This window comes from Hemitrygon akajei, chromosome 16 (genome assembly GCF_048418815.1).
Source record: "Hemitrygon akajei chromosome 16, sHemAka1.3, whole genome shotgun sequence".
NCBI classification, from domain to species: Eukaryota; Metazoa; Chordata; class Chondrichthyes; order Myliobatiformes; family Dasyatidae; genus Hemitrygon; species Hemitrygon akajei.
Genome location: NC_133139.1, coordinates 13,164,934 through 13,237,022, shown reverse-complemented (window position 1 = coordinate 13,237,022; position 72,089 = coordinate 13,164,934). Strand labels below are relative to the sequence as shown.

General features: G+C 42.1%; 1 long non-coding RNA gene across 1 annotated transcript; it reads right to left on the bottom strand.

Moving 5' to 3' along the window:
- Window positions 1–25,168: 25,168 nt before the first annotated feature.
- On the bottom strand, window positions 25,169–56,707 carry LOC140740346 (uncharacterized). The gene is made up of 3 exons (XR_012101820.1): window positions 56,635–56,707; window positions 51,469–51,649; window positions 25,169–25,286 (listed from the first exon to the last, which is right to left on the bottom strand). It is a non-coding gene; the product is annotated as an uncharacterized lncRNA (long non-coding RNA).
- Between the last annotated feature and the right edge of the window lie 15,382 nt (window positions 56,708–72,089).

Below are 72,089 nucleotides of genomic sequence, written 5' to 3'. Positions count from 1 at the left end.
CACCAGCTTAATCACAGGACAATTTACAATGATGAATTAACCTACTAACAGGAACAGCTTTGGACTGCGGAAGGAAACCAGAAAAAAAACATGCATTCCAAAGGAAGGACAAACAAACTCTTTACAGATTATGTCAGAATTGAACTCCGAACCCTGAGGCCCCGAGCTGTAAGAGCTTTGCGCTAACTGCTACGCTACTTGGTTGAAAATAATAGTATACACAAAAGATGATTATATAGAACTTTGACTGGACCATGCCAGAACACTTTGCTCAGTTCCATTTGCCAAGTGAAAAGGCAAAGGGCTGATTCCCAGGAATACGACGGAAAAGGAACTCCCAGAAAAATACCGTCTGGGATATTGATTCAAATGAATACGGAAGATTTGAAATCTGATGCCAGGAAATCCTTCTGCTACATGGAATTATGTAGTATGAGTATCCAGAAAGAATTGTGGCAAGAATGTCATTGGAGTCATTTAAGAAAGGAATATATGCAGCCATGAGGAAATGCTCTAAGAATCAATGTGAGCTGTTTGGGATTTATCTCAAATGATCCAAGGAACTTTTCCTGTTGACGTAAATGTCCTGAATTAAGCACCCCAAGAAGTACCAGACTTAAAACCCCAATGATGAGTGAGGCCTCACGTGGAGTATTGTGAGCAGTTTTGGGCCCTTATCTAAGAAGGAATGTGCTGACTCAGGAGAGGGTTCAAAGGAGGTTCAAGAAAACGATTCCAGCATTAAACAGTTTGCATGTCATATGAAAAGCGTTTGATGGCTCTGGGCCTGTGTTCACTAGATTTCAGAAAAATAAAGGGCGACCTAATTGAAACCTATTGAATGTTGAAAGGCTTTGATAGAGTTAACGTAGAGAAGATGCTTTCTAGGGTGTGAGAGTCTAGGACCAGAGGACACAGCCTCAGAATAGAGGGGTGTCCTTTTAGAATGGAGATGAGGAGGAATTTCTTTAACCAGCGAGTGGTGAACCTGTGGAAGTCGTTGCCACAGACAGCTGAGAAGACCAAGTGAATGGGTATATTTAAGGCAGAGGTTGATAGATTCTTGATTAATCAGGGCATGAACGGTTACAGCAGGAAAGCTGGAGATTGGACCTGAGAGGGAAATGGATCAACCATAATGAAATGGCGGAGCAGACTCGATGGCCAAATGGGCTCATTCTGCTCCTCTATCATATGGTCTTATGATTAGCAGTGGCGAATGGATCAACTCCACCATGACCTTGCTGTCTAGTTTCCATTTCCTTTGGTTCTCCCCATGTCAAGAAAACACTTTGATCTCAATTTTGTATTAACATTCATTTGTGCTGAAGATTAATTTGCCATATCTGGTGATGTTGCTCCTCCTTATCCAAGCAAATATAAACTTTCTTGGACTTGCCCTTTACCTAAGGAAAGAAACATTGAGGCAGTTTCTCTTTTCAAATGATCAATTAATGATCCATGTTGTAAAGTGTGATGCATAAAGAGCACAAAGAGATTCAGTTCTCCTGGCTCCTTGTGGTTAATTTTTTAATCTTCACTGCTTCATCCCACACAGAAGTTGACGATTTAGGGTGATATCAGAGATCAGCTAGCACCTGTAGAACTGTACTCAATGTACCACCAAGAAGGAGAGGAAAGAACTAGAAAAATAAAAGCCGTGGCCGTGTGGGTCCTTTTAAAAACAATATTCACATCTGTACACACACAAGAAAGATAAAATAGAATGCCATCTGGGTGTTCCTTTTATTGACCTTGACATTCATGAAGTTTCTCATTTGTTCACATACACAGGCACACACTCTAACAATTAGAATCTACTGAAATCATTTGTCGCTAATCTAAAATTATATTATTTAAAACTTTTAGATGATTGACTCTCAGCATCAATAATCACAGGTCTACATTTCATTCTACACATCCTGTTTAAAGAAATTAACTTTTGCAATTAAACTGCACAGAATATCCGCACTAGTTCTCTAAAATTATTAATGTTGTACAGTAAATAATCTTCTCTAGGATTCCTTTCAAAGTTCAAAGTAAATTTAATATCTTAATTATCTTACCATACACAACCCTAAGATTCATTTTCTGGCATGCATAATGAATAAATCTATGATAGAATAATAACCATAATAGAATCAATGAAAGACTGCATCAACAAGGGCATTCAGCAAGTGTACTTAAGACAACAAACTGTGCAAATACAAAAACAAAGAAGAAATAGATAGATAGATAGATAGATAGATAGATAGATAGATAGATAGATAGATAGATAGATAGATAAATATTGAGAACATAAGATGAAGAATCTTTGAAAGTGAGTGCATAGGCTGTGGGAACATTTTAGTGATGAGGCAAGGGAAATTAAGTGAAGTTGCCCTCTTTGGTTCAGGAGCTGATGTCTGAGGGGTAATAACTGCTCCTGAACGTGGCGGTGAGTGTCCTGAAGCTCCAGTACCTCCTTCCTGATCGTAGCAGTGAGACGAAAGCACGACCTGGGTGGTGGAAGTCCCTGAAGGTGAATGCTACCTTCTTGTGACAATGCTCAGTGTAGATGCTCTCAATGGTGGGGTGGCTTTACTCATGATGGACTGAGCCTATGTTTCATAGGATTTTCTGTTCAAGGGCATTGGTGTTTCCTTACCAGGCTGTGTCACAGCCAGTTAATACACTTTCCCCCACTTGTCTATAGAAGTTTGTCAAAGTTTTAGATGTCTTTAATGATTTCTATCATGCAGAGGATATTGATGAAGTATATGAAGAAGATATACACAAATGATGAGCAGCATGGATGAAGATTCCAAACCAGACAACCTTGACACCCTCCCAACACACAAACAGGTAGAAGTCTGAAAGCACATATCATTAGGCTCAAGGACAGATTTCTGTCCTGCTATTATAAGTCCCAAAGTATGACAAGATGGGTTCTTGACTCACAATTACCTGGACCTTGCATAGTTTTGTCTTTCTGCGCTTCACTTTCTCTGTAACTATGCACTTTATTCTGCTTTTTGTTATTGTTCTCCCTTCAACTGCCTCAGTGATCTGTACAGATGTCTTACAGATCATTAAGCTATTACCAAAATAAATATGACGATAGTAATCTGATTTACCGGAGAAATACAGTTCCACTTGGCACAGGTAGCTATAACCACAGGGGTGGAGGCTTAAGGTAAGCTGTAAGAGATTTAGAGGACACTTCAGGAATAATTATTTCACCCAGAGGACGGTTGAAATCTCGAATGCGTTTCCCCTTGCTACCATACTATTTGAAAAGTGTTTAGAGGAGCACTCAAAATACTAGACATAGAAGACAGTGGTTGAAGTCTGGAAAAATTGGATTCTATTAGAGAGATAATTGATGAACATGATCGGTTGAAGGACCTGTTTTTCTGCTGTCTGACTCTGTTACTCTCAGCCATTTTTGTTCAGTTTTGTAACTTGAAATTATTTATCTAATTCAAAAGAAGATGTAGGGAGTCCGAAATACAAGTGTAACTTTGTCTTTACTTTTAGCAAGGCGCGCATGTATCACATGGTAGCGTGTATTTACATATATAACCTGTAATTAATTATTTAAAGGAACAAAAAAGCTTAATCAACCAATATATATGTACAAGATTACTTAGATAGTATTGAAAATACACAACACTCCTCAAAATAGATGAAGAGAGAGAATGTGAATGAGAAAGAGAAAGGTGTGAAAGAAAAGGAACATGAGAAAGATAAAGAGAGGGATCAAAGGAGATCCAGAAAGAGAAAAGGAGAAGAAAGGTGTTCAGAGTTGTCGGAACCATTCCCTGCAGTCTCAGAGTCAACCCCTACAACCACCATGGAGAAGTCCCCGGAACCCGAGATCATTTCACAGCCACAAGTCTCACCTGCAAGCAGAGGGTTCCCCCTTGTCAGGAAAGACGTTATACCACAAGAGTAAGAAATCCTCCACAACGATTAAACCTTGGGCTTGAATGGGACAACTTACAGATTTACTGTGCTGTGGATGTCTGTATATAGTAGTTCTATAATATAATATATTGTGTATATAGTTGAGATGCATTCCCTATTGAGTTGAAGTTTATGGCTAAGCAAAGAGGAATGTTGTGTATTTAATATTTCAATAATAGTTCAGTAATCTTGTATATATTTTTCTTGATTAAGCATTCTTGTTCATTTAAATCAATAAGTAGGAGTTATATTTAAAAAAATATTAATTGCATATGTCATCAGGCTACCATGTGATACGTGCTTAAAGATGAAGTTACACGTGTTTCGGACTCCATGCGTCTTCCTTTGAATTGGATGAATATTTTGAAGGTACAAGACATAACAATTTTGATTTGTAAATTCACCCTCAGTTGACTGTGCCGAATGTGGATGCATTTGTATCATTTCCAACATTTGATATTGAAGTCAACAGAACCAGCTCTCAGAGGTGAACAATGCACAATTACTTCTACATTGCACCTTTCTTCAATAAGTGAACAAGAGCTAATTTCTGTTGCCTTTAAGATTTAAAAAAAAATGTACTTTAAAATAAAATAATAACCTCCCATTCAAATCTGCAACAAATATATATGTGCCAGTGTCTTGAACCGACGCCTCTCAACACTGTTGAGCCAACACAGCTCTTATCCAACTATTGTGCGGGAAGCTAATTTAATCCAATGTGGGCGAACTGTAATGACATCAGTTGTTTTGTTTAACTATAGTTAAAGCAGTCTTGTTGCTGGAGTTTTCAAGTGCCTGACTCTCTCCAACGGTGTCACAAGTTCAAGTCCCAAGACTATGGTGGATTGACTAATTGGGGGAGTTTTTCAGACAGCTGCCAGCACTTCTGGGTGTGGAAGAAAAGTAGTTGTACTCATTTGTCCATCATTGTATCATGTCATCCAACATCTTTTCTTAACGCTATTGTTAGGAATTCAAAGAAAATGACCCAGGACTATAGTAAAGAGTTCAGCCATCTATGAAAAGATTAGGTGAGATGAAACTATTTTAACTGTTACTTGAGACTCTAGCTGATTATATCTATTGACATTTCTTTTTATTTCAAGCCGACGTCTGCAGTCCCATTTCCTTCCCATCACCCCGATTCAAAAACCCTGAAAATCTCCTTTTCCTTTTTCTTTCTATTCATTGTCCAGAATGTGGCTGCTTCATCCCAAATTGTCTGAGTGGTTTGTGAGGATATTTCAGAGGGCACTTCAGGGTCAATGGTGCCCTGACAGAGTCTTCATTGCCAGGTTTGTTCTACAATAGGGACTGCTACAAAATGTAAACACAAAAGATTCTGCCGATGCTGGAAACCCTGAATAACACACACAAAATGCTGGATCATTTTGCAGGGAGCATCTTACTTATTTAGGTAGTTACTGCCTGTTATACCACTGCCATTTAGAACAGCAATGAAGGTTCTCCATCTCTGGCAGTCTTCAGGGCTTCCTTCATCATGTCAGTAGCTTCCTCTCGGTTTTCACTACTGTCAGTCATGCAAGTCTCAGTGGAGACTCAGGAACACCTTCACACTCATATATAGAAGGATTCTTCATTGTTGTTTCCGTAACCATTTTGTTTTACCAGTCATGGTTGTTAGCCCTGAGCTGAATCCCCGAACCTGGAGGACTGGTGGACCACTCTTAGCCTGGCTTCTACCCTTTGACCTGTTTGGCATGGGTGGCCCTACTAAGAGCCAAAGCATAAAGACCTGACTCCAGCCAGCATAGCTGTCTGGGTCTTTGAGGCATGCAAGCCTCCAAACCCTATGACAAGGCGGTGATCCTCTCGGAGGAGGCCTTATCCACAGGGAGGAATAAACTGTCGATGGCTCAGGCTGAATCTCTTCATCAGGACAGGAAAGGACGAGGCAGAAGCCAGAATAAAAAGATGGGGGGAGGAGGAGAAGGAATATAAAGTTCCACATGGAAGGTTAGTTTAGAAGGTTCAGCCGTTAGGTATTAATGCTGGAGTAATAAAATGGATTCAACAGTGGCTAGATGGGAGATGCCAGAGAGTAGTGGTGGATAATTGTTTATCGGGATGGAGGCTGGTGACTAGCGGGGTGCCTCAGGGATCTGTTTTGGGCCCAATGTTGTTTGTAATATACATAAATGATCTGGATGATGGGGTGGTAAATTGGATTAGTAAGTATACCGATGATACTAAGGTAGGAGGTGTTGTGGATAATGAGGTGGGTTTTCAAAGCTTGCAGGGAGATTTATGCCGGTTAGAAGAATGGGCTGAATGTTGGCAGATGGAGTTTAATGCTGAGAAGTGTGAGGTTCTACACTTTGGCAGGAATAATCCAAATAGAACATACAGGGTAAATGGTAGGGCATTGAGGAATGCAGTGGAACAGAGACATCTAGGAATAACAGTGCATAGTTCCCTGAAGGTGGAGTCTCATGTAGATAGGGTGGTGAAGAAGGCTTTTGGAATGCTGGCCTTTATAAATCAGAGCATTGAGTACAGAAGTTGGGATGTAATGTTAAAATTGTACAAGGCATTGGTAAGGCCAAATTTGGAATATTGTGTACAGTTCTGGTCACCGAATTATAGGAAAGATATCAATAAATTAGAGAGAGTGCAGAGACAATTTAATAGGATGTTACCTGGGTTTCAGCACTTAAGTTACAGAGAAAGGTTGAACAAGTTAGGTCTCTATTCATTGGAGCGTAGAAGGTTGAGGGGGGATTTGATAGAGGTATTTAAAATTTTGAGAGGGATAGATAGAGTTGACATGAATAGGCTGTTTCCATTGAGAGTAGGGGAGATTCAAACGAGAGGACATGATTTTAGAGTTAGGGGGCAAAAGTTTAAGGGAAACACGAGGGGGTATTTCTTTACTCAGAGAGTGATAGCTGTGTGGAATGAGCTTCCTGTAGAAGTAGTAGAGGCCAGTTCAGTTGTGTCATTTAAGGTAAAATTGGATAGGGATATGGACAGGAAAGGAGTGGAGGGTTATGGGCTGAGTGCGGGTAGGTGGGACTAGGTGAGATTAAGAGTTCGGCACGGACTAGGAGGGCCGGAATGGCCTGTTTCTGTGCTGTGATTGTTATATGGTTATATGGTTATAAGCTAGGTGGTGATAGGTGAAGCTAGATGAGAGGGAAGCTAGATGGGTGGACTTTATTCCTTTCTATGGATGCTGCCTGAGATGCTGAGTTCCTCTACTATTTTGTATGTTATGAAATAGCTTTGCATGTCTTTTTTCCACTTGTGTCATTAAATTGCCACATTTAATAGTGATGATCGCTAGTCAGGGGACTGTTTGGTTGTTTAGCATTAACCAGGAAGAAAGTCTGAAGTAATCCTGTTTCAGCATCTGATTTTTTTTTCCAGAGTGTTATTGTTTCCATTACTCTGTCTGGCAGTCTGTTCTATGAGATCAAATAAGAATTCCCAAAGATCTATAAGGAAATGTTGACTTTATTTCTGAGAGCATCGGAGAACGAGGGGAGTTTTGATAGAGATATGAAAAATTACGAGGGGTATTATGAGTGTAAATGCAAGCAAGCTTTGTCAGCTGAGGTTGGGTGAGGCTTGAACTAGAGGTCATTGGTTAAAGATGAAAGGTGAAATGTTTGACGAGAACATGAGGGGAAACACCTACACTCAGAGGGTGGAGAGAGTGTGGAACGAGCTGCCAGCACTAGTGGTGGATGAGGGTTTGATATCAACATTTAAGAGAAATTTGCATAGGTACATGGATGCGAGAAGTATGGAAGTCAATGGTCTGGGTGCAGGTTGATGGGACTAGGCAGATTAATAGTTCAGCACAGACTAGATGGGCCAAAGGGCCTGTTTTTGTGCTGTAGTGTTCTATAGCTCTATCACTCTATCAAAAGCTTATAGCCAAAACAAAACAGGTCAAAGACAGGGTATCCTGTTATACGTGACTCATCATTTGAGTTGCCCATGAAACAGAATTATGTGAAAATATGTTTGATATGTTTGATGATAGGCACAACATTGTGAGACGATGGGCCTGTAATGTGCTGTAGATTTCTATGTTCCATCTTCTATATTCTATAAGCTCTGCACAAACATCAGTGAGACTGGTTGTCTTTTGGTCATCGGTCTTCAGAGGAGACGGTTTATTGTTCTAAGAGTAAACTCATTGGCCTGGATTGATCCTTCTTGTAGTTGACAGTTCCATCCAGAAATCTCTAGTTTGTGGTTGAGTATATACCTGATATCCAAGCCGGAGGAATTCAGTACGTCAGACAGCATTTGTGGAGGGTAATGGACAGTTGATGTTCCTGGTCGAGAACCACAATCAGGACCAGAAGATAGCCAGTCTCAAATGGGATTTTTTTTTTTACTTTAATTTTATTTAATTTTTACTTTTATTTAGAGATACCGTGCGGAACAAGCCCTTCCGGTCTAACAAACCGCGCTGCACAGCAACCCGACTATTTAACACTAGCCTAATCACAGGACAATTTACAATGACCAAGTAACCCAGTAGATGGCACGTCTTTGGAACGTGGAAGGAAACCAGAGTACCCAGAGGAAATCCATGGTGTTCATGAGAAGAATGTATAAACTCCTTACAGATGGTGCCGGAATTGAACTCCGAATTCTGGAATGCTCCAAGCTGTCCAGCAAAGCACTGCGCTAATAGAACGGAATGGAATTTGAACTTTATTGTCAGTGGTTAATACACCAAGATTGCAGTGTTACTCCAGTCTGTGCAAAACAGATAGCTATAATGCATTTGGTAAGGCTTAACTGAAAAAAAATGCCCATAGTTACATGCAATAAGTGACTTTGACAGTCCATAACACTCAGAAACCATTGACATGCCGGGGTGTGGCATTATTCAGATGCACAACAGCCCTCAGGAAGAAGATGATTCTCCATCTTACTGTGTAGGCGAAGCTACTTCTGTATCTCCTACCAGATGGCAGGTGATTGAACAGACAGTGTCCGGGATGGAATGGGTCTTTAATGATGCACCGTAGGCATGAGAGTTGTAGATTGTCTCCAGGTCAGGTAGCTGATTCCTAATGATGTGCTGAGCCATTCTAATTACCCTTTGGAGTGCTTTATGATCTGTCTTGTTGCAACTAGAGTCAGCTTGTTATGCGTAAACTGGCAGAGACATTTTAAGATTTTGAGTATGTAATGAAGTATTTATTGCCTATAAAGTGATTTAATATTTTCCAATTTGGAAGGTGCTACAGTAATTCTGATACTCAGGGAAGTGATTGTTCACACTCTTGGCGGTCTGGCATTGATTTGTTTGGTGGTGAGGAAGGTGAGCCACAAGGTCAGGGCAAGTTTAGATAAAGGTATAAGAGATTAGCTTTATTTGTCACACGTACATCAGAACATGCAATGAAATGGTTAGTTTGCTTCGAATTAAGTTAGTGAGGATTGTGCTGGGCAGCCTGGAAGTTCTGGTGCCAACACAGCGTGTCCACAACTCACTGACCCTAACCGTCTATCTTTGGAATGCGGAAGGAAATCAGAGCAGACGGAGGAAACCCAAATCTTCACGGGGAGAATGTACAGTTTCCTCACAGACTGCGAGAGGAATCGATCCCCAATAACTGGCTGCTTTTGCTGTAAAGCAAACTCTAACCATTACACTACTGTGCCACCAGTAACTATAGACTTTAAGTGATTGGGAAAAGATTCCGAGATTTTGGAACAGTGGTTATTATGTGGGATTCATTACTGATAGATTCAGTTTAGGCTTTTAAATGAGATAGGATAAATATTGGAAGATAAAGACTGGATTACCCTCAAAGAAGTTGGCACCAACTCAATGGAACAAATGACCACCCTCTGTGCTGCATCACATGACCCACCTCCTAATGCACTTCATGTCCCACATTTTATTTCTGAGAAGCATTTTCCAGGAATGCATTCCTTTCTTAACTTGAGAAATTGCCGGAAACATTTGGTCAGGGTTTGTTCAGTTGCTGGACCATACGATGGAACACGTAGCTCTGCAAGCCAAGGATGAAATCATCAATGGACGTCCCGTAGTGCTTGTATTTGGCTCTGACTTCAGCCGCAAGCTTACCTTGACTTCCTAGCTCAATGTTTCCCTCTGCACCTCCAAGAGGAGCACAACCTTGTCGTAGGATTTGGAGGCGTGCGTGCCTCAATGACCCGGAGAGCTATGTTGGCTGGAGTCAGGGTCTTACCTTTCTGCCCTTAGTAGGGCAAAGGGTAGAAGCCAGACTAAGAGGATTCAGCTCGGGGCTAACAACCCTGACTGGTCAAACAAAACATTTATGGAAACAGGATTGAAGAATCCTTTACATCTGAGCACGACGGTATTCCTGAGTCTCCACTTGGGACTTGTATGGCTGACAGTGGTGAATACCGAGAGGAAGCTATTGACATGATGAAGGACACTGAACACTGCCAGAGATGGAGGACTTTCATTGCTGCCCTGAACGCCAACAGCACAATGGGCAGTAAGTTGTTTCCTTGTACATCCTGATTTATGCTTGGTACTGATGTCAACATTATAAAAACATAGTCTGCCTGTGAAGGTGGGTTGTTATACTCATATGCAGCTAATTAGGAAGTGAGTGTGACTATCAAACTAACTCAACCAGCAAAGTCACTCAGTAAAGGTTACTCTATCCGTTTGCTCCAATGATGCTGGCAAACCATTTTCTCCAACATGAGTTGACGTAGTTTAAAACCAGCAGTAAGTTCCCAAGTATGTGTAGTTCTAGTCACCAACCTACAGGAAAGATATCAGCAGAGTGGCATGGTTCTTTAGCGGTCGGTTAATGTAACACTATTACAGCACCAGTGATCTGGGTTCAATACATTTAGTGACTGTAAGGAGTTTGTACGTTCTCTCTGTGTCTGTGTGGGTTTCCCCTGGGTGCTGCAGTTACCTCCCACGTTCCAAAGACGTACGGGTTAGTAGGTTAATTGGTCACATGGTGTAGTTCGGCTGAAAGGGCCAATTCATAGCCATAGAGTCATGGAAAAAATTACAGCACATGAAAGAACCCTTTGGGGCATCTACTCCCTGCCAAACCATTTAAACATCCTACTCCCTTTTCACCTGCCCTCCACATCACTGCCACCCATGTACCTTTCCAAACTTGAAAAACATGCTGTATCTCTAAGGAAAAAAAATTAAAAGAAATAAAGCCTAAAAAAGTGCAGAGAAATTTTACATGAATGTCATTCAGGATTTGAGGACCCGAGTTTATTTCTTTATTATTTACTGAGATACAGCACATAATAATCCCTTGGAGCCACACCACCCAGCAACTCCTGATTTAACCCTAGCCTAATCACAGGACAATTTACAATGAGCAATTAACCTACCAACTGGTATGTCTTGGACTGTTGGAGGAAACCAGAGCACCCGGAGGAAACCCGCAGAGTCACGGGGAGTTCGTCAAATCTCCGTACAGGCAGCGATGGAATTGAACTCTGAAATGCCCAGAGCTGTAACAGCACAACACTGACCACTACTCCAATGCTGCAGTTTGTTTGAGCTTGTTGCACATCAACTGCCAAAGGCATTTCTAAGATTTTGACAATGTCTAACCTGCAACTAAGTATTTATTGCCTATAAAGTGATTCGAGATGTCCCAATTTGGAAGGTGAATGTAGTAATTCTGATAATCAGGGAGGTGATTGTTCACACTCTTGGTGGTCTGGCATTGACTCAGAGGATGAGCCATATGGTTTGGGGTACCAAGTCAGAGCGAGCTTAGATACTGAGATAAGAGATCAGCTTTATTTGTCATATGTGCATTGAAACAAACAGTGAAAAGTATAGTTTGCATCAAATCAAGTCAGTGATGATGTGCTCACTGATTTAATTTGACCCTAGCCTAATCAGGGGACAACTTACAGTGCCCTATTAAGCTATTAACCAGTACGTCTTTGGGCTGTGCAAACTCATGCATTCCACTGGGAAGACGTACAAACTCCTTACTGATGATGCTGGATTGCAACTTTGAATTCCAATGCCAACATCCCAGGCTGTAGTAGCATCGCACTAACCACTAGGATACCATGGTATACCGTGGTTATAGGGAAGAGTTGAATACGTTGGCCTTTATTCCCTGGAGCACAGGCAAATGAAGGGTAATCTTATAAAAGTATACACAATTACAAGGGTTACACTGAATGCATGCAAGTCTTTTCTCCTCAAGTTGGGCAAGACTAGAACAAGAGGTCATAGTGCCAGATGGATTTCAACCTAGATAAACGTGAAGTGGTTCATTTTGGTAGGTCAAATTTGAAGACAGAATATAATATTAATGGTAAGACTCTTGGCAGTGTGGAGGATCTGAGAGATCTTGGGGTCCGTGTCTATAGGACACTCAAAGCTGCTGTGCAACTTGACAGTGTTGTTAAGAAAGCGTTTGGTGTGTTGGCCTTCATCAACTATGGGATTGAGTTCAAGAGCTGTGAGGTAATGTTATAACTATATAAGACCTTGGTCAGACCCCACTTGGAGTACTGTGTTCAGTTCTGGTCACCTTACTACAGGAAGGATGTGGATATTATCGAGAGTGTGCAGAGGATATTTAGAAGGATGTTGATTGGATTGCAGGGAATACCTTATGAGAATAGGTTGACTGAAGTTGGCCTTTTCTCCTTGGAGTGACGGAGGATGAGAGGTGACCTGATAGAGGTGTATAAGATGATGAGAAGCATTGATCGTGTGGATAGTCAGAGGCTTTTTCCCAGGGCTGAAGTGGCTAACATGAGGGGCATAGTTTAAAAGTGCTTGGTAGTAGGTACAGAGGGGGTGTCAGGGATAAGTTTTTCACACAGAGAGTGGTGCATGTGTGGAATGCACTGCCCAAGGCGGTGGTAGAGATGGATATAATAGGGTCTTTTAAGAGACTCTTGGATAGGTACATGGGGCTTAGGAAAATAGAGGGCTATGTACTGGGGAAGTTCTAGGCAGTTTCCAGAGTAGGTTGCTAAGTCAGCACAACATTGTGAGCTGAAGTGTAATGTGCTGTAGATTTCTATGTTCTATGTTCTATGTTCAGCATGAAAGGTGAAATGTTTAAGGGGAATCTGAGGGGAAACTTCTTCACTCAGAGGACAGTGCGAGTGTGGAATGAGTTGCCAGCGGAAGTGACAGATGTGAGCTCAACTATAAAATTGAAGAGGAGTTTGGCTAGGTACACGGATGAGAGGGGTATGGAGGGCTATGGTCCAGTTGCAGATAGATGGAAATAAACAGAAGACCAGGTTTTCACTGACTAGATAGGCTGAAGGGGCCTGCTTCTGGGTGTAGATCTCTATGACTCCAAATCCCATAATTCTCTCCTTCCTGCAGCTCTGCTTTGAAGCCTGTAACCCCTCCACTCTCCTCAGTTCTGAGGATGGGATATTGACTGGTTTTTCTTTCCACAGGTGCTCCTGGACTGGTTGAGTTTTCAAGCATTTCTGTTCTTGTCCCAAATCTACACTCACTATAGATCCCCATCATACCTCAACATACTTTTCAGTGGCTGTGATATAACACGGCTTTACAAAAACTTGAACTGTGAGTGCAGCTTAGATATTCTAAGTAGTGCATCATGGGAAATTAATCTGGCAATTAATACATATGCAGTACTGTGAAAAGTCTTCGGCACATGTACACAGCTAAGATGTCTCAGACTTTTAGACAGTTCTATAGTAATCTTATGTTTTGCACTGTACTGCTGCCGTTAAAAAAAACTATTTTCATGACATATGTGAGTGATGATAAGCCTGATTCGGATATGGATCTCTGTTGTGGACTGAGAGTGGGAAGACCCGGGGAGAGGGGAATCATGGTTGGGGAAAAGGGGAAGGGAGAGGGGAAGGAGCAGAAAGCACTAAAGAGACACTCTGTAATGATCAATAAACCAATTATTTGGAATCAAATGACCTTGCCTGGTGTCTCAGGGCTGGGTGTGTCTGCCCCAGCACCACCCCCCACCCCTGGCACTCTTTCTCTGCCACCTGTCCCTCAACCCTCCTGTGACTCCAACCTGACCATTCCCAGCATCCTTTGCTCCCGGCAGATTTACAACTCGCTGCCCGCTCCACGTTGACAAATACAGTACTGTGCAAAAGTCTTAGGCACATATCTACAGCTAGTGTGCCTAAGACCTTTGCCCAGTCCTGCACCATGATCGGATAGGTATTGCATGAACCATGTAATTTCCTTCTCTACATCTGACACATCTGCATCTACGTGCAGACACATGAAGATGTTAGGACCTGTGCAGTTGTGACAACAACACATAAGATCACTTCGTTGTTTCCGGTGCACAGACTACAGGGGCCACACATGCAGAAAAAGTCTTCCGAAGGCACACGAGATCATCTTTAGTGTGATGCAGAGGGGTTTTTTAAACCATCAAGCTGTATGCCGGCTGAAAGCTTCAGGCAGACGTATTTCTTATGTAACAAAAAAAACCCTTGATGGTAACTCCATCAGGCCCCTCCAAGTTCACACTGTTTCCTAACATCATCCCACATCCTGATCATGACCTGCCCCCCCCAGTTTCAGCAATCAGTCCTGATTCCGAAATACCCCCAGAAGCCCATTCCAACTACCCATCCACAAAGCCCTCCTGTTTGCACTGTCCTGACCAGTCACCCAGTCCAACAACACTCACCCACATCCGCACAAGGGACTCTCTGCCCTGTCACCTCTGACTTCACCACCTCACCTCCCCTTCCTATTTTAACCATGAATCAGACCCATTTCCTCTGGTCTTTCAGCAACATGGAGGAAAAAACATTTAAACTACTTCAATATGGAAGGTCTTTTCTATTGTACGCAGCATCACAGACCTCATGTACAGAATAAACATGGACCTGCAAGTCCTTAAAAAAACACTCCTGTCATTCCACCATTCATTGCCTGCTTAATGGGCCTCGTCCGGTGCTGAAAAACCTCTCAATCAACAGCTTTGCTGCAAACTTCCAGTGTTATTTCAGCAGAGAAGAATGAAATAAAGAATTGACTTTCCGGCTGCAGGAATTCGTGCTAAGGGACACACTGAAGCTCAGTGCAGTGAAGGCAGAGGTGTTGTGAGGAGGGACCGCAGTCAAAGGTTCTGCCTCCGCATGACATTGAGCTGCTGGGTGCTGTGTAACAGCTTCTCAAACACTTGATGGATATGCAGCATTGCCCATAAAGGTCACATAATTTGCTTATTGACAACACTGCAAATATGAAGACGTGCCCTGTTTGTAGTGTATTCCCTGAATAATATACAGTATATTTTAATACACCAGGGAATCTGGTTAATCAGGACAAATTGGGACCAGTACAATTTGGCCCAGTTAAGCAGTTGACCAATTAACTGAATTCCCTTAGAAATACTTAAAATATAAAGAAACATAAACTACTGTTTATCTGAATAACAAATTATGTATTTAAATGAAATACAAAATAACTTGGGCCTCTGTACCTCCCTCTGCAATTGGATCCTCAACTTCCTAACCAGAAGACCACAATCTGTGCGGATTGGTGATAACATCTCCTCCTTGCTGATTATCAACACTGGTGCACCTCAGGGCTGTGGGCTTAGCCCACTGCTCTACTCTCTTTATACCCATGACTGTGCGGCTAGGCATAGCTCAAATACTATCTATAAATTTGCTGATGATACAACCATGTTGGTAGAATCTCAGGTGGAGACGAGAGGGTGTACAGGAGTGAGATATGCCAACTAGTGGAGTGGTGCCGCAGCAACAACCTGGCACTCAATGTCAGTAAGACGAAAGAGCTGATTGTAGACTTCAGGAAGGGTAAGACGAAGGAACACAAACCAATCCTTATAGAGGGATCAGAAATGAAGAGAGTGAGCAGTTTCAAGTTTCTGGGTGTCAAGATCTCTGAGGATCTAACCTGATCCCAACATATTGATGCAGTTATAAAGAAGGCAAGACAGCGGCTTTACTTCATTAGGAGTTTGAAGAAATTTGGTATGTCGACAAATACACTCAAAAACTTCTATAGATGCACAGTGGAGAGCATTCTGACAGGCTGCATCACTGTCTGGTATGGAGGGGCTACTGCACAGGACCAAAAGAAGTTGCAGAGGGTTGTCAATTTAGTCAGCTCCATCTTGAGTACTAGCCTACAAAGTACCCAGGACATCTTCAAGGAGCAGTATCTCAGACAGGCAGCATCCATTATTAAGGACCTCCAGCACCCAGGGCATGCCCTTTTCTCACTGTTACCAGCAGGTAGAAGGTACAGAAACCTGAAGGCACACACTCAGCAGTTCAGGAACAGCTTCTTCCCCTTTGCCATCCGATTCCTAAATGGACATTGAACCTATGAAGACTACTTCACTTTTTAAATATATATTATTTCCATTTTTGCATGATTTTTAATCTATTCAATATACATATACTGTAATTGATTTACTTATTTATTATTATTATTTTTTCTTCTTCTATATTATGTATTGCATTGAACTGCCGCTGCAGTTAACAGTTATACAGATGATAAACCAGATTCTGATAACTTACAACACTACCAATACCACTACAGCACTACAAATTTGTGTATTAGTTCCTAATAGATATCAAAGGAGGAATCTTCCAGTGTATACTACAGTGTTCTTTTGATTGACTGTAAATGAGTAAAATCAATGTAGACACCTACAGTAGATAATAGACTGCCTTCGTTCAATGCAAACTCCAAATCTTCATTTTTATTCTAACATTGAAGATGATTGTCAATACGGTTGTGTATTTAATATTTACAGTAATACTGAAGTATTACTCCATCTAATATTTCAGTACGATTCAGTATAGAACACTATGATTTCGCTGTGGCGGATGTATGGACGGAGGTCTCTGTAGTCGAGCGACCACACTCTCTCTTTCTCCTGAATGGTGGGAAAGTTTGCTGCCGATTCTTGAATTGGAGAATCTCAGAATAAAAAGCAATGCTGCCCACCGTAATATTGTAACAGTGGCTGTCAGTCTCCCCTTTCATGTGAAGATAGGTGACATCCCTGTATCCCTTGTTAGTGATGGAGAGACCCTATGGCATGTCAAACTGTCGGGTAAACTAGTTTTTGTTGACTGCAGATCATGGTCTCGTTGGGTGATTTGCTGTTGTTTGGTAGGCGGTGGGCGTCGATGCTTTTTGCTGAAACTGGCGGGGTGGGGGGGGAGTTTGATGCGGTGATGCTTCTGCTGCTTGCGTGGGGGAGGGGGGAGATAGGGCTTTAGGGTTCCACTGTTTTTCAGTCACTCATTCTTGGGTTCTTCTGTTTTTCATGGATGTCTGCAAAGACAAGTGTTTCAGGTTGGATACACATTCTTTGACAATAAGTGGAACCATTTGAACTGTTTTCAGATTCAGATTCAGATTCAGTTTATTGTCATTTAGAAACCACAAATGCAATGCAGTTAAAAAAATGAGACAATGTTCCTCCAGAATGATATCACAAAAGTATATGACAAAACAGATTACACCAGAAAATCCACATAACGTTTGGCAATCCCCAATCCAGAGTCTGGAGAGGCTGCTGCGTATTAATATTGAGCTACCATCTTAGCGCGTTTCCCGGAAAGGAGCTCCAAATCCACCAGACAAAACAAGACCAAAAACTAAAGCTACAAGACCTGCACAAAACCACATACCGGTAGTTACAACGTATAGTTACAGCAGTGCAAACAATAGCATAATTGATTTTAAAAAAACAGACCATGGGCACAGTAAAAATAGTCCAAAGATGTTAAAAGACTATAAGTTCGAAAGAAACCACCACACAGTTTCCACAAGTCCTCAGGGTCCCGATTGACTTGTCATCCCACACCGGCAGCAGAAGGGAATACTCCCGCTATGGACTTCCACGGCACAGCCCGACTTAGCCTCGCAGACGCAGCACACAATGAAAGCTCCGTCGAACCCAGCCTAGCAGATGCAGTACACACTGAAAGCGACCTGATCGTAGAGGACTCCGAGTCCGTTGAACCTCTGAGCCTCCGACCATCCCCTCCGGCACAGCTTCTCCGAGCACCATCCTCTGCCGAGCGTATTAAGACGCCCCCGCCAACGGCAATCGGCAACGCGACCCCGAGGACTGGGGGCCTGTTCTTCACAGCAGCAGCAGCAACAAAAAAGGTCTTCCTGGAGATTTCCAGATGTTCCTCCGTGCTCCCACATCCGTTTTCAACCGATTATGATTGCGCATGGCACCCCGCTTCACAAATAACAGATAATCAGCTCCGGAGTGGCCACTGCAAGCTGCGTCGTGCCGCCATCTTGGTTTTAATAATATTGTAAATATTAAATATACAACAAATCCTTCAAATTCTTTGTTCCTAACTTATTGAAGTAGTAAAATCATTTCATTTTCACTCCCGGCCATCTCCGGTATCGCCTGTGATGCTTGAAAATGCAGTGAACAAAACAGTTCTGAATTGTCCTACTGCTTATTTCTCAGCAATTATTAGTGACAAAAATCACTGATTTTTGAACAGAACCATACGCAACTGACTCTAATTACTGTTCAATCTAAGCATGGCGAAGTGTCTAGCAGCCGCACAAGTGCAGGTGATCGACACCAGTTAGAAAGTGTTCTGCAATCTCCTGCCCCAAATAAATGAAGGGAATCCCAGCTATTTTCTCCATTAGTTTTTGTTCTTTAAGAGCTGCCCCAGTTAACCACTGGTCCAATTAACCAGAATGTGTTGTATTGGTTGATCTATTTATTATTGTCACGTACAGTGAAACGCTTGTCTTGTTCATATAGATCAAATTATTGTGCAATGTATTAAGGTCGAAGAAGATAAAATAATGACAGTGCAGAATAAAGGGTAGAAGCTGCAGAAGAAGTGCTGTGCAGGTAAATGATAAAGTGCAAGATCGTAACAAAATAGCTTGTTTGGACAAGAGCCTTCAACAGGGAGACAGAGTCGTCTTCGAGTCTGGTGATTCAAGTTTGAGGCTTTTTTTTATCTTCTCCCTGAAGGGAGAGGGGGGGTTCTAGACCAGCTGGAAAAGCCGGCTCGAAAGCTGCAGATGTGAGTAAGTTTGTTATTGTAGGTGATTTGCGTCCTTGTCAGCAATGAGGTAATATCCTCACGATGAGCATGCGATAGAAAATCATGAGGAAGAGGTCGGTGGCAAGGAAAGAGGGAAGAGGTGATTGGGTCTGGTGATCTTACCACTGCTCACAGAATGAATCATTATCTCTTTTAGAGAAGGAAGGATAGATATCATGCACCAGGATATTCACTCAGAGGCTACTTTATTAAGTACTGCGTCTCCGGGACCTAATAAAGTGGCCACTGAGCATACGTCTGTTGTCTTCTGCTGCTGTAGCACATCCACTTCATGGTTCAACATGTTGTGTATTCACAGATGCTCTTCTGTACACCACAGTTGTAACATGTGGTTATTTGAGTTACTGTTGCCTTCCTGTCAGCTTGAACTATGCTTCTGAATTCTCTCATTAACAAGGCATTTTTGCCCACAGAACTGCTGTTCACTGGACTTCTTGTTTCATTTTTTGCATCATTCTCTGCAAACTCTAGAGACTGTTGTGTGTGGAAATCCCAGGAGTTCAGCAGTTTCTGAGACACTTCAACCACCCTGTCTGGCACCAACAATCATTCCATGGTCAAGGTCACTTAGATCTCATTCTGATGTTTGATCTGAACAACAACCGAACCTTTTAACCAGATCTGCATGCTTTTATGCATTGAGTTGCTGCCACGTGATTGGCTGATTAGATAATTGCATTAATGAGCAGGTGGACAGGTGCAAGGGGTGATTGATAAGTTTGTGGCCTAGGGTAGAAGGAGTCAATTTTAGAAAACCTAGCACATTTATTTTTCAACATAGTCCCCTCCTACATTTACACACTTAGTCCAGCGGTCGTGGAGCATGCAGATCTTAGACCTCCATAAAGTGTCCACAGCATGGTTGATTGATAAGTTTGTATCCTAAGGTAGAAGGAGATGAGTTATACAGCTCTCATTACATGCACATGCAGTTCAACTCTTTGAGTGATTATGCAGAAAGTTTGAAGTTAATAACTCATCTCCATCTACCTTAGGCCACAAACTTAACAATCAACCCATCTGTGGACATTTTCTGGAGGTCCAAGATCCATAGCTCCACGATCACTGGACTAAGTGTGTAAATGTATGAGGGGACTATGTTGAAAAATAAATGTGCTAGCTTTTCTAAAATTGACTTCTTCTACCTTAGGTCACAAATTTATCAATCACCCCTTGTATACCTAATAAAGTGGCCACTGAGTGTAGTTTTATTAACTACTAAAAATATACACATGATTAAAATGCATTACTCATGTAAATTGGAGCCCAGAGCCAATGGACAAAGGAGTTTATTTTTGCATAGAGCCTCTGCGTGTCACAAGCAACAACTTCCAATTAAAGCACTATTTCAAGTTGCAAGCTCCTCTAAAGAACAGCGAATTTTTATTTCATGTTTGTATTTATAGAAACTGCTGAAGACTAATATCAAGAGGGAAAGAAAGAGATTTGACCTCCACTGCCTCAGTTTAGCCACTGATCCTGAGCTTAATGGCAACCTTACTTCCCAAAAACCAGTGTTTCTGAAAATCACCCAGCCAGCCTGAAGGCCAGCTACCTCTTTAGGGAACTGCACACCGAGAAGTGTGGAGCTCAACAGGGCAGCAGTGAGTCAGTAGTGGGGCAAGAAATGGTGGCAAGCGTGGCTTCAGCAGGTCTGCAGAAGAATTACTTGGACAAAGTCCAAAATCGTTGAGAGCAGGACATTCAAAGGAGGTCAGATGCTTCTCTTGTTCTCTTTTCTTGCCAAGTTCTTCCCATGGGTAACCTTTGACATAAAAGAAATTGAGACTAGGTCATGTTCAGATGTAAAAATAGGGGAACTAAAAGGCAAAGTACCATGACTCTAAATGTAATGAGCGGATTGGCTGAGCACTGCCCAGCAACCCAAAGAAATTCAAGGACAATAAATGCTGGGCAATAGTTCATAGGTTCAAAGTTCAAAGTAAATTTATTTTCAAAGTACATATATGTTACCATATGCTACCTCGAGATTCATTTTCTTTCAGCACATACCAGTAAAAAATGTAATTCAAAGATTCAAAGTACATTTATTATCAATGTATGCAGTATACAATCCTGAGATTTGTCTTCTCACAGAAGCCATGAAACAAAGAAAAAAAACTATGAAACCCATTCAAAGAAAAATATCAAACCCCCAACGCGAAAAAAAAGAAATCACACAAAGGGCAAAAGAATCGCAATATAAAATACAAGTCATCTGCCAGCCCAGGCATACTCAGTTTAATAAAAAACACAAAATGCTGGCAGAGCTCAGCAGGCCAGACAGCATCTATGGGAGGAGGTAGTGACGACATTTCGGGCCGAAACCCTTCATCAGGAGTGAAGAAACATGGGATGGTCGAGGGGGGATAAGAAGTGGGGGGAGGGATAAAGTAGAGAGCTGGGAAGTGATAGGCTGGAGGGAAATGGGCTAGGGGGAAGGTGGAGAATTATGGGAAATAAAAGAGAAAGAAAGGTAGGGCTGGGGGGAGATATTATAATGAGGGGGGAAAAGAGAGAGAAAGAGAACCAGACTAAAATAATGGATAGGGATGGGGGTAAGGGTGGGGGGCAGGGGTATCAACGGAGGTCAGTGAGTTGGATGTTCATGCCGGCAGGAAGGAGGCTACCTAGGCGGGAGATAAGGTATTGATAAGGTATACTCAGTTTAATCTAGCTCTGTGTCATTCGTTAAATTTGGGCTGCAGAGCCAGTCCGCCCCAATCAAAACTGCACAGAACAACAAGTGAGATGAACTACAGAGTTGAATCCATAAAACGTATTGATTAAACCTTGCCCAAGACCCGGGACTCTGGCGGCATCGAGTGAGAGGGAGAGAAAGACCATTCAAACGCAGGGAACAAGAGAAAATCTGCAGGTGCTGGAAATCCACGCAACACACACAAAATGCTGCAGGAACTCGGCAGGCCAGGCAGCATCTCGGAAAAGAGTAAACGGTCAACGTTTTGGGCCGAAACCTTTCGGCCGGACTAGGACCTTCCACCGGGAGCAGCGGATGAGAGGGAGAGAATTTACAAAAAAAAAACTATATGCAAGTAGACAAAAACTGACAAAAACAATGTGCAAAAGGAGATAAACTGCAAATAAAAAAAATAGTACTGAGAACATGAGTTGTGGAATCGTAAAGAGTCCTTGAAAATGAGTCTCTACGTAATAATAAATTCTGCAGGCTCAATGTCGCGTACCCTAATCACATCAGCTAGTATTTGTCTCCAACAACCTACTACATGTACGGCTCCACTACCACGCGCTCTCTTTATTACTTCCACGATATAACACCTAGAACACTTCAAAAAATAATGGAGCGCCACAGTTGTCTCAGTTCACTTTATTCGTCTCTGCCCGTAAGGGCTTCATCTGAAACAATGGGAATTTGTGGAGGCCTTTGGTTACACAGCAGGAAATATCACATAGGTTTTGCACCAAGGAGAATTGTTGGTGCTGAGAAATTATAGAGTAATGGAGTCATAGAGCACTACAGCACAAAAAAGTCCTTGAAAGTAAGTTTGTAGGTAATAGATAATAAAAATTAAAGGTCCCATCTAGTCCAAACTACTATTCTGCCTAGTCTCACTGAACTGCACCTTGATCATAACACTCTACACTCTCCCACCCCCATCTATGTGCTTCTCTTAATTGATGAAATTGAAACTGCATCTATCACCTCTGCTGTCAGCCTGTTCCACACCGTCGCCACCCTCTGATTATTGGCATATTGTTAAATTGTTTTGAGTTGTAAGGAAAGATTGAATAGGTTAGGACTTTATTCCTTGAAGCATAGAAGACTGATAGAAATATACAAAATTATGAGGGGTATAGATAGGGTAAATGCAATCAGGCTTTGTGAACTGAGCTTGGTTGGGTCCACAACTAGAGATCATGGGTTAAGGGTGAAAGGTGAACATGAGGGGAGACTTCTTCACTCAGAGGGCCGTGAGAGTGTGGGATGAGCTGCCAGCACAAATGGTACACGCGAGCTCGAATTCAGCCTTTAAGATAGGTACATTGACGGGAGCGATATGGAGGGCTATAGTCAGAGTCCAGGTCGATGAGATGAGGCGATTTAATTGGTTTGGCATGGACTTGATGGGATGAAGGGCCTGTTTCTGTGCTCTACTTTTCTGAGGTTTATTATTCTCACATGTACTAGGTATTATCAGAATCAGAATCAGGTTTAATATCATCGGCATATGTTGTGAAATTCGCTATCTTTGCGGGAGCAGTACGATACATGATAAATATAGGGGGAAAAACCTGAATTACAGTAAGTATATATATGTATATTAAATAGTTAAATTAAACAAGTAGTGCATAAATGCAAACAAAAAAGTAGTGAGGTAGCGTTCATGGGTTCGTTCAATGTTCATTTAGATATTGGATGGCAGAGAGGAAGAAACTGTTCCTGAATCGCTGAGTGGGTGCCTTCTGGCTTCTGTATCTCCTGCCTGATGGTAATAATGAGAACAAGGCATGACCTGTGTGTGGGGGTCCTTAATGACATCACACATACTAAATTCATTCCATCTATACAGACTATTTTATTTCAACAATGCAATGAGGTTGTACAAGGAGAAACAATAATGCAGAGTGTAGTGTTACAGGTATCGAGAAAACGCAGTGCAGGTAGATGGTAAGGTGTAAGGCCATAATGAGGTATGTTGTCAGGTCAAGAGATCATCTTATCATACAAGGGGCCCATTCTATTGTCGCATAACAGCAGGATGTAAGCTGTCCTTGAGTTTAATGTTGTTTGCTTCAGGCTTTCATACCTTCTGCCTAATGGGAGCGGGGGAGAAGAGAGAATGTCCGAGGTGGGTGGGATCTTTGATTATGTTGGCTGCTTTACTGAGGTGGCAGCAAGTATAAACTTCACGGAGGGGAGGCTGGTTTCTGTGATGTGCTGAGCTGTGAGTTCTTGCCCTTCTCAACTGACGCTACGGTAAATTAGCAGCCACTTATCAAAATGAAATGCTATCTGGTCAAGGTGGAGGACAACAAACATTAAGGTGGCCTCAAGGGTAAAGTAGCCTTGGCAGCTCCGTGCTAAACTCTACTGGCCTTGAGCAGATTCATCTGGAGTTACAGCATGCAGTGTGAAACAGATTTATGCTGGTGGGCGATGACCCATTTTCACTTCAGTCTTGTGTTATGTCTTTGTTCCTGAATCTTAAGTTTCCAATTTCCCCTTTGACACTTCAATGGCCTGTTTTGTTTGTTGGAGATTCGGAGGCACAGGAAGTTGTTAATTGGGATGATAATGACGTGCCAGTAACAAATGTGGAGGTGGATAATGAATGCTGTTTATTCAAACTGACTGCAGGCTGATCCGTCACAGTCAACGGCCATCAGTGATATTCAAATGAGGATACATTGCCCACATGCAGTGATGCAAAGTGCAAACAAACAGCATGAACAGTCCAAGGACATTTGAGTGATATTTCTTGTTGAACAACCTAAATAGGCTTCTTCAAATGTCAGTTGTTTCAAGATGAAAGTTACAGATACCAAATTAAAACAGGGTTGATACATCTAAGGCAAACTGTGACTCATTTAACTCAAGGAGTTCCTCCAGCATTTTGTGTGTGTTACTCCAAATTTCCAGCAGAATCGTTTGAGTTTAACACGTAACCCGTGTTCTTTTAAAGATTTTCTGAATTGTTCTAGGTTTTATGGTGAAAAACTCAAGTAGGGGGAGTGTTATATAAGTAGGGTGTCGGTCGGGATGAGAGTCGATTTTGCTCGCTCGCCTGCAATGGTCTCTCCATGGCATTGAGGCTATGAAGACTAACTTGGCTGATGTGCTCCGTGCCCACTTGATGCACCATCAATAACTCTCTGCGACGTGAGGTGAGATATCGACTTTTATTGACTGGAAGAAAGAACAAGCTGTAGTTGACCACCATGCTACATCCTGGAGACTGAGGGCCGGGCTCAGGCCTCAATCGCCTTTATACCGGGGTCTGTGGGCAGGGCCACAGGAGCAGTCAGCAGAGGGGGCGTGTCCAGACAGGTATATGTAGTTCACCACACCACTAATACGATAAGCGAGGCTTTGGGCCTACTCCAGACTGGTCCGGGTTTCGGATCTGACGACACATTTTTGGTTCGGAATGCTGTAGTTCTCTTCATTTGTTTCCATTACTTGCATTTTTTTTTCCTTTTGCACACTGAATATTGGTCTTTTTTTTCTTTAAATTGGGTTTTTTTCCGGTTTCTTGCTTCGTGGCTACCTGTGAGCAAGCAAAACAAACTCAAGGTTGTATAATTTATACATTCTTTGATAATAAGTGTGTTTGAATATTGAATACATTTAGAGTAAAACACACAAAATGCTGAAGGAACTCAGCAGATCAGGCAGCATCTATGGAAAGGAATAAACTGGTGATGTTTCGGACTGAGACCTTTCATCAGGACTTACACTTTCACACGTAAGGTATATTGTTATTGTAAAACCAAGCACATTTGGTTGGATCAGAAGGTTTTAAAGATCAGTTTTATTTCACAGCAAAGATTGTGCTACGCAGTCTGCAGGTGTGGCCATGTTTGTGGCACTGACATAACATATCTGCAACTCACTAACCCTAACTGTACATCTTTGGAATGTGGGAGGAACCTGGAGCACCCAGAGGAAACCAATGGGGTTACAGGAGAACGTACAAACTCCTTACAGACAGTGGCAGGGACTGAGCCCCGATATTACAACTGACTGCTCTAAGGTTTTGCACCAACCACTATGCTGCAGTGCTGCTCAAAATTAAAAACTTTGCTTTCATCTATTGTTTATTTATTTAGTGATACAGCATGGAATAGGCCCTTTGACCCCTTCAAGCCTCACTGCTCAGCAACCCCCTATAACCTCAAATTTAACCCTAGCTTAATCACGGGATAATTTACAATCAGCTATTAACCTACTAAATGGTATGCTTTTGGACTGTGCGAGGAAACCAGAGGAACTGACAAAAACCATTCATGCACGGGGAGGACATACTGAGGACACTGGGATTGAACTCTGAACTCCGACGCCTCGAACTGTAATAGCATTGCGCTAATCGCTATGGTACCCTGGCACCCATTGATTCTAACCACATCAGTATTTACTGTCCATTCGTCTTTGCACCTTGAATTTGATGGTTTGTTAGGAAATTTCAAAGGCCACTGCTGAATCAGTTTCCTTGGAGTGTCTGGAATCACCTAGAACTGAGAACCAGTTAAGTCATCAAACTTTTTCCCCTGAGCTACCGGTGGTCCCATGTTTCCTAGTATTGATACCAGCCTTGCATTCCATTTGTATCTGAATTTAAATTTCCTATTTGCCAAGGGGAGATTTAGGTTAATGCTTCTCAATCAATTATTCATGTTTCCAAATACAGATCCCTTAACCACTAACCACCTTCTACCTGGGTAAAAGACAGTGTTAAATGCAGGGCAGTACGCCTGATATACGTACTTAGAGGTCATGATAGGAGCACAGGTTTCAGCTGTATAAGCTTGTGCTTTCAAAAGCACTTGTGCAGGTGTCTGCAATGCAAAGCAAGATCTAGATCAGCTGTGTTGGTTCTTTCAGGCAAATACTGTCAGCTATTACTACTTAGAAACGGTAAGTAGTTACGGATTATCACCCTGCACCCACAGATCAAAATCCAAGCATGATTCCGCTTTTGTAGGGGGTGGAAAGATTTTTAAATACTGTTTTGTCACATACAGTCCACGCGTTTGTATAAAAATCTATAATGTATCAGCATAGGTTACATGGTCGGCTTAACACTGTGGGCCGAAGGGCCTGTAATGTGCTGTAAGTTTCTATGTTCTATGTTATATGGTTCCTTAAGGGTATTTGCTGCACAAATCCCTCTCTCACCTGGATGGGGTCAGTGGTGCTGTGAGGATTACATTCCTGGACTTCTCTAGTGCCTTTAACACCATCCAGCCCAAGATTTTAAGGCACAAACTAACGGAGATGGGAGTATACTCTCACATGGTGGATTGGATAGTGGACTACTTGACAGATAGACCTCAGTATGTGCGGTTGGGAGACTGTAGGTCTGACACGGTGGTCAGCAGCACAGGAGCGCCGCAGGGGACCGTGCTCTCTCCGGTCCCGTTCACCCTGTACACATCAGACTTCCAATATAACTCGGAGTCCTGCCATGTGCAGAAGTTCGCTGATGACACGGCCATAGTGGGGTGTGTCAGGAATGGACAGGAGGAAGAGTATAGGAAACTGATACAGGACTTTGTGATATGATGCAACTCAAACTACCTGCGTCTCAATATCACCAAGACCAAGGAGATGGTGGTGGACTTTAGGAGATCTAGGCCTCATATGGAGCCAGTGATCATTAATGGAGAATGTGTGGAGCAGGTTAAGACCTACAAGTATCTGGGAGTACAGTTAGACGAGAAGCTAGACTGGACTGCCAACACAGATGCCTTGTGCAGGAAGGCACAGAGTCGACTGTACTTCCTTAGAAGGTTGGCGTCATTCAATGTCTGTAGTGAGATGCTGAAGATGTTCTATAGGTCAGTTGTGGAGAGCGCCCTCTTCTTTGTGGTGGTGTGTTGGAGAGGAAGCATTAAGAAGAGGGACGCCTCACGTCTTAATAAGCTGGTAAGGAAGGCAGGCTCTGTGTGGGCAAAGTGCTGGAGAGTTTAACATCGGTAGCTGAGCGAAGGGCGCTGAGTAGGCTACGGTCAATTATGGAAAACCCTCAACATCCTCTACATAGCACCATCCAGAGACAGAGAAGCAGTTTCAGCGACAGGTTGCTATCGATGCAATGCTCCTCAGACAGGATGAAGAGATCAATACTCCCCAATGCCATTCGGCTTTACAATTCAACCGCCAGGCGTAAAATATGTTAAAATGCCGGGGTTAGGACTCAATGTATTTAAGTAAACTACTTAAGAACTTTTTAAAAGCTATTATTAATGCTTTTTGAGAGGGTGATTTTAGATGCATATCATATTTTTACTGAGTTAAGTATTGTATGTAATTAGTTTTGCTACAATAAGTGTATGGGACATTGGAAAAAATGTTGAATTTCCCCATGGGGATGAATAAAGTATCTATCTATCTATCTATCTATCTATCTATCTATCTATCTATCTAACCAGGAATGGTAGTGGGGTTCAGCTCCCACTACCTATTAAATGCTCTCAATGGCAAGCACCTCCAATAGGCTCTGACAACCAAGTCTAGCTCCCGGCCTTCATGCGTGGCTAGTTGCTAAGCCCGGCTGAACCATTTCTGCTGACAGAGGAGACAAAATGCGGGTTACTGGTGCCTTAAAACTGGTGGCATTTGGCAGGTGTGGCCCGTCAGCTCATCTAGGAGAAGAAAAACTCTGATTGCAAATATCTGCAGCTTGGCAGCTGGACCCACTCACGGGGAGGGCTTCGGGAGTAAACCCTGAGGGGAAAAGTCTTGAGCTGCAGTCCCTGAGGCAGTCTGACTGACAGAGGCCTCAGTTTAGGGGCACTTAAGGATATGTTAGGAAAATGGAGGGCTATGTAAGAGGGAAGAACTAGATTGAGTTTACATACTTACGTGAGCCCATCGTCCCAGCTGGGGCGTAGGCCACCGACAGCAGCTCGCCAGAGTCCTCTATCCGAGGCCAGTCTTCCGGGTCGCTCTCTCCCACTGATGAGGTCTCTCGAGCTTCTATTGGTGTTCGTGTAGCTCTGGGTTTTTATGGGTCGGGGTTACAGCTAGCCTCCTGCCCAGCCGCGTTTGGGGCGGTGTATACCTTGATCTTGGAGTAGGTTGGAAGGTCAGCAAATCATGTTGGGCTGAATAGCTTTGCACTGCGCTGTAGCGTTCTGCATTCTATATAAAATGTCTGGAGTGCAGAATTCATTTTCTATTAAGTAATGCCATTACTTCGAAAGAACCTAAGAGTTGGCAATAAGAGCAGATAACTCATCACACGTCAGCTCAGTCTTTCAGTTAGATCCTGGAAGACTGTAGTTTGGCCTCAGCGCCACGATCCCGATGTTCCTCAGCTCCCGCTCAGATCAGGAACCTGTCTTGACACATTCTGAATATATTCAATGACTCAGCATCATCTCTTCCCCTCAAGGTAAAGAATTGCTCTTCCTCTCAGTCTTAAATGGGTGACCGCTTTAACATGCAACTTTTAGCAACTGCTTTCTGTAATGCTTCATGCATCATATCCAAGCGTCACTCTAACTTCACTCAAGGAAATGAAATTAAAGCACATAATTAGACAATAGAGTCATAGAGCATTACAGCACAGAAACAGGCCCTGTGCTGACCTGTTACATGCTAAACTGTCATTTTGCCTACTTCCATTGACCCACACCTGAACCATAGCCCTCCATTCCCCTCCCATCCATGTACCGATCAAAACATGTCTTAAAGCTATAATTGAAAATGCATCTACAATTTCCGCTAATTGTTCCTTCCATACTCTCACTGCCCTCTGAGTGAAGACGTTTCCCCCCCCCCAGATTCCCCTTAAATATTTCAGCTTTCACCCTATGACCTCTATAATTCCAGTCTCACCCAACCTCAGGGGGTAAAGAATTGTTTGCATTTACCCTCTATATACCCTTCATAATTTTGTATATCTTGATCAAATCTCCCCTGATTCTCCTACAGTCTAGGGAATAAAGTCTTAACCTATTCCGTCTATAACTCAGGTGCACAAGTCCTGGCAACATCGTTGTAAATGTCTTCTGTATTCTTTTAATCTTATTGATATCCTTCCTGTAGGTCAGTGACCAGAACTGCACACAATACTCCAAATTAAGCCTCAACAGCATCTTATACAACTTCAGTCTGACATCCCAACTCCTGTACTCAGTACTCTATTTATGACGACAAATGTGCCAAAAGCATTCTTTATGTTCTTGGAAAAGAGTACAGTTGACGTTTCAAGACGAGACAGTCCAGATGAAGGGCCTTGGGTCGAAATGTTGACTGTACTCCTTTCCATAGATGCTGCCTGGCCTGCTGAGTTCCTCCAGCATTTTGTGTATGTTGCTTGGATTTCCAGCATTGGCAGATTTTATCTTCTTTATGTCCTTATCTACTTATGACACCACTTTCAAAGAATAATGCATCGGTATTCCCAGATCTCTTTGTTCTACCGCAATCTTCAGTGCCCTACCATTCGCCGTGCACTGCTAGCCCTAACCTGGTTTGTCCTCCCAAAGTGCAACTCCTCACATTTGCTGAATTAAATTCCATCTGCCATTTTTGAACCCACTTTCCCAGTTGGTCAAAATCACGCCTGTAAGCTTTGATAGACTTCCTCATGCATTCCCCAACTTTGATGTCATTCACAGATTTGCTGATCCAGTTTGCCACATTATCATCCAGATTGTTGATAGAGATGACAGCATGGTAGGCCCAGCACCATCCCTGCAGGACCCACCACCAGTCATAGGCCTCCAGCCAGATTGACTGCCTTTTATTACCACTCTTTGGCTTCCCCAGCAAAGCCAATGTTGAATCCTATTTACTGTTTCATCCAGAATGTGAAGCGATTGAACCTTCTGGACCATCCTCCATGTGGGACTTTGTCAAAGGCCCTGCTAAAGTCCATGTAGACAATGTCCACTGCCTTTCCTACGGACAAACTTAACATATATACCAAGGATAAAGGTCTAATGTACTTAAAGCTTTGACAACTTTTAACCTAAATCCAGATTATTTCAGCTGGTTTCTGAACCCAAAAAATAAATGTTGACAACACACAGCTTCCTTCTTGTAAGAATCATGTTTTCCAGTAAGGCCCACAACAATGCACCCTTTCTGCCAAATTTCTTTCCTTTCATGCCATAACATGGGAGATTATTCAGCAAAAAGTTCATTGCCCCCTCCGGCTGATCATATGTTAGGTTATTAATAGATTGAAAATAGTGGCTTATTGTATCTATTGGAAAAAAATAAGCAAGTGTATTTTCAAGCACTGGCACAAAGTGGTGTTCTTGATGATATGAATAGGCGTCTTGACCTAAAAGGTTATCCTCAGTCAGATGCTCTAAACACAATGTAAAGTTGCAACAGTGCATTCAATGTAAAAAGTGCATTCACTGCAAAAAAGTGGTGGATACAGCCCAGTCCGTCACAGAAGAAGACTTTCCCACCATTGAGCACTGCCACAGAGAAAGCAGCATCCATCATCAAGAACCCAAAACATCCAGGCCATGCTCTCTTCTCTCTGCTACCATCAGGAAGGTAGTACAGGAACCTTTGATCCCATACCATTAGGTTCAGGAACAATTAGAACCCTTCAACCATTAGGCTCCTAAACCAGCATGGATAACTTCACTCACCTCAACACTGAACAGATTCCACAACATATGGACTTAGTTAAGACCGTAAGACCATAAGATATAGGAGCTGAAGTAGGCCATTTGGCCCATTGAGTCTAGTCCACCATTCAATCATGGGCTGATCCAATTCTTCCAGTCATCCCCACTCCCCTGCTTTCTCCCCATATCCTTTGATGCCCTGGCTAATCAAGAACCTATCTATCTCTGCCTTAAACGCACCCAATGACTTGGCCTCCACAGCCACTCGTGGCAGTTTCTAGGACTCTACAACTCATGTATCAGTATTATTTATTTACAGTATCCATCACTGTATTTGCACAAATTGTCTTCATTTGCACATTGGTTGTTTGTCAGTCCTTGTTGGTGTGTAGTTTTTTATTGATTCTATTGTATTCATTTGTTCTACTAGCAATACCTGCAAGAAAATGAATCTCAGGGTAGAATATGGTGACATATACATCCTTTGATAATAAATTTACTTCGAACTTGAACTTTGAACTCAATGTTTCAATCCGGTTTCTCCACTAACTACAATCCATCTATCAACTTCTTTTCTAGATGCTTAACCCTTTGCTTTCCAAGCTCTTAAAGGGTCATAGAGTTATACAGCATGGAACAGGCCCTATGACCCTACTTGTTTTGTGCCAACCAAATATCTATCCAAGTTGGTCCCATTTACCTGTGTTTGGCATTTAACTTATTTCCTATCCATAAAGTTGTATATCTTTCAAACATTGTAATTGTACCCACCTCTCTGTTATGACATATCCAAGACCTTTGTGAAAAAAGTTTCCCTCAGGTCACTTTTACAGAATCAGAATTAGGTTTTCCATCACATGCATAGGTTGTGAAATTTGTTAACTTAGCAGCAGTAATACAATGCAATACATGACAAATACAGAAAAAAATGAAGTGTATATATGTTAATATTAAATAGCCAAATTAAAAATTGTGCAAAACCAGAAATAGCATTGCAAGGCACGGCCCAACACGCCACCAACACCAACCCACCTGCCATCACAGTACCAGCAACCCAGGTTCAATTCCTCCTGCTGTCTAAAAGAAGTTGATATGTCCTCCTCTTGACCACATGTGTTTTCTCTGGGTGCTCTGATTTCCTCCCACAGTCCAAAGGCATACTGATTTGTAGGTTAATTGGTCATTGTAAATTGTCCCGTAATTAGGCTAGGGTTAAATATCTAGATTGCTGGACGGCGTGGCTCAAAAGACTGGAAGGGCCTATTCAACACTGTATCTCAATAACTAAATTTAAAAAAATAAATATATACAGAAATGAACAGATTTAAACTTTTGTTGAATGTCGGGGAACAGGAATAATCCTGGAAACTGCAGTGTGGAACGAGCTATCTGAGCAAGTGGAGAATGCCATTTCGATTTCAATGTTTAATAGAAGTTTGAGGGAAGGACGGCTATGGTCCGGGTGCAGGTTGATGGGACAAGGCAGTTTAAATGGTTCAGCATGAACTGGATGGACCGAAGGGCCTGTTTCTGTACTGTAGCTTTCTGTGACTCTGTGACTCTCTGTGCCAAAAAAAGGGTCCGGTACCATCATGAAGTATTCCATTCAGCCTGCTCACGGATTGGTTTGTCCGACTGCCATCAGGAAAGAGGCTATGTAGCATCCACGCCAGGACCACTAGAATCAAAAACAGTTCCTTTCTCCAAGTAGTAAGGTTAATCAACACCTCACCCACTAACCCACCCTCCACATCCCCAAACAACACCACTTTATCATTTCCTGTCATTCACCTGATCAATCCTGTGCCTAGCAACACTTTATGTACATACAATCAATCTATGTATATAAGCTATCTAATGTATTTATAGTTACTGTGTTTTTTTTATTATTCTGCTCTTTATCTTAGTGCACATCAGATCTGGACTAACATCTATTTTGTATTCCTTTACACTTAAGTACTGGAAATGACATTAAAAAGTCTTGAATCTTGAATCTTGTGACTATGATTCCTATTGTAAGAAATCTTCAAACATATTTCATTATTTATGTATCACTTCAGTATTTCTCAAAGGCACAAAGGATTTTGAAAATAAAATGCAGATACATTCTTTCTTTAAAACATTCAAAGGGAGCAGAGAGGCAAAGCATAAACAAGTTCCTTTTGAATGTACTTCATATGTCACTAGGCAAAATGTCAGATCAGTCCTTCCTCTTTTTGTCAAAAAAAAACCGTATCACATCTGTCTACAATTCCCGTGCATGTGGGTGAATGATAAAATAATTCATCATTACCTATTTAGATTCCTCTATAAATACATCTGTTTTCCTTTCTGGGAACTTTTTGATAAAATATACATTATTCTAGTAAAAGCACAATCCAGAGAGGCTTTACAAGGGATTTGGAAGTATTCATGTTCACTGTATTTGATATGAATTAAATTTCAATAGGACAGCGTGGCAAATAATCCTCTTGTTATGTTTTGAGGAATTGTATAGAGGCACTGTAAAATATAGATAAGGATATCCAATGCACAGTATGAAGCCCGCACATTACCAACGAATAATGGAACTTTTTTATACATGTTGATAAAAAGATTCTTCTCCAAAAGAATGATATTAATTAGATATTTCAGGGAAGCTTGTTGTGTGTGGGAGTTGGCCATGAGGTTCATTTAATCAGATAGAGCGTGTGTGTAAACACAGCCCAAGGTTGGAATTTGCATTTAGTTTAACTTGTTAGATTCTCAAGGAAGCAGTCATACAGTACACGAAGCTGTTGTGCACAGAATTCTAATCTAATGCATATCTTTTGTGGAGTCATTGTTCATTCTGCGGCCTTGACAAAGAGTGACCACCCATCATTGAAAAACTCCTTGCATTGAAATATATGCAGCTCAGGATATTCGTCACACTATGCTCAGCCTCTTGCTTCTTGACTTTGTCTGTGGTCTTACCAACATCAGTCTCCACAACCTCTCCAGTAACTGTTCTGGCACACAATTCTTATCCTCCTGCAGCTCTAGTGTAAACCCCACAGTGCAGCACTACCACACCGTTCTGCTAGGATATTAGTCCCCTTCCAGTTCAGGTACAAACTGTCTGTTCTGTTCAGGTCCCACCTTCCCTGGAAGAAAGCCCAATGATCCTCAATCCACAGCTTTCAGCTGTCCATCCCACAGCACCCATCTGAGAATCAACCGCACTCTAATTCTGCTATCTCCCCAGGAGATTGCAATAACTCCTGTTATTGCTATCTCCCCAGGAGATTGCAATAACTCCTGTTATTTCTCATCTGCATTTTGCTCTGCGGTACCATCTCTCAGCTTTCCTTCAGCACCATCTCGATCAAGTCAAGTCAAGTCAAGTCAACTTTTATTGTCACTTCGACCAGAACTGCTGGTACAATACATAGTAAAAATGAGACAACATTTTTCAGGACCATGGTTTACATGACACATTACAAAAAACTAGACTGAACTACGTAATAAAAAAAAACACAGAGAAAGCTACACTAGACTACAGACCTACACTGGACTGCATAAGGTGCACAAAAACAGTGCAGGCATTACAATAAATAATAAACAGGACAGTAGGGCAAGGTGTCAGTCCAGGCTTCGGGTATTGAGGAGTCTGATAGCTTGGGGGAAGAATCTGTTATATAGTCTGGTCATAAGAGCCCGAATGCTTCGGAGCCTTTTCCCAGACGGCAGGAGGGCGAAGAGATTGTATGAGGGGTGCATGGGGTCCTTCATAATGCTGCTTCCTTTGCGGATGCAGCGTGTAGTGTAAACGTCCGTGATGGCGGGAAGAAAGACCCCAATGATCTTCTCAGCTGACCTCACTATCCACTGCAGAGTCTTGCGATCCGAGATGGTGCAATTTCCGAACCAGGCAGTGATGCAGTTGCTCAGGACGCTCTCAATACAACCCCTGTAGAATGTGATGAGGATGGGGGTGGGGGGGGTGGGAGATGGACTTTCCTCAGCCTTCGCAAAAAGTAGAGACGCTGCTGGGCTTTCTTTGCTATGGAGCTGGTGTTGAGGGACCAGGTGAGATTCTCCATCAGGTGAACACCAAGAAATTTGGTGCTCTTTACGATCAACTACATAATTGTCTGTCATGCAGCAATGAAGTTTCTTTCAACTAAATTTTGGCAAGTCAAAATGTATCATCTTCAATACCAGTCCAAATTCTGCTCCAGAGACCCCAACTCGAAAATTCTTCCTGACACTTTCTGACTTAGATTTTACATGATCCTTCACAATCATCATGTTGGATTTAACTCTGAGGTGAGCTCAAATATATTCACAGTGTTGGTGTATCCATCTGCCTCCAGTTGTCACACCCACCTTCATTTTGTCATTTCATCCATTTGCTGTCACTATATCTGACTACTTCAATACTCTCCTGTACAGCCAACCTTAGAATGATCATAGAATCCAAAGTGAAATTGAGTGAAGTTGAAATGAAGGGGATAACTTCTCTCAACTTCACTTGCCCCATCATTGAAATATTCCCACAACCTATGGACTCACTTTCAAGGACTCTTCATCTCAGGTTCTCAATATTTATTGCTTATTTATTTATTATTGTTATTGTTACTATTATTTCTTTCTTTTTTGTATTTGCACAGTTTGTTGTATTTTGCACACTGGTTTTTAAAATTGAGATAGAACACAGAATAGACCCTTCCAGCCTTTGAGCCATGCAGGCTAGCAATTCCCCATTTTAATCCTTGTCTGATCACAGGCCACTTCACAATGTCCAATTAACCTACCGACCGGTACATCTTTGGACTGAGGGAATAAACTGAAGCACCTGGAGGAAACCCACATGGTCATGGGGAGAATGTACAAGCTTTTTACAGGCAACGATGGGAATTGAACCTGGGGTGTCTGCAAACTTGTAAAGCATTGTGCTAACTACTCTGCTACTGTAACGTGCAGTCTTTCATTATTACTGTTATTGGATTTATTGAGTATTCCCGCAAGAAAATGAATTTCAGGGTTGTAAATGGTGACAAATATGTACTTTGATAATAAAATCACAAACAAGAGAAGATCTGTAGATGCTAGAAATCTGAGCAACACACACAAAAAGCTGCAGGATACTGCAGGCCAGGCAGCATCTATGGAAAAGGGTTTCGAAGGGTTTAGCCCGAAACGTTGACTGTACTTTTTTCTATAGATACTACCTGGCCTGCTGAGTTCCTCCAGCACCTTGTATGTGTTGCTTTGATAATAAATTTACTTTGAACTTCAAAACAGCAGATCCTACAATAAATCACATCTAAGTCTGTCCCAATTAGGGTGGCCCTTATTTGTATAGGGTACAGCAAATACTTTTCCTTCAAGAAAGAAATGATGGAAGTAATTCTGCTGTGCAAACTTGTGGCAATTTATTTTTGGTATGTTTACAACTCTTATCTTCTTGGACGAGATTAGATTCTCGAAGCCAATTAAAAAAGGCCTTGTCCTTCCACGACGTTGTAGACAACTGCTTAAAAGGAACTTTGTGTACCCAGATAAACCTTTTAGCAACAACTCTGGCACAAGGTAATCTATCTGCTGATAAAGAATGTCGGAGTTTATGCACGATCTTCATAATGTTTCTTGTCAAGGATGAACACATAAACGAGACCTGCCAAGTGCCTGAAGAGCAAAGCATGTGATTTAACTGACTGTCAAAATAAGTAATAGTTAGTGTCTTTGCAATTTTGACAAAGAAACTGAATGTGCAGAATTCACGATATTGAACTTTTCAACACTAGGTTTTATTAAGAGAATTATCAACTGCCAGAACTTAAATATCAATTTTGTTAGCTTGGAGATTTACTCCAAAGTTGATCACATATCTGTCATAATCTTCTAAATTCAACAGTAATGACTCCTTTCTGTGGAAATAGTTGGACATTTGATGCTGATTTGTCAGTGCTTATCAAAAACAGTGTGTGGTTTATCAACTTAAACCTGTAATCTCTGTACTAATATTAGCATCTTTGTTCTCTAGTTCGGCTGATTATCAACATCACGTCAAATAAAAGAGGTAATTTAAACCATACTTTACTTCAAACTGTACAGCTATGATTCCAGGATGCAGCATAATTTTGAAAGATATTTCTACCCATCCCTTAAACCTTGCCTCTCCTATCAAATTCCTGCTTTTTCAGCCCTTTCCCTTTTCCACCTATCACATCCCAGCTTCTTACTTCATTCGCCCTCCCCATTCCACCCACTTGGCTTCACCTACAGTATTGGCCCAGCCTCCTTCCCCCCACCTCCCCCCTTCTTGATCTGGTTTCTACCCTCTTCTTTTCCAATTCTGATGAAGGGTCTCAGCCCGAAACGCCAACTGTTTATTCTCCTCCATAGATGCTGCCTGACCTGCTGGATTGTTCCAGCATTTTGTGTGTTACTCAGAGAAAACTGAAGATTGAATGTATGCTTGATATTATCTCTGACTGAAGTATACAGTTTTTCAACAGATGATATTTCAAGTTAAATATTTAGGTATTTGCTCAATGTGGAGGCATAGGTATTTTTCTCATGATTGTCCTCTTAGAAAGCAATAGATACCGTACGTTTCCAATAATACTGTTTCCTTACGGCAGTGGGTATTTATTTTCATGGGATCCTTATAACATTGGCTAGTTATGAGATTTAAGATTTACTATTAAATTTAAGATTAAGCTTAGCTTTATTTGTCACATGTACATCGAAACATCAAAACCAACATCAAATTGCTATAAATTCCACATTGCACATTTAGATGTAGATATAATGTAAAGATTTTTACTCCTCTGAAGGATGCAAGAAATAAAGACAATTCAATTCAGTTCAGTTTGAAATGTGTCATTTATGCCAACGACCAACATAGTCCGAGGATGTGCTGGGGGCCAGCTCGCAAGTGTTACCATGCTTCTGGTGCCAACATAGAATTGCCCACAGCTTACTAACCCTAACCTATACTGTAGTGTGTTTAATATTTCAATAATGTTTGAGTGATCTTGCACATATATAGGTTGATTAAGTATTCTTGTTTCTTTAAATATTTCATTACGGGTTATAAGTACGTAAACGTAAATTGCCTATACCATCACGCGAGCTTGCTTAAAGTAAAGATGAAATTAAACTGGCATTGCTGGATGCTCACATTTTCTTTGAATTATTTTAATGTCTTGAAGTTACAAAACAACCCGTACGCCTTTGGAATGTGGGAGTAAATGGGAGCACCTGGAGGAAACCCCCCACCCCCCCACCCACATGGTCATGGGGAGAATGTAGGAACTCCTTACAGACACTGGTGGGAATTGAACCTTGTGCTAACCACTGGGCTACCATGCCATGTACTTATCAGTGGGCTGCATGCTCCACCCGTTTCACCCTTCTCTAATCCAGGTGTTAAGGCTACTTTTAGTGCCTTTCACCACAGGCCAGAGACAAAACCTGGACTAACCCCTATCTGGATTGCTCAGTTGAGAAGTATTGGCATTAGTATTGGTTTATTATTGACACATGTACCAAGATACAGTGAAAAGCTTGCTGTGCATACGGCGTACACCAATCAAATTGTTACTCGGTGCATTGAGCTAGAGCAAGGTCACGCTGAGTAAAGTGTAAAAGCTGCCAAACAAGAGCAGTGCAGGTAAATGATGAAGTGCAAGATCATAACAAGGTAGATTAAGAGGCCGAGAGTCCATGTTATTGTAAAAGAGATCCATTCAGGATTCTGGAAGAGTAGGCAAGAAGCTGTCGTTGGGCCTGGTGGTACGTGCTTTCAGGCTTTTGTATCTTCCGCCCAATGGGAGAGGGAAGAAGGGAGAATGCCTGGGGTGGGTGGTGTCTTTGACAGTGCTGGCTGCTTTACTGAGGTAGTGAGAAGTATAGATGGAGTCCATGGAGGGGAGACTGGCTCCTGTGATCTGCTGAGATGCATCTGCAACTCTGTAGCTGCCGTACCAAGCCATAAGGAAAGCTTGATGGTTCTGAGCCTGTACTCACTAGAGTTTAAAAAGAATGAGCGGCAACTTCATCGAACTTATTGAATATTGAAAGTCCAGACAGGGACTCAGAATTAAAGCATGCCCCTCTAGAGCAGAAATGAGAAGGAATTTGTTTAGCCAGAGGATGATGAATCTGTAGAATTCGTTGCCACAGATGGGTGTGGAGGCCAAGTCAATGGGGATAATTAAAGTGGATTTCATAGGTTCTGGATTAGAAACAGGAAGTTCTTGATCATCAAAAGTCAAGAGAAGGCGAGAAAATAAGGTTACGAGGGGAAACAAACCATCCATGATCAAATGGTGGAGCAGACTTAATGGGCCAATTGACCTAATTCTGCTCTTTTGTCTAATGGCCTTATGCATCCAGGCAGAATGCTTTCTACAGTTCATCGATAAAAATTGGTAAGAGTTGACAGGGGCATGCCGAATTTCTTTAGCCTCTTGAGGAAGTTAAGGTGTTGGTGAGCTTTCTTGAATTTTCAAGTTAATAGAGTTATAAAGAGAATATAGCAAGCAAACATTTTTGTAGCACAAGCAGTTATTTCAGAACAGACTGTAATGATAAACGATGTTTACTGGTGTTGTTGTAGAAAATATGTAGTGATTGTGTTGATGTTCATAACAAACACCACTTTTTTTAAAAGACAACCCTGTTAACTGATATCAACCTTCACGGAATGTGCTTATCAGCAAATATTTGGACTCATCTCTTTATCTGTAGTCAGACACAATAACACACTGGTGAGGTAAAGGACATGTTCTTTATTTTCTATTTCTCCTCTTCTTTCTTGAAGCTGTAGTTTTGATCTGGTGTATTTTTTCAAGGCTTAAGATTATTAAGGGATTGGACACGCTAGAGGCAAGAAACGTGTTCCCGATGTTGGGGGAGTCCAGAACCAGAGGCCACAGTTTAAGAATAAGGGGTAGGCCATTTAGAACAGAGTTGAGGAAAAACTTTTTCACCCAGAGAGTTGTGGATCTATGGAATGCTCTGCCTCAGAAGGCAGTGGAGGCCAATTCTCTGGATGCTTTCAAGAAAGAGTTAGATAGAGCTCTTAAAGATAGTGGAGTCAAGGGATATGGGGAGAAGGTAGGGACAGGATACTGATTGGGGATGATCAGCCATGATCACATTGAATGGCGGTGCTGGCTCACAGGGCCAAATGGCCTACTCCTGCACCTATTGTCTATTGTCTATTGACTTGCAAAATACGAGTATCTTGCCCAAGCTGTTAGACTTCACAAGGTCTGTTTCTGTGGGCCATTCTGCACTCTGATGGCTCAACATTTAGCTTTTAATCCTGCCTTTGCTTGTTCACACTGGGGAGTGGTTCCCAACCTGGGGTCCATGAACTCTTGCTCATGGTATTGGTCCTTAGCATAAAAAAAGTTTGGGAGCCCCATTGGTGGGGAGATCTAGCATCAGAATTGAACAGGAACAGGGAACAACATACAGTAATTGTGAAAATAGCATTTGTCCTTGCATACTGCACAGAAACAAGCCCTTCACCTCACCTTGTCAATTCCGGAGGTGTGCCATTCTATACTAATCCTATTTACCTGCAGTAGGTCCATAGTTTCAATGGCTAATGCAAATTTCTACAGGTGTACCATGGACAGTTCTCCAACTGGCTGCATCACCATCTGGTATGGGGGTCTGCTGCACAGGATTGAAATAAGCTGCAGAAAGCTGTAATCTTAGTCAACTCCATCATGGGCACCAGCCTTCGTAGCATCCAGGACATCTTCAAGGAGCAATGCCTCAAAAACTTGGCGTCCATCCCCTAGGTCATGCCTTGTTCTCATTGGTATCATCAGGAAGGAGGCACAGAATGTGAAGGCACACAGTGAGCGATTCAGGAACAGCTTCTTTCATAATGATGATAACTATGGGAATGAGACTTTTGCTATCTAACCTATTTATAAAAAGATTTACATGAGTGCTGCCAGGACTCAAGGGCCTGAGTTATAGGGTGGACAGTCTAGGACTTTGCTCCTTGGAGTGTAGGATATTGGAGGGTGACCATATAGAGATGCATAAACTCGTAAGGGGCATAGATAGGGTGAAAGCACTCAGTCCTTTTTCCAGGGAAAGTGAACTAAAAATTGAAGGGCATAAGCTTAAGGTGAGAGGGAAAAGATTTAACAAAGAACTTAAAGGGGCAATTTCTTTTTGCAGAGGCTGGTGTTTACTTGGGGAATGATCTACCACAGAGAGTAGCTGAGGCAGGTACAATACTGTCATTTAAAGACATTTGGATAAGTAATTCTGCAGATGCTGGAAATCCAAAACAACACATACAAAATGCTGGAGGAATTCAGCCATTCAGGCAGCATCTATGGAAACAGTTGACATTTCAGGCCAAGCCGTTTCTTCAGGACTGGAAAGGAAAGGGGAAGACGTGGATAGGAAAGGTTTACACAGATATGGGCCAAATATAGATAAAAGGGGTTATCTTAACTGGGCACCTTGGTTGTCATGAACATGTTGGGCTGAACAGCTATTTCTGTCACTCCATAACCTATCTCTCTATAATGTGAAGGGTTAGCTTACTCGTGTTGAAAGCCACTTCTCCTTGCTGATCATCAATTGCAGCAGCTCTTTCCCATTGGTTGCCTTGTACGCCACGGCATTTATGTTCACGTTCAGGTGTCCCAGGGGCTTTTCTTTGTCTCTGAGGATTCATCTTCACACTGAGGTCATGAACAGTGCTGAAGAGCCATTGAGAAACGATGGTGCAGATAGAGGAGGCCCCCGCACACTCTTAGCTAAGTAGCTGTTTGTTGAATGTTTAGTTTTGTGGTTGTGTGACTTAGGGAGACTTAATGAGATACCAGTTGAGTTCGAAGCATTACTGAATATTTAGTATCATAGTTTGTGTAACTTAAAGAGGGGGGGGGTCGAATGTTTTACTATAAATAAATGATTAATGTGCTTATTTAGATAGATAGATAGATAGATAGATAGATAGATAGATAGATAGATAGATAGATAGATACTTTATTCATCCCCATGGGGAAATTCAACTTTTTTCCAATGTCCCATACACTTGTTGTAGCAAAACTAATTACATACAATACTTAACTCAGTAAAAAAAAATGATATGCATCTAAATCACTATCTCAAAAAGCATTAATAATAGCTTTTAAAAAGTTCTAAGTCCTGGCGGTAGAATTGTAAAGCCTAATGGCATTGGGGAGTATTGACCTCTTCATCCTGTCTGAGGAGCATTGCATCGATAGTAACCTGTCGCTGAAACTGCTTCTCTGTCTCTGGATGGTGCTATGTAGAGGATGTTCAGAGTTATCCATAATTGACCGTAGCCTACTCAGCGCCCTTCGCTCAGCTACCGATGTTAAACTCTCCAGTACTTTGCCCACGACAGAGCCCGCCTTCCTTACCAGCTTATTAAGACATGAGGCGTCCCTCTTCTTAATGCTTCCTCCCCAACACGCCACCACAAAGAAGAGGGCGCTCTCCACAACTGACCTATAGAACATCTTCAGCATCTCACTACAGACATTGAATGACGCCAACCTTCTTAGGAAGTACAGTCGACTCTGTGCCTTCCTGCACAAGGCATCTGTGTTGGCAGTCCAGTCTAGCTTCTCGTCTAACTGTACTCCCAGATACTTGTAGGTCTTAACCTGCTCCACACATTCTCCATTAATGATCACTGGCTCCATATGAGGCCTAGATCTCCTAAAGTCCACCACCATCTCCTTGGTCTTGGTGATATTGAGACGCAGGTAGTTTGAGTTGCACCATATCACAAAGTCCTGTATCAGTTTCCTATACTCTTCCTCCTGTCCATTCCTGACACACCCCACTATGGCCGTGTCATCAGCGAACTTCTGCACATGGCAGGACTCCGAGTTATATTGGAAGTCTGATGTGTACAGGGTGAACAGGACCGGAGAGAGTATGGTTCCCTGCGGCGCTCCTGTGCTGCTGACCACCGTGTCAGACCTACAGTCTCCCAACCGCACATACTGAGGTCTATCTGTCAAGTAGTCCACTATCCAATCCACCATGTGAGAGTCTACTCCCATCTCCGTTAGTTTGTGCCTTAAGATCTTGGGCTGATTTGTAATCAGAGTCTTCTGCCTCACTTTCCAAACCCGTGAACCTGCTTCTTTATAGCACCTCTATCAGGCCAGTCTTCTGTCTCGTCCAGTCCTATGTTGGGATATGCAAACCCTATTGCAGTAGAGTAAATTCTCCACAACTATTTCAGAACAATTCAGACATCAGACCTCAGATGTTCCTGACCTACGTCCTTCAAAACCTCACTCCCTGTTGAAATTCATCTGTGACAATGTGAACTTTTCAAAGAAGGAATCAGATTTTGTACCACAATTCTTTATTGTATGGCTTCATTGGAATGTAGGAAAACCCAGACATGGCAATGCAGCCAATCAATCCAGCTCTCTCTATGTTCACAGTATTACAGTGCACGTGAAGTATCCAAATCACATCTCAGATTCTCAGCAGGTTATGCAACAACTTCATGTATTCCGGATACGATGCACAATCCTTATAAACCATGCATAGCCTGCACTGGCCATATGCAAACTATTCCCCTCCAAAGATACTGACTACCCTGCTGAGTTGCTTCAGCATTTTGCGTGTTGCTCTGAATCACGCACAGTGTCTTTAGACTTCCTTAAATTTCAGAGGTCGTATGCAACTGCCAGACAACATGAAAAACTATATCTGTACAACCTTCATAGACAATGTAAAAGATCAATAAATAATTTCCAATCTCCACGAACATTGTTGACTCTCAAACAGTCAAGATATAGCCTTTTTTAAACAAGTTTAATTTACTCATCGATGAGAAAGTTCTGTAAGAGACAAATCCTGCTGATAACATATGACAATAAGACATAGGAGCAGAATTAGGCCATTTGGCCCGTCGAGTCTGCTCTGCCATTCTATCATGGCTGACTCATTATCCTTGGCAATCCCATTCTCCAATCTTCTTCCCCCTACCCTTTGGCACCCTTACTAATCAAGAACTCATCGACTTCTGCTTTAAATATAACCAGTGATTGCTCTCCACAGTCTGTGGCAATGAACTCCACAGATTTCACCACCCTCTGCCTCAGGAAATTCCTCCTCAGCTCTGCTTTAAAGGGATGTACTCATATTCTGAAAATATAAACGAAAAAAATGGATTGGTCTGAGGAATAGCACATAGATATAGGTTATTATTATTTAACTTTCCCAAGCTATAGTTAGTGTTATAAATATCAATAAGTAGTCAAAATCAAACACTTTTTATTTATTCACAACATTGCAAATAGAAGAGCAAAATTACAAATATCAAAACAATAATAACAATGGAAAGGGCATCACATTTATTCCATGGTTTGAATTGTTGTGGGTTAGATAATGAAGATTTATCAGTTTAATTGTTGACCTTCCTTATTATTTCCATTCAGACTCTGAGAAAACGATAATAAAGGATTGTTTTAAAATTGTCTGTCAACCAAATATTTAAATCGCAAACTATAATTACTTCATCAGAAATCTGTTCCTTTTAATAGGACTGTGTAAAATTAAAATTCCAACTTTCTTTTTGATTCTACCTAGACTACCAGTCTTGCCAGCCTCCAAGAAGATCAACGTGTGTATGATGGTCCATTTGATCCTTGTATAAATTTTGATACCATTCTTGTCTGTCTCTTCAATAGAAATCACTGGCTACAGTGAATCACTGACTGAAGGGTGTAAAGCTAGTTAATTAACTATGGGGCCATGAAATTAACTCCTGATTTTAAATCAAACTCCTCCAAGAGGACCACAACCTTGTCATAGGGTTTGGAGGTGTGCGTGCCTCAATGACGCAAAGAGCTACCTTGACTGGAGTCAGGGTTTTATGCTTCGGCTCTTAATAGAGTCAGCTATGCCAAATAGGTCAAAGGGTAGAGATCCAGACGAAGAGTGGTCCACCGGTTCTCCAGGTTCAGGGATTCAGTTCAGGGCTAACAACAAAATTGTTATAGAAAAAGCAACAAAGATTCCTTCTACATCTGAGTGCGATGGTATTCCTGAGCCTCAACCTGGGACTTGCGTGGCTGACAGTAGTGAAAACTGAGAAGCTACTGACATGATGAAGGAACCCTGAACACCACCAGAGATGGAGGGCCTTAATTGCTGCCCTAAACACCAGTGGCGTCATGTGAAGTAAGTAGGTTTAAATCAAACTGTCTGCTGCAGGAGTTAAGAGTTTCAGAAGGCTGCAATTGAAATTGGAACTGGAATGGGTTTGTTATTGTCATATGTACTGAAGTACAATAAAAGGCTTATCTTGCATCCTGTTCATACAGATCAATTCATTAACCTTCCCACCACTGAGGACATCTTCAACTTTTCATCCTAGGTACCATTCCCCTCAACCCTGGAATAATAGAACAAATGGCCTACTCTTGCACCTCAGTTAAAAATCGTTGAATTAGTTCAACTAGTCCTTCAAGAAGGCAGCTTCCTTCGTTAAGAATCTTCACCATCTAGGACATGCTCTCTTTCATGTCATGTTTCTCATTATGTATCAGTAGTAATAAATCTGAATATGATTCTGAACATTTCAAATAGTTCTGTGCTCCACAAAGGGACGGTGATGTTCCTGGCAATTGAATTATCTATGATTTATTCCAATCAGCTAATGAGTAACAATGGGAATTTGGAACAGAATATAGCTACAATGCTCAGTATAAAGTATTGCATAGCGATCAAGCTTAGGGAAACCTCATGGTTGTCTTATATAATTATATTATAATAAGAGGAACATAATCCTCCAGTATTAAAGGAGACGATTTGCTTCAGGGTGCTTGTGTCAATTCTTTGGAAGAGCAAGTCCATTATTTCAACTCCCCTGATCTTTCCCAAAGTCCTGCAGATCTTTCATTTTCAAGGGTATAGCCAATTCTATTACTTTGTCAGTTTCCATTAGTTTGTACTGTAGGGTAATGAAATTGGGAGAAATATTCATAATTCACAACCACTAACATTGAGTTGGGGTTTCTCTTTAAGAGGGTGGTCTGACATGATGACATTATTATATAAAGAGATTTAGTGCGATTTTGTGCTTAGGTTTTGGAGTTCAATAAAATGTGTTATGGGTTTCATTAAACATAAAATGCCTCATTTCATTTTATTTGTGAAAATCTGCAGTACATTCCAGATTATAAAGATTTGAAAGGTCCTGTCAAATCCCACTGAACTGTACTTGTTCCAAGGAGTTTCTTCCCTTTGAGTGGAGTTTCTGCAGGTTTTCATCTGAGGTACCATACTCCTCATCCCTGGAATCAGAGAACAGGTCTGTGGGCCCATATGGCCTACTCTTGCACCTCAGTTAAATAGTCCAATTGGATTTTAACATGGGTGAGGAGACTAAATTAAAGCTTGACTTTTATTGGATGGTACGATTACAGAGGATCTTTGGCTAATTGAAGGCAGGAACCGTGACTGTTTACAAGATAAAGAGATTAAACGTAGCATGCCCACAACTTACTTACCCTAACCTGTAATCTTTGAATGTGGGAGGAAACTGGAGCACCAGGAGGCAACCCACACAGTCATGAGAAGAATGTGCAAATTCCTTAGTGACAGCAGCAGGAATTGAATTCTGATCTTACAGCTGGCACTGTAAATCATTACACTAACTGCTTCACTGTTGTGATGACCCATTTCTTTCCCCTTTCTCAATTCAAAGAATTTGAATCTAATTATTAGCATCCTAAACACTGAGATCAATTTATATGGCACATTAGGTCATAGCTCAGCATCATCTTGTTCATCCATTAACTGAGAGAGTTAAAAAAAAAACATAAAACTACAGGACCACAGACATAGGAGAAAATTGGCCATTCGTCCCATCAAGTCTGCTCCGCCATTCCATCAAGGCTGTGTTATTAATCTCATTCTCTTGCTTTCTACCCAATATCCTTTGACACCCTTACTAATCAAGAACCTCTCAACTTCCACTTTAAATATACCCAATAACTTGGCTTCCACAACAATCTGTGACAATGAATTCCACAGGTTTGCCACCGTCCAACTAAAAAAATTCCTCCCCATCTCTGTTCCAAAGAAACGCCCTTGTACCCTAAGTCTGTGCACAATGGTCCTAGAACTCCTCTGTTACAGGAAACATCCTCTCCACATCCACTCTATCTAGACCTTTCAATATTTGATAGATTTCAATGAGATCCCCCCTCATTCTTCTAAGCTCCAGCAAGTACAGGTCCAGGGCCATCAAACAGTCCTCACACATTAATACTTTCATTCCCAGGAGCAAAACAGGTCTTCAAGCCATGCTAATCACAAATAAAATTCAGACTGAAGGACTACTTACTCACAAGCATCATGAAATGTCCTTAGCCCCTGAATTTATTTCATTACTTTCCTTCCATTTTTGTTGAACCTGATAGAAAATTTCAGATCACTGCCTGAGTATCATAAAACAAAACAGCACCGCACAGGAACAGAGTTTTGGCCTACAATGTTGAGATGAACCAAATAAATTAGCATTTATTATTGAGTAATTAAAAGGCCAACTGAACCAATCCATTCTACTTACACAATGTCCATGTTGTTCCAGTTTCCTCACAGTTAATATCAAGACTTCTCTTGAAAGTCCCTAATGCATCTGCCTTGACCACCACCCCAGGCACTGCAGACACCCACAACTCTCCTTGTAAAAAACCTGCCCCTCACATTTCCTTTGGAATTACCCCGCTCACTTTAAATGTATGCCCCCTGCTATGAGACATTTCAATTCTGGGAAAAATCAAAGAACTGGCACCTAATGATCACACTCAGAGACCCAACGAAACATGAGATCTCCCCATGGAGGAAAGTAAAATGATCTTTTTCATCATACTGGCAAGGAGCACTATAGGTTAACAATTATTTTCAAAGACAGTGTTCCTCCCAATTTCCCAGGAACTGAATTTTGCGCCTTTTTATGCATAGGGCTGGATATAAACTATACTCAGAGCTAACCCAGAGAAAACCATTCCTGGCAGGCAAGTTTAAGGAATTTCCATTTTTATTCAATGTGAATTCAGATTTAATGGGCTTGATTGAGAAAGCGTTGACACTGTGCTCTCCTGTAACTGTTAGGGAGTTGAGTAGGCAGTGCATATTTGCATAATAGTTTGGAACATTTTGTTTGGCAAAATTCAGGATGAATAACTAAGTTGAAAATTAAAGTTATATATCTTCCACCACCCTCCCCTTAGCATGAAGATGGGTTGAGGTACACTTTTAAAGACCAGTTACCTCCTCTGAATGGGTTATAATGATGGTCAATGCATTGGATCCAATCTGGTCCTAACTTCACATATAATGAGAAACCATTGACTTTTTGCTGGAGTCATCTAATTTTCCTGATTCCCTTGCCTTGACCTCAGCATCCAGTAAATATTGTCCCTTCATCTATATAGACCATAAGACCATAAGATGTAGGAGCAGGTTTAGGCCCTTTGGCCCATCGAGTCTGCTCCGTCATTTCATCATGGCTGATCCATCTCCCTCTCAGCCCCAATCTTCTGTCTTCTCCCTGTATCCCTTCATGCCCCGGCTAATCAAGAATCTATCAACCTCTGCCTTAAATATATCCAATGACTTCGCCACCACAGCTGCCTGTGGCAATGAATTCCAAAGATTCACCACTCTCTGACCCAAGAAATTCCTCCTAATCTCTGTTCAAAAAGGACTATTCTCTATTCTGAGGCTGCGTCCTCTGGTCCTAGACTCACCCACTATAAGAAACATCATCTCCACATCCACTATATTGAGGCCATTCAACATTCGATTGGTTTCAATGAGATTTACACAATGTGTTTACATTTTAGCAAGGGTTAATTGGAAAGTCATAATGAATGGCAAAACTGAATGGGATGGCACAGTAAGATAATGGTTAGTGCAATCAGTTCACAGTGCCATTATTGTTTTTATATCAAAATACGCTTTATTCATAAGGAAACTTATGTACAATAATAAACTGTGCAAGGCCATTTTAAGCTTACATTCATAGTCAATGCGTTAAGTAGTGTTCTATTCATCACCATCATCATTATGTGCCGTGTCATGTGACATGGGCGATCATGGTCTTTCCCTGTCCATGATTGTGCTTGCCAAATTTTTCTACAGAAGTGGTTTGCCATTGCCTTCTTCTGGGCAGTGTCTTTACAAGATGGGAGTTCCCAGCCATTATCAATACTCTTCAAAGATTGTCTGCCTGGTGTCAGTGGTCACATAACCAGGACTTGTGATATGTACCAGCTACTTGTGTGACTGTCCACCACCTGCTCTTGTGGCTTTACATGATCCTAATCAGGAGGGAGGTTAAGCAGGTGCTACACCTTGCCCAAGGTGACCAGCAGGCTCGCGGAGGGATGGAGTGCCTTACACCTCCTTTGGTAGAGTTGTATCTCCACCCCGCCACCTCATGTATTTTATTACATTTCCTAAAGCCAATAGCACGGTTGCTACTCATGTGGCTCCTTGGTAATTCCTTACTCCAGTAATTGAGGGGCTTCCTCACCCAAACCGGCCCATCCCTCTCCAGTAGTGAGAGGACCCTATGCTGTGGTCCTTCTCCACAGAGCCTTTGCAGGGGCTGCGCCAAGCTTCAGTGCATCTCTCAGCTCCTACAGCCTGGAATGTTTCAAATCCTGTCACTGAATATAAGGAGTTTGCACGCTCTCCCTGTGACTACTTGGGTTTCCTCCAGGTGCTCTGGTTCTGTTTCACATTGAGGTTACGGTTTGTTAAGTTGTGGGCATGCAGTGCTGGCACTGGAACTGAGGCAATATTTGCAGGCTGCCCCTGCACAAACCTCCATTGTTTGATTTGTCACAAATTTCACTGTACACTTTGACATACGGTACACATGACAAATAAAGCTAATTTTCAAGATGGCTAATTTACACAACGACAAAATGGAAAATGGATCTCAGACAAAGATTAGATCAGATTATGAACTTGCTGAATGCCAGAGCTGACTTGGAGAGGGAAGTCTGGCAAGGGTATATGCTCTTATTAGTGTACTGAAGGCTGACTGCATACATTCAGTGGTCACTTTATTTGTTACAGGAGTGGAACCCGATGTGACCTTCTGCTGCTGTAGCACATCCACTTCAAGGTCTGGCAGGCTGTGTATTCAGAGATGCTCGTCTGCACACCACTGTTGTAACGTGTGGTTATTTGAGTTACTGTCACCTTCCAGTCAGCTTGAACCAGCCTGGCCGTTCTCCTCTGACATCTCTCATTTGTGCCCACAGAACTGTCAGTCACTGGATATGTTCTTTTCATTTTACGAGCCATTCTCTGTAAACTCTAGAGACTGCTGTGCATGAAAATCCCAGATCAGCAGTTTCCGAGATACTCAAACCACTCTGCGTGACATCAACAATCATTCCACCGTCAAAGTCTCTTAAATCACATTTCTTCCCCATTCTGATGCTTGGTCTGAGCAACAACTGAACCTCTTGACCATGTCTGTATACTTTAATGCATTGAGTTGCTGACACGTAATTGGCTGATTAGATATTTGCATAATCGAGCAGGTGTACAGGTGTACCTAATAGAGTGGCCATTGAGTGCTTGCTCTTAATACGCACAGTATACACTAATAATATAGTATCATTATTAGCTTCTCATGGCTGTCACTTCAATGCGGTATTCGGTGGGGCCGCCACGGTAGTGTAGCGGTCAGCACGATGTTACTACAGTTCAAAGTTCAATTCCAGCATCCTCTGTAAGAATGTTTGCACGTTCTTCCTGTGTACATGGGCATTCTAGTTTCCTCCCACAGTCCATAAACGTACCAGTTAATAGGTCAATTGGTCACTATAAATTGTCCTGTGATTTGGCTGGAGGTTAAATCAGTTGGCTGTTGGGTGGCGCGGCACAGCGGGCTGGAAGGGCCTGTTCCATGCTGTATCTCTAAATAAATAAAAATAAATACATTTTGAGGATTTTGGATACATGGAAGTGTTGTGTTTAAAATCAAATTAGGGGAGCATTAGCCCTTTCAAATAAAAAATATAACCTCATAACACTATTTGAAAGAGAGAAAGGACTTTGTCCTCATTTGGTGCTCAAACTTACGTCATCAGGAGAATAATTGATCTCTTTTCTTGGGCAGTATGGTGGCACAGCAGTTAATGCTTCTACTTCCCAGCTCCTGGGTCTGACCCGACAGTGCGTGCTGTCCGCTTGGAGTTTCCATGTTCTCCTCATCAGTCAGCGGCCCAGTACCGTTACTTTCCTCTTGCATTCCAAGGGTGTGCTGGCAGGTAAAGTTCAAAGTGCACTTATTGTCAAAGTATGTGTACATTATACAGCCTAACAGGCCATCACGAAATAAAAGAACCCATTTAAAAAAGAAAGTTGTCAGACACACAATGTGCAGTGAGAAACAAACACAATTCATGCAAACGATAAATGCAAGCGAATGGCGTTCTCGCTGAAGTCCACAAAGAGAGCCCGTCCACAAACCCTTAGTTCAACGCAGAGCGGAGCAGCAGGCTGACAGTTGTGAATGACCCCTTTGTTGCAGGTAAGTAGCAAAAGAAAGCAAATTCAAAGTTCAAAAGTCAATTTATTATCAGAGTGCTTTTCTGTTGTCATCGACTACCCCGAGATTTGTTTTCTTGTGGGCATTCACGGTAAATATAAACAAACACAATAGAATCAATAAACAACTGCACATAGGAAAGATGGGCAAACATCCATAAGACCGTAAGACACAGGAGCAGAATTAGGCTATTTGGCCCATCGAGTCTGCTCTACCACTCAATCATAGCTGATACTTTTTTTACCTCCCCTGTCCCACTCCCCAGCCTTCTCCCCATAACCTTTAATGGTGACCAATCAAGAACTTATTAAACTCTACCTTAAATACACCCAGTGTCCTGGCCTCCACAGCTGCCTGTGGTAACAAATTTCACAAATTTACCACCCTCTGGCTAATGAAATTTCTCCACATCTCTGTTTTAAATGGAAGCCCCTGTATCCTGAGGCTGTGCCCTCTTGTCTTAGACTCTCCCACCATGGGAAACATCCTTTCCACGTCTACTCGGTCTAAGCCTTTCAACATTCAAAAGGATTCAATGAGATTTCCCCTCATCTTTCTAAATTCCTAGCGAGTACAGGCCCTGATCTATCAAATGTTCTTCATATGATAACCCTTTCATTCCCAGAATCACCCTTGTGAACCTCCTCTGAACCCTCTCCAATGCCAGAACAAGTTTCTTAGATGAGGAGCCCAAAACTGTTCACAATACCTGTGAGGCTTCACGAAGGCCTTGTAAAGCCTCTGCATCACATCCCTGCTCTTGTATTCTAGAAATGAATGCTGACATTGCATTTGCCTTCCTCACCACCACCTCAACCTGCAAATTAACTTTTAGGATGTTCTGCACAAGTCCCTTTGCATCTCAGATTTATGTATTTTCTCTCTGTTTGGAAAATAGTCTGCACATTTATTTCTTCTGCCAAACTGCATGACCATGCATTTTCCAACATTATATTTCATTTGCCACTTTCTTGCCCATTCTCCTAATCTGTTTAAGTCTGCCTGCAGCCTACCTGTTTCGTCAACATTTCCTGCTCCTCCACCAATCTTTGTATCATCTGCAAAATTGTCAACACGTCCATCTACTCCATTATCTAAATCATAAAAGCATAAAACACCAATCCCTGCAGAACACCACTAGTCACTGGCAGCCAACCAGAAAAGGATGGTTTTATTCCCACTCGCTGCCTCCTATCAATCAGCCAATGCTCTAACCACATTAGTAATTTTCCTGTAATACCATGGGCTCTTAACTTGGTAAGCAGCCTCATGTGTGGCACCTTGTCAAAGGCCTTCTGAAAATTCAAATATACTACGACCACTGCATCCTCTTTATTTATGCTGCTTGTAATCTCCTCAAAGAATTCCAACAGGTTCATCAGGCAAGATTTTCCCTTAAGAAAACCAGCTGACTTTGTCCTATCTTGTCCTGTGTTACCAAGTATTCCATAACTTCATCCTTAGCAATTGACTCCGACATCTTCCCATCCACAGAGTTTGGGCTAAATGGACTATAATTTCCTTTCTGCTGCCTCCCTCCTTTCTTAAAGAGTGGAGTGACATTTGCAATTTTCCAGTCCTCTGGCACTATGCCAGAACACAATTATTTTTGAAAGATCAGATAGATAGATAGATAGATAGATAGATAGATAGATAGATAGATAGATAGATAGATAGATAGATACTTTATTCATCCCCATGGGGAAATTCAATTTTTTTCCAATGTCCCATACACTTGTTGTAGCAAAACTAATTACATACAATACTTAACTCAGTAAAAAAATATGATATGCATCTAAATCACTATCTCAAAAAGCATTAATAATAGCTTTTAAAAAGTTCTTAAGTCCTGGCGGTAGAATTGTAAAGCCTAATGGCATTGGGGAGTATTGACCTCTTCATCCTGTCTGAGGAGCATTGCATCGATAGTAGCCTGTCACTGAAACTGCTTCTCTGTCTCTGGATCATTACTAATTCCTCATTACTAATTACTCATTACTAATTCCTCCACAAACTTCACCACTACCTCTTTCAGAACCTGAGAGTGCAGTTCATCTGGTCCAGGTGACTTATGCACTTTTATATTTTTCAGCTTTTTGAGCATCTTTTCCCTTATAGTAATAACTGCACTCACTTCTCTTCCCTCACACCCTTCAACACCTGCCACAATGCCTTCCACAGTGAAGACTGATGCAAAAAATTGGTTTAGTTCATCTGCCATCTCCTTGACCCCCATTATTTTTCTCTCTGGCCTCATTTTCTCATTTTCATTCCAATAGCTACCCTCATCTCTCTTTTTATTTTTCATATACTTGTAAAAGCTTTTTCCATCCACCTTGATATTATTTGCTAGCTTGCTTTCATATTTCATCATTTCCTTGCTAAAGATCCTTTTAGTTGCTTTCTGTGGGTTTTTAAAAGCTTCCCAATTCTCTATCTTCCCACTAATTTTTGCTTTATCGTATGTCCTCTCTTTTGCTTTCACATTAGCTTTGACGTCTCTTGTCAGCCACGGTTGTACTATTTTGCCATTTGAGTGCATCTTTGTTTTTGGAATACATCTATCCTGCTCCCTCCTCATTTTTCCCAGAAACTCACGCCACTGCTGCTCTGCTGTCATCCCCGCCAGCATCTCCTTCCAATATACATTGGCCAACTCCTCTCTCATACCGCTGTAATTTCCCTTACTCCACTGAAATACTGCTATGTCGGACTTTACTTCCTCCCTATCAAATTTCAAGTTGAACTCAATCATATTGTGATCACTCCCTCCTCAGGGTTCATTTACCTTAATCTCCCTAATCACCTTTGGCTCATTACATAACACCCAATCCTGTATAGCTGATCCTCTAGTAGGCTCAATGACAAACTGCTCTAAAAAACCATCTCACAGGCATTCAACGAATTCTGTCTCTCAAGATCCGTTTCCAACATTTCCCAATCTACCTGCATGTTAAAATCTCCCATGATTATCATAGCATGGTCCTTTTGACACGCCTTTTCTATTTCCCATTGGAATCTGTTCTCCAAATCCCAGCTACTATTTGGAGGCCTGTATATAACTGCCATCAGGGTCCTCTTACCCTTGCAATTTCTTAACTCAACGCACAAGGATTCAACACCTGCCAATCCTATGTCACGCCTTTCTAATGATTTGATGCCATTCTTTAGCAGCAGAGCCACACCTGTCCCATGAACCAGCTTTTCAGCCATGCATTTATCTGGCAAATCACCCTGTTTCTACCCTCACTGCCGCGTGGCACAGGCAGCAATCCAGAAATTACTACCTTGGAGGTCCTGCTTTTCAGGTTGCTGACTAGCTTTCTAAATTCTCTTTTCAGGACCTCTTTGCGTTTCCTTCCTATGTCATTGGTACTAATATGTACCAAGACTACCGGCTGCATCCTTTCTCTCTCCAAAGTTCTGTCGACGCAATCTGGGACGTCCCTGACCGTATACCTGGAAGGCAATGTTCTACAGAACGTGCAAAAGGCAGTAACTTATGCAAATACAAAATGGAAAATGATCGTCATAAATAAGTAATAAATATTGAGAACATGAGTTGCAGAGTCCTAGAAAGTGTGTCCATCAGTTAAGTATTGGGGTGAGTGAAGTTGTTCTCTTCAGATCAAGTGGATCTGATAGGCACGTAACGTGCAGAACCCATGGGAATGGGGTTTGGGGCTGATGAGAGCTAACGAAGATGTAATAGACTGGAATGGTCTCAAGCATTGATGTAAGTGACTTATTTGCGTTTGTACGATTTTGCTTTGTAAAAATTGGCTGCCTCCTACACAGCAACAGTGATATCAATAATTCATTTGCCGAGAAACATGTTACTGTTAAGCAACCCTACTACCTAAATGCAGGCTCATTCATTTGTGGAATAATTGTAGCTCAGTGTACTGTGCAGCTGTCTGACTTTTAGTTCCCCTGAAGTTTGATTCAGTGTTTCTGCCAAGACCCTGCACATCCTCTGAAACATTAGGAATCACTTGCCTGAAAGAAAGACATTTCTAGCAACATATGGCAGTGTCCAGGGGGGTGGAGGAAGTGGGCGGAGGAATCTGAGCTTTAGAGGAAGTTAATTTGATGTCCTTCGATGGTGCATTTGTCCTCGAAACAGCTGTAAGCCCAAATCGAATCATAATTCACAGCTGCAGCCGAAACCGGGGCTTGAAATTTTGCAGCATATGCTTCTGCAGGCTGGCTCTACAGTGGTTGTTAGGGAGCAGACAGCTGTCATTAGGTACTGTATATTGATGAGCAGCAGCAAACTAAAAAAAATAGGATCTTGCGAGTCAGAGTTATAATCAGAATCAGGTTTAAGATCATAGGCATGTGCTGTGAAATCTGTTGTTTTGCAGTAGCAGGGCACTATAATACCTTATAATAAAAATATAAATTACAATAAGAAATACATACAGTATTGCAAATAAATTAAATAAGTAGTGTAAAAAGAGAAAAAAAAGAACAAATGCTGAGGTAGTGTAAATGGGTTCATTGTCCATTCAGAAGTTCAGCGGCAGTGGGGAAGACGCTGTCCCCGAAGCATTGAGCGTGGCTGCAATCTCATCCCAGCATTTTCCAGGCTTTATGGCATTCACTTTATATTCCGCTAGCTGCAGCAAGGTCATTAAATTTTTTTGCCCAGCTTCCCAAGTGCAATGACGTGAGATAATTTCAAGATTACTTACGATTGTACTTCGAACCAAGCAGTGAACTGCATCATTTCTGTTAACAGCCAACACGCCCCAGGGTATGCTGGGGTACGGCTCACAAGTGTCACCACATACTCCGGGACCAACAGAGCATGCCCACAATGCTCGGCAGAACAGCACAGAACACAACAAGCAACAACAGCAGCAAAAGAAGAGTCCATTCAGACCTCCCATCCATACACGTACATAGACATCTAATCATAAAGGCAGTCCATATTCTTCCACCTCCAGTCCCTCGCGGACCCGGATTCAGACTCAGATTTAGACGCAGACAGGTAGACATTGGCCCTTCACTTACCCCTGCTGACTTGTGGATATTCACAGACCCAGGTTCAGAGTTATAATCTACAAAGAATAAAATATCCTTTTGAGTCACTATTGGGTTGGGGCTGTTGTAGAGACACACTTCTGTCTGAACTACAAATGCACCCAGGTACTGTCAGGTGTGCAGCAGAGCCTGCTATACCTCTACAATAGCCATTTAAACAGTGTCACCCTCTAACCTCTGCAAAACAGTTTCCAAAGCTGTCCAAAGTTATTGCCATCATTGCATGAAGTTTCAGGAAGCTACCCCTGAGGCAGATTCTGCACGGGAGAGGCCAGTTAGTCTGCTACAAATAAAAGCTGATATTGCTTTACCAGCATAATTGCTCTGCTAGTAATTTTGGAAGTCCTGTCTAGACTTTGCCTATCACTTCCTTCTGTAGCCAGTTTATAATAGAAATGAGATTCATTTTACCAGCTAATCAACTAACTGTGGAAAGTGATTTCTCAGCACAGGACATTGCACAATAAATCCTACAACATGTATTGTCAACATGACTCTGCACACTGTTCTTGACTTAAGTTGTAACCTGAGCCTCATCAAAAGGTTTCCACCTCCAGAGCCAAACCTTCTGCTAGCCGAAGTTCCACTTCTTACATTAGATGTTAAATTGATGTCCATCGGCACTGCCAGATGGAAGTAAATCATATTTAGATGTTAAATTGATGTTCATCGACACTGCCAGATGGAAGTAAATCATAATCACAAGAGATCCTGCAGATGCTGTAAATCAGAATCAGAATCAGGTTTAATATCACTGCCATATATATCGTACAATTTGTTAACTTAGCAGCTGCAGTACAATGTAAAACATTATATATATAATAGTTAAATTAAAAATTGTGCAAAATCAGAAAAAAAAGTGAGATAGTGTTCATGGGTTCAATGTCTTGGGTGATGGATAATAATGGATCCTGCCTTTCCCAGACACTGCTCCTTGAAGGTGTCTTGGATACAATGGAGGCTAGTACCTATGATGGAGCTGACTCATTTTACAACTTTCTGTAGCTTCCTACGATCCTGTGCAGTAGCCCCACCCCCCAACCCCCCCATACCAGACAGTGATGCAGACTGTCAAAGTGCTCTCCATGGTACATCTGTAGAAGTTTTTGAGTGTTTTAGTTGACAAACCAAATCTCCTCAAACTTCTAATGAAATATAGCTGCTGTCTTGCCTTCTTTATAGCTGCATCGATAAGTTGGGGCCAGGTCAGATCCTCAAAGATATTGACACCCAGGAACTTAAAATTGCTTATTTTCTACACTTCTGATCCCTCTATGAGGACTGATTCATGTTCCTTCATCTTAACCTTTCTGAAATCCAGAGTAACACACACAAAATTCTGGAGGAACTCAGCAAGTTCGGCAGAATCTATGGAGAGGAATAAAGAACAAATGCTTTGGGCCAATGAAAGGTCTCGATCTGCAACACAGCTCTTTATTCTTCTCCATAGATGTTGCCTGAGTTCCTCCAGAATTTTGTGTGTTAGATAGAGATAAATAATCCATTGGCATCATTTTGAAGAACGTAGGTGTTTTCTGCACTTTGGCAGCATCTTAAATTCTTAAATTTAAGAATTAATGTTTTTAATTATAGAGATTGTTTAAACTTAAGACACCAGTGGACGAGACCTGAGAGCTCAAGAAGGATTATAAAGTAAAAGCAATTCTGTGATGCACTCCAGACCATTGAGAGCTTTAAAAACAGGTAAGGGAACTTTAAAATCAATTCTAACAGATACAGGAAGCCAATGCAGAGTAGCTAAGATGGGAGTGACATGTTCCCTCATCCTGGTTTTAGTTAAAAGTCTAGCAGCAGCTTCCTGAATGAATTGAAGTTTGTCAATAGATCGCTTTGGAAGGCCAGTAAAAGTGCATTGCAGTAATCTAGTCTATTCAATATAAAGACGTGGGATCGTTTTTCAGCCTCATTTCATAACAGAAACAGCCATACCCTTGCAATATTTCTTAAGTGTAGAAATGCTAGTCCAGACACTTCCTTTATGTGGGATTTATAATTCAAATCTGAACCAAGGATAACACCCGAGCTTGCTCATTTTGATTTTACAAGGGGAACCATGTTCCCAAGTTCATCATGAAGTTTATCTCCTTTGGCTTTGGAACTAACCAAAAGTATTTTAATTTTATCTTCATTTAGTTTAAGGAAATTATTGCTCATCCATTTGTTTATTGAAGCCATACCAGAAGTCAGAGAAGGTCGGGTGTTATCATTATCAGGCTCAACTGAGATATACAATTGTGTCATCTGCATAAATGTGGAAATCAAGTCTACTGATGTCTCCTAAGGGGAGTATCTATAAGGAGAAGAGTAGGGGACTAAGACAGCTTCCCTGAGCAACATCAAAATTTATAAAAATTGGCTTCCAAGACAAAAAAAAGCATTTTCTCTAAAAATGTGAGCAAAACCAATTAAGGGCATTACCAGAGAGGCCAATCCAGTTTATTCTTCAATTATCAGTACAGAGATAAGTTTCAATCCCAAATGTCAACCATCCCTTTGCCTCAACAGATCCCACTAACCTCTGAGTAACTCTTGGCTCCAGAATCTGGCTTCGAAGGTTTCTAGTCACTCCTGAGATAGCAATGGCTATCGCATTACTGTTAGCTGTTTCTATAAATCTGATTTTTCATTTTCCACATTACGGCTGTAGGGAGGGTGGTATAGTGGGGTTCATTTGAATGCTCCTGTACAGGCTCTCCTTCTTTTGGTTATTTTGCTGTGATTCTGTGGCTAGAACAGAAATTCCACTGCAAAGCAAAAATGCATATTAACCATGTGCTGTTAGTTATGTTTCAATGTACATGTGACGTATAAAACTATACTTTAAATTAAGCCTGGTGTCTGAAAACGTAGACTCTGTTCCAAGATACAGGCAAATTCTTGCCTTGCATACTGTGTATACACACATCAAATCATTACACAGTGTCTTTTTCTCTCTCAATGAAATAATAATCTTAGGATGCACATTCATAGGTCCCTCAAAGCTGTAACACAAATTGATAGGGTGGATAAGAAGGTGTATGATGTGCTGGCCTTCATAAATCAGAGACTGAGTTCAAGAGCTGCGAGGTAATGTTTCTGCTCTGTAAAGTCTGACGTCACTCTCAGTTTTGAGGACAACACATCATGTTCCCTCAAGGGCAGCCTTCAACCTGATGGCATGAACATGGATTTCTCCCTTCAGTAATTTTCCCCTCCCTCTTTCTTCTTCTTCTATTTCCCACTCTGGCTTCTGACTGCTCCTCCTCACCTGCCTATCACTTTCCCATGGTGTGTACCTTCCTTCTCTTTCTCCCATGGTCTACTCTCCTCTCCTAATAGATTTCCTCTTCTCCAGCCCTTTGACTTCCAATTATCATCTCCCGGCTTTTTATTTCATTCCCCCTCCATCTGGCTTCTCCCAACACCACCTAGCTTGAAAAAGAATCCAATGCTTTCCCGGTGTATGTGACACATAAACTCTTCTCGAGCTTCCAGCTAGATCCAGGTGTCAATTTTAACTGACATTTCAATGACAAGCTCTGCCATCTTCAATAGGGACGCTAACAAGGCATGCCTAGTCTGGTGGTATACTGCATATACTCAGCTCCTGATTGGTTAGTCCTCACCACTGTTCACCTTGTGTACGACTTTAAAGAAGGTGAAACAAGATTTTCACTGTTTCTTCATATATATGACAACAATAATAACTGTAGACTATTTTGTAAATGGAGGGGAAATTCAAAAATTTGAAGTGCAAAGGGACTTACGAGTCCTGGTGCAGGATTCCCTAAAGGTTAATTTGCAGGTTGAGTCAGTGGTGAGGAAGGCAAATGAAATGTTGGCATTCATTTTGACAGGACCAGAAAATAAAAGCAAGGATGTTATGTTGAAGCTTTATAAGGCACTGGTGAAGCCACACATGGAGTATTGTGAACAGTTTTGGTCCCCTTATCTAAGAAAGGATTTGCTAACATTGGAGGGGGTTCAAAGAACACTCACGAAAATGATTCCAGGATCATATAAGGAGCATTTGATGGCTCTAGGGCTATACTCACTGGAATTTAGAAGAATGAGGGGTGATCTGATTGACACCTATCGAATGTTGAAAGGATAGAGTGGATGTGGAGAGAATGTTTCCTATAGTTGGGGAGTTTAAGACCAGAGGACACAGCCTCAGAATAGAGGGACGTCCACTTAATATGGAGCTGAGGGGTAATCGCTTTAGCCAGAGTGGTGAATCTGGGGAATTCATTGTCATATGTGGCTGTGGAGGCCAAGTTATTGGGTATATTTAAGGCAGATGTTGATAGATTCTTGATTAATCAGGGTATGAAGGGATACAGGGAGAAGGCAGGAGTTTGGGGCTGAGAGGAAAATGGATCAGCCATGGTGAAATGGTGGAACAGACTCGAAGGGCCAAATGGCCTAATTCTGCTCCTATATCTTATGGTCTTATGGTCCTATAATACACCAATACCAACAGTGACTTGTCTAACCTAATGCTGAAAGATAAAGCATCTTTCCAATTAGCTACTATGCTCTTCTGTCTCTTCAGTTCTTCCTGCAATCACCTCCAAGCAATGTTTCCTATTCCCAAGCGATTTCTAATCTTATTTTACTATTTTGCTACATCCTCTGCCCTGTAGAGGATGAGGAAGTGATGCTAATATCTGATTAGTTATGACTTCCAGTTCAACAGTCATTAGAATTTGTCTTTTGGCCTGTGAATATTAATAACATCGTTTCAGCAAGATAATTTATACCCTCTGTTTGCAAGCAGCTTTAGTGTAAATGGTGGCTTGTCTACCTATAGGAAGGAAGAAGGCCTCTTGAGAATTTCCACAGGCTGTAGTGAGTCATTGTATTGCTATGACTGATGCTTTGATAGGCTTTTATGAGGGATAAGTGCTGGGATCCATTGACAAAACCCTGTTTCTTCTAACTAGCCAATGGCTGTCTTTGGCTATTGCACCATTTCCTGAAACCTTCATTCAGTTTCCTTCGGAAGCAAATTCAGGCTATCCAGAAGTAAATTACAGCAGCTGCAAGGAATCTGAAATTAAAAATAAAGTACCGAAAATACTCAGGAGAGCAAGGCGCTTCTGAGGAAGGAGAAACAGATGCAGCCTGACCTGCTGAGCACTTTGAATGTTTTCTGGTTTTTTTTGTTCCTCCCAAGTTACAAGTGGTGACTTCTCTGTTACATCCCTTTCAGGAGCTGAGTGATGCATTTATTTATTTATTTTACTGAGCTACAGCACAGAATAGTCCCCTCCAACTCTTTGAGCCACGCCATCCGACAATCCCCGATTTATCAGATTGAGTTACAATGACCAATTAACCTACCAACCTGTACGTCTTTGGACTGTGGGAAGGAACAGAACACCGGAGGAAGCCCATGTGGTCACGGGGAGAACATACAAACTCCTTGCGATAGTGGCAGGAATTGAACCTGGGGTCACCTGTACTGTAAAACATTATATTAAACACTAGGCTACCATGCCGCCCAACGTGTACTGTGTAGGAGAAAAGTAACGGGTTATAGATTGGCCGAAAACAGAACGTACTACAGCTCTTGCATACTACACTGTGTGGCTGCTTGAGTAAGCAAATAATAGAGGCAGGGGCTTTCAGCAGAACTATACAATAGATTAGAAGAGGGGTTTGTAACCTTTTTTTATGTTGTGGACCCCTTTGGCAGTCTGGTGAAGCCTATGGATTGCTTCTCAGAATAATGTCTTTAAATATATAAAATAAAATACATAGGATTAAATAACACATTAAATGACAAGACTATACATTTAAAATACAGGCAAGGTAAAATTAAATTTTACTTTTTAAAGACATATCAGTGTGAAGATTGTTGTTGTTTGGCTTGAATAAGAACTGTAATGTGATATGAAAGTATCTGTGATTTCTGTTGTTGACAAAGTCACAGGTACTGCCAATATTGCTGTGGTACGTTGCCGACATTCATCAATGAAGAAAATGTTAAATTTCAGTTAGAGGGTAGTGAATATAAAGATGCAAATTTTTTCCCATCCAAGTTAACAGACCCCCTGGAATCTATCCACAGACCCCAGGTTAAGAACCTCTGGATTATATATATAGTATAAATCTATCAGTTCAACCAGATACTGCAGATGGTATAATGTGGATTAACAAAAACAAAGTAGTGGAAGAGCTCAGTAGGTCAGGCAGTCCCTGTGGAGGTAGATGGATGGTAGATTTTTTCAGGTAATAAATTCATAGGGTAGATTATCAGACTCATTTTTTTTAACATCAAAACCAAGAAAGCATATGTTTAAAGTGAGAGGAAGGATGTATAAAGGAGACTTGAGAGAATTTGATTTGTATAGAAAGTCGTTGATAAGTTCCTGGGCGTCAATAACTCCAAGGATCTATTCAGGACCCAACGCATCAGTGGAAACAGGAAGAAGACACACCAGTAGCTCTAATTTGTTAGGAGCTTGAGGAGATTTTATATGTCACCAACTTCACTTATAAATTTCTACAGATCAACGGAAAAGAACATTCTGACGAGTTGCATCACTGTCTAGTACGGAGCCGCCAATGCAAAGGATCTCAAGTCAGCTCTGTTGTGGACCCAACCTACCCCGCCATCAAGTACATCTTCAAGAGACAGTGGCTCAAGAAGGCAGGATCCATCATTAAGGACCCACAGGGACATGCCCTCCTCTCACTGTTACCATCAGGGAGGAGGTACAGGAGCATGAAGTCCCATACTCAATCATTTAAGAACAGCTTCTTCTCCTCCACCATCTGAAAGGTCTATGAATCCATTGGGAGTACCTTGTAATTCCTTTCATTTGCATTATTTATTTATTTTTGTGACTTGTATTTATTTATTTACTTACTTACTTGTGTACTTAATTTTTATTGAGTTACAGCCAGAAAAGGTCCTTCCAGCCCACTGAGCTACAATGCCCAGCAGTCCCCTGACTTAACCCTTGCTTAATCACGGACTGATTTACAATGACCAATTAACTGGAGCAAATGGAGGAAACCTCTGTACAGCTGCAACAAATTTCACATCATATCTCAGCGACAATAAATTCTGGTTCTGAAGCTGAATCTGATATATTATTGATATTAAATGCACAGTAGACTGTTAAGAAAGAACATTTGCTGACGGTGAAGAGAGAGAGCGAGGCAGCGGTAACTTATTCTTTGTTCATGTGTACGTACATACGTACAGTATGTCAGACCTTTGAATGGAAAATGTTATGGGAGCTTGATCGTATGTAGAGGTGCTCATAAGTTGGCTGTTTGTAACTCAGGGTCAACCTTTAGATCATTGCAGAATGTTCTGGAAGCATTCAGCAGATGAAGCAGCACCTGTGGAATGAGAGACAGGTTGAACGTTTCAGGTCAGGGATGCTTTGTCTATTTATGCTAGAATGAAGAGACTGGAGTCATAGAGTCATAAAAAGTACAGCACAGAAACAGGCCATTTGGCCCATCTAGTCCATGCAAAATCACTTAACTTGCCTAATCACTTAACGGCCCTCCATACCCCTACCATCCATGTACCTAACCAAACTTCTCTTAAACGTTAAAATCGAGCTCTCACTTGCACTGGCAGCTCATTCCACACTCTTAAAATCCTCAGAGCGAAGAGGTTTCTCCTCATGTCCCCCTTAAACTTTTCACCTTTCGCCTTTCGCCATTAAGCAACGATCTCTCATTGTAGTCCCACCTAATTTCTGTGGAAAAAGCCTGCTTGCATTTACCCTATCCACACCCCTCATAATTTTGTATACTTCGTCAAAATCTCCTGTCAGTCTTCTACGTTCCAAAGAGTAAAGTCCTGAAATGGCTCTGGAATGAAAACCCACTTCTCTTTCAAAAATTTTTGCCCTTTTGGCCCATTGAGTCTGCTTCTATCTCTTATGGCCTTAATGGTCAGGTTGTCAAAAGTTATGGAAGAAGGGAGAAGAATGGGGTTTAGAGGGATAATAAATCAGCCATGATTGATTGCGAAGCAGACTCAACGGGCCAAAAGGCCAAACTCTTCCCCTAAGTTTTGCAGTCTTCCTTCCCTTATTTTTTGTTTTTATTTCAGATTTCCAGCATCTGTAACTCTTTTGATTTTTATTGGTGGATCAAACTATGCAGAAACATGAACCTTAAAACATGGGCAGCATGGTAGTGTAGTGGTTAGCAAAACCATGGTAGTGGGTTCAATTCCTGTTGCTCCATGTAAAGAGTTTGCATGTTCTTCCTGTGACCACGTGGATTTCCTCGAGATACTGCAGTTTCCGAAGGTGTACTGGTTAATTGGTCAGTGTAAATTGTCCTGTGATTAGGCTAGGATTAAATTAGGGGGATTGCTGGGTGGCACGGTTCGAAAAACTGGAAGGGCCTATTCCACGCTGTATCTGAATTAATTAATTAAAACCATTTTTTCCACAGAAGTTAGGTGGGACTACAATGAAAGATTGTTGCTTAATGGCACAAGAAGCAGTTTGCGTCAATGAAATAATCACTACATCTTCCTCCCCCACCCCCACTTAGAACTCAAAATGTTGATTTGACAAATACCAAAATAAAACTGTGAGGGTACAAAATGGTTGTGAGGGTTCAGATGTTTTTGCAGTCGGTTCAATGTAAATTTGTTCAGAGGGCCTCACATTTTGCCACCAGGTATTCAATAAACAGGAAGGTTTCGCCAGCTCAGCGCAGGGAGTTTTGTTTAATTGTCAGAGATATAGTCTGCAATCACTTCCACAAGCGTTACCCATTCAGCTTCGGCCCTGCTTTAATGTTCATTCCTGACTGTGAACTCTCCTCAGTTAATGGCGTATTTTAAGGTACCGGTACCTCTTTAATTGAGATTGCACGGATAATTTACAGAGAATCTGGCTTAAAAGGCTCTTTGTGGAAATTGAAAGACTTTCCTTGCCGCATCACTCCAGCCTCCTCAGCTGCATTCACAGGCGGTGACTGAGTGTGTGAGATCAATTTGGACTGGTGTAGGCAGGAGGGAGGAAGCCCAGAAGGCATTGAGGCCAGCGACTAATGTGTCATGATTTGAACCTGCCCTTCACCCCTCATCAGGCAGCCGCAGTTGGTGGGTGGTGGTCTTTCCCTGGGGCGGCTAATCAATAGGAGCAGCTGCTCTTCCTCCCCCGGCCCCACCTCCCACCAGCCAGCCGTCACCTCCAGCCACACGTCGAGTCATGCTTCAACCACACTTATGTGGTTTGGTGAGTGTACAGGGTAATAATTAAGACATGCTGGCAAACGGAGAAATAAAAGAGTGGAGCAGCTCACAAGACTCAGGGCTATTTTGGTGTGTGGGTTAAGACAGTAGCTACATCCCGCTGGAGAGCCAGAACCCTCTTTAACCAATACTTTCTAAAAAGCAATTTCCTCCTTCTTTGTAGCTGTGCTTTGATATGAATGCAGCCACTCATTCTGCTTTGTAGTCTGTATTTCTCGTTCCTCTCCACGCCTTGTGGCGTATCGGGCGGCTACCTTGCTGCTTCTTCAGCGTTTGTTTGCCTTTTCGAGTCCGGGCCGCTGGCTCGATACTCAACCCAACGCGGATGGAAAGCAGGCAAGGAGCCAACCACACTTGACCCGGGACCACTTGTCTCGAAGTCCAGTGCAGATGCCACCACACCACCAGCTGGCTATATAATCTGTTTCTAGATGAGAATAATGATTATCTTTATTAGTCATATGTCCCTCAAAAAAATTGAAACGTACCGTGAACCGTTGCTTGTATCGGGGATATGCTGTGGCAGCCCCTAAGTTTTGCTACACTTCTGGTGCCAACACAGCACACCCAGAACTTACTAACCCTAACCCAAAACTCTTTGGAATGTGGAAGGAAGATGGAACACACGCAGTCATGCGGAGAACATATAAACTCCTTATAGTCCACAGTGGAAATTGAATGTTGAACTTCTTGCTGGCATTGTAAAGCATTACTCCAACTGTTACACTCCTATTATACGGGGCTTGATTCTTCAACACATGACGTAAAGTTTGCAACACACTCAAAATGCTGAGGAACTCAGCAGGCCAGCCAGCATCTAAGAAAAGAGTGCAGTGGACATTTTGCATATGTTGCTTGGATCTGCAGATTTTCTCTCGTATGTACACTTTAGAAAGTTTTGCGGTGAAGCAAGTGCACTCAAAGTGGAAGCTTTATTTCAGGTGGAGTTATTTTGGTGGAGAAAAGGTATTTATCACACTGTTTCTGCTCCGGGAGGCATTGGTTTGGGTTGGGTTAAATTTCAAATCTGCTGACCTCCCCCTCTGGGATCACTTAACCAACTGTCTGTTCCTTACTTGTGAACACAGGCATCAAATAGAGTCAGGAGTCACAGGAGACTGCAGAGGAAGTGTCCAGATGAAGTCCAGCGGGACTGGGTCATCCGGCACCGAGACTAGATGAAGAATCATAGCGTGAACTGTCCATTTCCCTCTGTAGATGCTGCTTGGCCCATTGAGTTCCTCGAGCTCTTCCCGTGTCCAGTGAATTGAATCACCTTACCACTCACAGAGAGCATCATAGAGTAATAGACCACTACAGTGGAGAAAAAAAAACCTTTAGCCCACTTAGTCTGTGCCAACCTGTTTTTCTGCCTAGTGGCATCTACCTACACCCAGTCTGTAGTCCTCGATGCACATCTCATCCATGAGTCTATCCAAATATCTTTTAATGTTGCAATTGAACTTACATCCATCACTTCCACCAGCAGCTCACACCACCCTCTGGGCGAAGAAACTCCCCCTCAGGGTCCCCTGAAATATCCGGCCTTTCACCTTAACCTATGCCCTCTAGTTCTAGTCCCAACCATCCTCAGTGGAAAAAGCCTGCCTGCACTTTCCCTATCTACACCCCTCATAATTTTGTATACCTCCATCAAATCTCCCCTACACTCTAGGGAGTAGAGTCCAAACCTTTAGCTCAGGTCCTCAAATCCCGGCAAAATCCATGTAAATTTTCAGTTCACTCTTTCAAGCTTATTGGTATCTCTCCTGCAGTTATGTGACCAGAACTGCACACTTCCAGTTTCAACCTCACCAATGGCTCATACAACTTCAAAACAACATCCCAACTTCTGCATTCGATGCAACACGCACAAGATGCTGCAGAACACTCAGCAGGTCGAGCAGCATCGACGGAAAGGAATAGATTGTCGACGTTTCAGGACTCAGTGCTCTGATTTAGAAAGGCCAACTCTCCAAAGGCTCTCTATGACCATATCTGCCTGTGATGTCACTTTCAAGGAATTATATAGATGCATATTTCCAGATCCCTCTGTTCTGCTGCACTCTTCAGTACCCTAATATTCACTGTGCAAGTCCTATCTTGTTTGTGCACCCAAAGTGTCGCACCTCATATGCACTGCAGTGTATCAGGCAGTAAGTAAGTAAACAGTAAGTAAACCTCAGCTCAGACAATTCTTCCTCACGGCACTAATGATCATAAAACCGGAATGGAAGCAAGTTATCCTCGGTGCCAAGACACATTGTGCTCTGCCTAATTTTGGAGATAAGGTCCGACAAGTTGTCAGCACTAAGTCCTGCTGACGGGAGATAATGTTCTGGGAAAGTGCACTTGCTGATTCAACTTCATATGCAACTCATACAACTCTCCCTTTCACTCTGCCTTTCATCACATCACTCCACACCCTCACATAACCCGTAGCAGAATCAACGGGTGGATGTCTCTTACAGATCTGCTATTTTATTAACCCTCCCCCTCCCTCATTTCGGAGAACAGATAGCAAAAGACAGAGAAACAGGACCGGACTGGAAATAGCCTACCCTAAATAGACCAGCTCAGCAACAGAGCCAAAATCCCTGGAGATAAAGCGACACATGTATATCCTTAGCAGACAGAGGTGGGGAGCCAGAGAGCTGGTGACAGAACTACAGATAGCTCAAAATACAAGTGCTGATGACATGTCATCTGTGGCTGAATGATGGAATGGCCAAATAAGGCAAGTATCAAGATAATTACTTTACAACAATTAAATCATTTGCATTCCTCTCGTCCTCCAGAGCCCTCACACATACACTGGGCCTGGCAGGATATGACTGGGGCCGATTTCGCAGGGAATTCATTCCTTTTGGGTGTGGAACATTTCAGGATGTGCGGTCAGATAAGCGCACAGTGGGACCACCTACTCACTGAGTTTGGTTTCCACTATGTGACAATGGGAAGACGCTGGGATGCAGAGACTGCGGGTTAGAACCCCGTCCAGGACTGCAATTCTCTCCAAACTGTGCCCATCCCATCATGGAAGACAAACACATAAGGCATAGGAGCAGAATTAGGCCATTCAGCCCATTGAGTCTGCTGATTCATGCTTGAGTCATGGCTGATTTATTATCCCTCTCAACCCCATTCTCCTGCCTTCTCCTCGTAACTTTGACTCTCTTGCTAATCAAGAACTTATCAACTGCTGCTTTAAATATTCATATAAATAACCCGAGGCAGAAAGCAACGCAAGAGCAGCTTAGCCAAAAGTATGCGATGTGCCATGTATACTGTCCACATTGGCAAAGAGAACAGAGATGTCCAATTCAGTTGCTGGAGAACTAGTGATACAGAGAATTATATGGCATTAGGTTGGAGGATCCACCTCCAGGGAGGTTCATCTAAAGCTGTCAGCTGACTCCACATGAACCATGACCTTGCCGTCCAGTCACGGTGCTAACTGTTAAAAATAACATGACAGGTGTCTAGAGCATGGTTTATAATAGGTTATTCTTCTCTAACAAGGCAACAAGCAGTAGAGTGATAGGGGCAGGTGTCAGCCCAGGAGGGAGTCAATGTTACAGAGGAACGCTCAAACCAAAGCCACTTCTGACCAGTTACCCTTCCTCTTCCCAGCTTCCTGCCTTGTACCCTCCTGGCTGAGGTTAGACCTCCTGAATGATAAGATAGACTGTTGCCCTTACAATTTACCTCGCTATGATCTTGCATGTTACTGTTTACCTGCACTGCATTTTCTCTGTAGCTGTTACTCCTTATTCTGCCTTGTTGTTGATGTACCTCAGGAACGGAAGGCTCCCACTGCAGGACTTGCTGACCCAGGCGGTTCAACATTTAGACTTCAATCTCCAGACTAAGCTCCAGCTCGACCTCTGGATTTGGCAACCTCGGGGTTTGACCCCAGGACTCACCTATTGCAGGCCTCCAACCTCGTGGACCCACTTGTGGGCCCGTAATCACTTTGACCACGTTACACTAAAACGGACTTTATTTAATTTGTTCGAGTTGTGTTTATTGTAAAAATTACATAGTGGTAAAATTATGATCCATTGATGATTTTCTTGTGAATTCTGCGTGTATAAAAGATCTGGAAGAAGATGGTGCCAGTGAAAAGTTTGACCAAGGGCAACGTCCTCCTGACAGTTCATGAAACTACTTCTTTCGCCTCTTTCAAGCCTTCTTTTTCTTTAAAATGTGGTTCTGCTACTGTTGGAGCCTGTGATCTACATTTTGGTGGGGTGTTAACGGGCTGATTGAGTGATCTGTTGCTTTGCTCTCTCCGAGGGTATTCCAGGAGGCTTCAAACGAAGTGTGCGGCCTCAAAGCCAAGAAGCCTGGATATGGGGTACGAGCCCATGATCATCACCATTTCTTGTCAATCTCACCGACTAAAGCGCCTGATCGACTGAAAACATCAATGCAAGTGTGGAAGGAGAGAGGTTGTTCAGCAGGGTTTACCAGCCTCTCACCAACTGCTGCTGGAGGATGGTGTCTGCATGTGATGGACTCTCTCTGCCTCTTGCTCACTGCTCCTGAAGGAAGGTCCCTTGGTTTGAATGGTCTCTCTCTCTCCCTCAGTGCCATTGGAGGATGATGCCAGAGTTCTTGGGCAAGGTTTAAGTGGCTTGGACTCTATAGTTCACGTTTTTCTAGTTTCTGGTCTATCCATTTTCTGTTGCGATTTTGGATGACTTCAGATCAGGACAGCCTGCAAGTAACGAGCGCTGAGCTGAACTAAATATGCCTGGACTCTTTCGATTTTGTGCATTACATTCTCTGGTTTATCGTTCATTGTCTTTGTTTTGCCAGTTGCGCGATTTGGTTTCTTTTACACGTGGGGTGGAAGGTGATTTGCTGTTTTCTTTGAATGGGTTCCATGGTTTTCTTTGTTTCATGGCTATCTGTGAGGAGACGAACCTCAGGGTCGTACACTGCACACAAACTTTGACAGTAAATGTACCTTGACTCTTCGAATTTTATTTGATGCTGTGACACTGCTTCACGTACATTTTCCATTGCACCCGTGTATACATGTTCCTGTGTGTCTGACAATAAATTCAACTTTGAATTTGACTTTTACCCCATCTGTTTAGTAACGGAAAAACATTTGACACATTTTGCAGGAACACCTATTACTAAAACAATACCGAAAGTGATTTATGAAGGCTCCACCACCATCACTTGTTGGAATACACCATCACTCTCACCTCACCGTTCCCATCTGTTATACAAACCCCTCCCTGGCCGTGGCTCCTCCCCGTCCCATTGTGCAATCTGCCCACAGAAGTAACTATTTTCCTTTGTGTGCTCTGTGTAAATAAAGCCCTTAACCATGCAAGAATTACTCTGGGATGTGTGCTTAGCCCACTGTTCTGCTCTCTCTACCCCCATGACTCACAGCTCAAATGTCATTTATAAATTTGCCATTGACACAACCATTGTTGGCAGAATCTCAGATGGAGACGAGAGGGCGTACAGGAGTGAGATATACCAGCTAGTTGAATGGTGTCACAGCAACAACCTTGCACTCAACATCAGTAGGACCAAAGAACTGACAGTGGACTTCAGAAAGAGTAGGACGAGGGAGCATCCCAGTCCACATAAGGGACTATTTCAAGCTTCTCAGTGTCAATATCTCTGAGGACCTAACCTGGACCCAACGTATTGATGCAGCTATAAAGAAGGCAGGACAGTGGCAATATTTCATTAGGAGTTTGAGGAGATTTGTATTCCACCAAAAACACTTGCAAATTTCTGTACCTTGGGGAGCATTCTAACTGGCTGCATCAGCATCTGGTCTGGTGGGGTTGGGGAAAGGCGACTGCACAGGATTGAAGTAAG